Source organism: Lynx canadensis, chromosome B1 (assembly GCF_007474595.2).
Source record: "Lynx canadensis isolate LIC74 chromosome B1, mLynCan4.pri.v2, whole genome shotgun sequence".
In the NCBI taxonomy this organism is placed as follows: domain Eukaryota; kingdom Metazoa; phylum Chordata; class Mammalia; order Carnivora; family Felidae; genus Lynx; species Lynx canadensis.
The window spans coordinates 144,967,843-145,039,931 of NC_044306.2; the positions used below are offsets into that span (position 1 = coordinate 144,967,843).

The 72,089-nt window shown below is 37.3% G+C and overlaps 2 protein-coding genes across 8 annotated transcripts; one reads left to right on the forward strand and one right to left on the reverse strand.

Annotated features, from left to right (window-relative positions):
- Positions 1 to 640: 640 nt before the first annotated feature.
- Positions 641 to 17,927, reverse strand: THAP6 (THAP domain containing 6). 4 transcript variants are annotated; one of them, XM_030313672.2, is made up of 5 exons: positions 17,840 to 17,927; positions 16,864 to 16,966; positions 15,282 to 15,489; positions 9,856 to 9,981; positions 641 to 3,380 (listed from the first exon to the last, which is right to left on the reverse strand). In XM_030313672.2, exons 2-5 carry the CDS (start codon positions 16,941 to 16,943, stop codon positions 3,126 to 3,128), a joined length of 669 nt encoding a protein of 222 aa, XP_030169532.1. In that variant the 5' UTR covers positions 16,944 to 16,966; positions 17,840 to 17,927; the 3' UTR covers positions 641 to 3,125. The 4 variants fall into 4 exon arrangements, with proteins under 4 accessions (XP_030169532.1, XP_030169536.1, XP_030169534.1 ...); XM_030313676.1 differs by having other exon boundaries at positions 641 to 1,172; positions 17,840 to 17,923; XM_030313674.1 differs by lacking the exon at positions 17,840 to 17,927 and adding an exon at positions 17,484 to 17,587 and having other exon boundaries at positions 1,210 to 3,380.
- A 27-nt stretch (positions 17,928 to 17,954) lies between these two features.
- RCHY1 (ring finger and CHY zinc finger domain containing 1) lies at positions 17,955 to 40,416 on the forward strand. Of its 4 annotated transcripts, XR_003968419.1 has the most exons (10): positions 17,955 to 18,162; positions 23,630 to 23,749; positions 23,974 to 24,089; positions 34,609 to 34,687; positions 36,267 to 36,311; positions 36,418 to 36,476; positions 36,566 to 36,592; positions 37,454 to 37,574; positions 37,926 to 38,020; positions 39,742 to 39,829. XR_003968419.1 is itself a non-coding variant. In XM_030313669.1 (9 exons), exons 1-9 carry the CDS (start codon positions 18,064 to 18,066, stop codon positions 39,868 to 39,870), a joined length of 795 nt encoding a protein of 264 aa, XP_030169529.1. In that variant the 5' UTR covers positions 17,960 to 18,063; the 3' UTR covers positions 39,871 to 40,416. The 4 variants fall into 4 exon arrangements, 3 of the variants coding, with proteins under 3 accessions (XP_030169529.1, XP_030169530.1, XP_030169531.1); XM_030313669.1 differs by lacking the exon at positions 37,926 to 38,020 and having other exon boundaries at positions 17,960 to 18,162; positions 39,742 to 40,416; XM_030313670.1 differs by lacking the exons at positions 23,630 to 23,749; positions 37,926 to 38,020 and having other exon boundaries at positions 17,960 to 18,162; positions 39,742 to 40,416.
- Positions 40,417 to 72,089: the final 31,673 nt, after the last annotated feature.

A 72,089-nucleotide genomic window follows, 5' to 3' on the forward strand; every position in this document is an offset into this window, starting at 1 on the left:
GATGCACAGCAGGGAGGACGGTAAGAGATGGGACAATTGTTAGAAGCACGGAGGAGTGAAGTATGAGGAAGCGATATGAAAGGAAGACCATGTGGCCCACGGAGAAGGCAGTCACTGGTGCAGACAGCTCACGCCCCATCCGGCTTGCCTCCAGCAGACCCACTGACTATCATGGCCTTCCCATTGATCCAATGGAGGAGCCAATTATACCTTTGAGCTTCCCTCTAGAAGCACTGAATTTGACAATGTGTATGACAGATCAGTAAAATTTCGGAGGAGGAGTATCCAGCGAGCACGGGCATGCTAGGACATCCCCTCTGAAGTAGAAGACAAATTATTACGGCTTGCATCTCCCACTGTGAGGAAGGAAGCACAATGCCTAACAGGCCGTTTTGGATTTCAAAGGGAGCACATTTCACACCTAAAAATACTGCTCTCAGCTGTTATACTTGGGTGACATGAAAAGCTGCCAGTTTTGAGTGAGGCACAAGCAGGAAAGGGCTCTATGGCACATCCACATTGTGCTAAAAGCAGGTCTGTCATTTGGATCACTTAACCTAGCAGACTCTATGATTTTGGAGTTATTGTGGAGGGAAAACAATGCAGGAGAGATTAAAGCAAAACCACAGTATATACACTCTTCATTTTTCTCTGCTCATTTAATTGGATAACTGTATAAAAACCACATACAGCACATTACTGGAGAAAATATTTTATTTTCCAAATGTATAATGTATTCTACACTCAATTATTTCTGTAATATTTTACCTTTTTATTAAAACTACATATTTTAATACATTTCATCTTTTCTCAAAGGCTGTGGTATAATTGTGATTATCTTTAGCAACCAAAGTCTATTTCCAGAGATTTAAACTTGATATGGAGAAAAATGCCACGTTAAGTCCTTTTGAACTGGTGTATTGGTTTGTTCCAGGATCCAGAGGCTACTCCAAGCTTTAAAGCAAAGCGAAACCCTCAGGCTGGTCTCAGCTGCTTGAGAAACCTCTGGATGGGGTCACTGGCTTGCTGTGCACAGGACAGTTTCTCACTGAGCTAGGCTGGAATATCTGGAAGAGGGGACTGAGGTATTTGCTGCATCCAGGCATTTGTTCTGGGTGGCAGGTGGGGAGAACCCTGTTTCTTATGTCAGATTTCTGTTGGTAATCATTTCTCTGTAAGAATAAAGAGCAAATGGGTAGCTCCGGGTGCTTGATGATACCAAGATTTTGCTCTCAGTTACTTATCTCTCAGTGATACTAAGACCAATGACAAAGACGACAAGGGCTGAGTTCACGGTGAGCAAAGGTGACCGTGACAACTGTGATTGTGGCACAGATTGGGATTGGACTCTTGGAAAGGTCTCCCAGGCTTGAATTATTCCAAGCAGCCAGTAGAGAGCTTGAATGTAGACATGCTGTGTTTGGATCTATCCTACTTTTCTCTATTGTCCACTGACTTTAATTTTTATACTCAGAAATAGTTTCCATCTCTATCATAGTACCTCCATAAAATCTAAGATCGTACCCAAACTTTCCATTAGAAGGTCCATTATTCAAAATTAAATAACTAAAATAAATAACGGGTAGCTAATGAGATTTTTTTTTAGGAAGTAAAAAGATATGACCTCAGTGTTTCTTCTTAGCATAATGCTGACCTCTCAAATGTGGGAAGATTCCAATTCAGAGGAAGGTTTGGAAACCTACATAAAAATATAACACACATCAACACATAGAATATTCTTGAATACAAAGGAAATTCAAGTGACCATATCCTTGCTGACAATATACAAATAAAATTTCCATGAAAATTTTAGCACAAACTGCGATTCATTTCTAGTTAACACATGGAAACAACTGATACTCAAATTCTAACTACTAGAGCATACACATCTGAATGTGGTTTGAATATGTACATGTGCTTCAAAGTAGAGTCTGGTTTTGAGCTAGTAATTTTTATTCTAATTCACAATTTATGACTCTAAATTTCAGTTGTTTTTAATAAGAAATTAGGAGAAAAGCTAAATTTCTGACACCTGGATCAGAAAATAGCTAAGAGTCATTCTTGTGTATATTCAGTAAGAAGCTATTCTAAAGCTGCTGCTTTACTTAGCTATTTCTTTAAATAAAAGCCTTTGGGCAGTAATCTACTCTCCTAATTACAGTAAAATATTCTAACCCTTTCCCCAATTCCTATTACAACTGGAAGAGTCACAATTTTTTAATGATTTCACCAACATTTTGTATTTTAGAAATGCCGGCAACATTACTTTCTGTAAAATACAAAGCAACTTTAAAAATATTCAGCTAGTACTAGCATTTAGGTTTTGAAAGGATTCCTTCATAATGAAACAAAATGTTCAGAACAACTGTCAGCAACCAACCATTTAAAAATCAGATTTATGACCCCCCCCTTTTTTTTTTGTTTGCTTTTTAAACCTCTGCTGGTTTATATGAAAGTGCTCCTAGCCAAGAAGACGGAGGAGGAATGATGTACCGTACTGAAAACTGTGACCTCATCAGAGGTCTTCTCAACTTGGCTCTGAACAACTTTAAAAGCCAACAGATCTGTACCATATGCTATTCTCAGGGTCAGTACTATGGGATGCCATGTAATCTTTTGTTATTATTAACAAAAGCACCCTGGATTGGATCCAAGGTGGACATGTGTTATAAATGAATTCTGCTTTATAGTAAAGTACATTTAAAGTATAATTCATTGTAATTACCATAAAGTACATACAAGTAAAGGTACTCCTTTGAGCCAAAAATCTGATGCTGTCGAAGCAGTGTCCAATTCCTACTACCATTGTTGAATGAGACTAATTTGACCTCATTTCCTAAGTCCTGTGGAATCTTTTTAAGCTTTTAACATCTTACAATAGTGAACTGGCACTAGTTTAGGTCTATAAAAACGTAATTGTCACATATCACACAAAAACATGATAACTAGCACAAATTTCTGCAAATCTTTAAAACAAAGTCTTTGAATAACAACTATATGTATAATGCTACAGAAGACCCAAAGAAGCACTCTAAATGATGGCTATTTAATGATGGTAAACAAGAATTATTTTCTAAAAACCTGTACCAATGTTAACTTTAGGTAGAATATAACATGGAATTATTTCATGAAATATAGTCTCTTTCTATTCTCTCCTGACAACACTCCCAACAGAAAGCTTCCAGTCTATTTGCTGTTTCTTGGCTGATGAGACATTCATCTTTTAATTCCCTGATTGTCTTCCTCAATGATTTTTGGAAACGTTTTTCTCGGTCTAAAACATTCCGCAGACTTTTCTTGGTATCCTCTAGCTCGCTGATCACATGATCTAATTTATGCTTAAGTTTCTTTGGACTGTCCATTACACTGTAGCTATGTTCCTAAAAACATAAACACCAAGTTATTAAACTGGAGAGACAAGTAGTTAGATAAACGTTTTTAGCTAGGCCTCAGCTGTTTCTTACGATGCTTAGGTATCTTTAAGTTGGTGATACTTAGAGGTTTAAAGAACACAGGAAGAGGATGGGGGTGGAAGCAGTATTTTGGGTGCCCAGAGACTTCCCCCTTTATCTAAGGCTAGGAATAACATGAGGGGTACAATATCTATTGATGGGAAGCACTGCTTATTGGGGTAAGTATTTGCTATGAACATGACACTTGTAATGACTATCCAGCTTTTGTTCCCTAGGCGTGGCGCTGCTAAGTTTAAGTTTTACCTACCCAAAAATCTTATGTTGTTAAACTTTTAATGATTTTATTTTATTTTGATAAATATCTCATTTTAAAGGTGATGACAAAAAAGGAGCACTGGAGCAGGTCCTCAGGTTGAGTGTTTTTATTTAGCGAGGACCTTGGTTTTGGGTTTTTAGAGACAGAATTTAAGCTCTTTCAATATTTATTATGGTTATGCTTAAGTTTGCTGGGTATACTTTTTTTCAATTGAAAATAGGGAAAGTAACACTAACAGAGCTTAAAAAGGCACTATAAAATAATTGTGAAAAGCTGTTACTCACTATTAAAATTACTAAAGAGAACTTTTGCTTCTAGCCAGTATGACAGAGACTGAATTGATTCCTATCTAAAAAAACCGATATAGGGCCAAAAGACATAAAAAATGTTATGAAGATAACAGAGATTAGGCAGGGAAGGCAGCAATCCTGGAGACATGCAAACTAAGAGGTGAACCCTATGACTGACTGCCCCAGCTTACTGTCTTGGGAGAGTGTGTATGCCTCAGTGCATGGAGGGGAAACCCAGGCAGAGCTTAGCAGATTGAGAAGATTGTATGAAGCATCCAGGAAGACCAAGAGAGAACTCTGAAGATCCTTAGAGGCTCCCCTTCTAGTATTCAGTGCACACAGGCAGGAAACTGCTCAAGGCTGAAGAAAGAATGACCAGAGAAGACCAGGAGTGCCCTGTGCTCAGATGGCATGGCCACTTTTCCCACCCCTTCCAGCTCAGAAAATTTCAAGATTCATGGGGCATTGAGGAGAGCATACAAAAGGGTCTTGCTCCAGCAGTGGAGAACAAATAGCCCTAAACTGAATATTCTCCTAGTCCTGCCTAACAAAACCTGAAAGGATCAAACTGTTTCCAAATAATTTTGTGGTATCCCAGAATAAAGCTCAAAAATACAAGACACAAAAATATCTAGCATCCAGCAAAGTAAAATTCACAATGTGTGGCACACAACATCTACCAAGTATGCAAAGAAGTAGGACAACATGAACCATAAACCAGTCAATGGAAAATAATCAAGAATTTATACAAAAGACGGAATTACCAGATAAAAGAATTAAGGTTATTAAAATAATATTCTATATGTTCAAAAAGTTAGGGAAAGAACGAAAGATATAAAAAAGAATCAAACAGAACACCTAGAGGTAAAATTTACAACGTGTTGAGGTGAAAACTACATTGGGGGGAATAGCATATTAGTGAAAGTGAAGATACAGCAATATGAACCATCCAGAACAGACTACAGAGAGAAAAGGGAGTATTGAAAAACAAACCCAGAAAAAAAAAATTAGCAGAGCATCAGTGAGTGGTAGCATGACTCAGATAGCCTAATATACATGTAATCAGAATCCCTGAAGCAATGGAAAGAAAAGTTGAGGTAGAATGAAATATCTGAAGACTCCATGAGTCTTCAAAATTTTTCCAAATTTGATTAAAACTATAAACCCACCGATAAAGAAGCTCAAAAATCCCAAGCATGAGAAATATGAAAACTGAACTATATATATCATAATCGAGTTATTCAAACCACTGAGAAAGAAAAATTCTTAAAAGCCAAAAAAAAAAAAAAAAAAAAAGAGACATGTTAGAGGATACAGAATGTATAGAGGATATAGACGACAGATTTTTCATTAGAAACGAAGCCTATGAGAATACAGTGGAACAACATCTCTGAAGAACTAAAAACAAATAAAAAAATCTCCAAAACTATCAATCTAGGATTTGATACCCAATGAAAAAAATCTTTCAAACACGAAGACTAAATAATGACTTCTTTCAGAAATATAAAAGCTGAAAGAATTCATCCCCAGCAAAGCTGCTTTATAAGAAATGTTAAAATGCTTCAGACAGAATGATGCCAGATGGAAATATGGACTTATGCAAAGGAATGAAAAGCCCTGGCAATGGCCACTACACAGGTAATGTATACAGATTTTTTATTATTTATATCTCTTTAAAAGATAATTGTTAAAAAATAGATAATTTATTGTTAAAAAACAAAGAACAAATGGAACATGTAGGAAACCAAACAGGATCAACACACTAAGTGTAAATGGTCTAAATAACCCAATTAAAAGGCTGAAATGACCAGATAAGATTAAAAAATCAAGACCCAACAGTATAAGCTCCCTAAAAAAAACATGTACTTCAAAAAGTCCCAAATAGGTTTAAAGTAAAAGAGTAGAAAAAGATACAGATCTTCCTCCAGTTATGATGGGTCTCACAAGACCTATTTTATAATAAAATATTGAATATCTCATGTTATTTATTGAATACTGTATTGGAAGTGAAAAATACAATGGTTGTATGGGCACAGAATGGTTGCAAGTGTGTTGGTTGTTCACCCTTGTGACTGCATGGCTGACTGGGAGCTGTGGCTTGCTGCTACTGTCCAGCATCACAAAAGAGTATAGTACTCCATATCGCTGGCCCAGGAAAAGACGAAAATCAGAAACTTAAAATACGGCTTCTACTGAATGCCTTATTCATTTTGCACTATTGTAAAGCTGAAAAATCATGAGTTGAATCATCATAAGTTGGGGACCATCTGTACACCCATATAACACTAAAGAAAAAGGAAACTAGAGTAGGTATACTGCTATCAGAAAAATAGATTTCAGACTAAAGAACATTACCAGGGAAGGTCATTTCCTAATAATAAAGGGGTTAAATTAACAAGACAAAACAATCATAGATATTAGCACTCAATCACAGTGCTGTAAGATGTAATGAATAAAAACTGAAAACTTCAAGGAGAATTAGACAAATACATAGTTACACCAGAAAATTAAACTCCTCTCTCAATAACAGACAGAACAAGTAGACAGAAATTTAGTAAGGATACAATCTTGAACAACAGTCTTGATATTTCTAAAACATTCTAGGTAACATCAGCAGAATGCACATTCTTTGCAAATGCACACAGAACATTTGCCAAGACAGGCTGTATTAGAGACTATAAATCTCAATAAATTTAAAAACATCTCAAGCAATTTCAAGCCATACAATGTATATTCTCTGACTACCACAGAATTAGACACATTAATAGAAAGACATCTGGAAAATTCCCCAGTATTTGGAAACTACATGGCACATACACACTTCTAAATAACTCATGGGTCAAAGAACAAATAAAAATGGAATTTGAAAGTTTTCTGAACTAAATGAAAATGAAAACATTTATGGAGTGTTGCTAAAGCAATACCTAGGGAGAAATTAATACCACTAAATGCCTACATTATAAAGGAATGTCTCAAGTCAATGACCTTAGCTTTCATTTTAAGAAACTAGAAAAAGATGAGCACATTTTACTGGAATAAATAGAAAAAGCAAATAGTAAAGATGAATGGAAATCACTGAAGTAGAAAACAAAAACAAAAAAGTGAGAAAATCAATGGAAGCTAGTTCTTTAACAAGATCAATAAAATTGACAAATCTCTAGGTAGACTGATCAGCAATAAAAAAGAACAGAAACAAATTGCCAATATCAGAAATGGGAGAGATGATATCACTACAAATTCTACATATATTAAAAAGGACAGTAAGCCAATATTATGAACAATTTTAAGCTGTTCAACTTGACAACTGAGATAAAATGGGACAAATCCCTTGGAAGATACAAGCTACCAAAAAAAACCTTACCTACAAAATCACACACCCTGATAGTTTAACTGGAGTATTCTACCAAATACTTATGGAAGAAATAACATCAAATCTATACAAACTCTTTCAGAAAATCAAAAAAGGAGGCAATATTTTCCAACTTTTTCATTAAGGTCAGCATTATTCTGATTCTAAACCAGACAAAAATATTACAAGGAAAGAGAACTACAGGTCAATATCCCTACTGAACATACAAGAAAAGATTCTAAACAAAATTTTAATAAATCCAATTCAACAATATATAAGAGGATACACACCATGAAGAAGTTGAGTTTATTCTGAGGTTGGTTTAATATTCAAACATCAATTGATATAACTAATCATTTTTCCCAAACTAAAAAAGAAAAACCATAGAAAACCTCAATAGACACAGAAAAAGTGTTTGACAAAACTAACATTCATTTCTGATAAAAACTTTCAGCAAACTAGGAACAGAAAGGCACTTCCTCAACCTGATAAAAGCATTTATGAAAAACCTACAGTTAATATCATATTCAGTGGTGAAAGACTGAATGTCTTCTTCCTAAAATCAGGAGCAAAGCATGGAGATCAGCTCTCAGTGTTCTCTATTCAGCAAAGCCCTGGAGGTTCAAAGAAGTCCAATAAATATTGCAGGAAAGAAATGAGGCATCCATATTAGAAAGGAAAAATTAAAACTATCTTTATTTTTTTTTTTTTAATTTTTTTTTCAACGTTTATTTATTTTTGGGACAGAGAGAGACAGAGCATGAACAGGGGAGGGGCAGAGAGAGAGGGAGACACAGAATCGGAAACAGGCTCCAGGCTCTGAGCCATCAGCCCAGAGCCCGACGCGGGGCTCGAACTCACGGACCGCGAGATCGTGACCTGGCTGAGGTCGGACGCTTAACCGACTGCGCCACCCAGGCGCTCCTAAAACTATCTTTAATGACAGACAACATGATTATGTAGAAAATATAACAGCGCTTACAAAAAAGCATAATTAATATATGAGTTTACAAGTTTGCCAAGTACAAAATCAGCATACAAAAATCAACTTCCGTATACTATCAGTAAACCAAACAAAACAACACCATTTGTATAGCATCCAAACACATATAATACTTAGTGATAAATCTGACAAAATGAAAGACCTATACGCTGAAAACTACAAAACATTGTTGAGAGAAGTTAAAGACCTGAATAAATGCAGAGATATAATGAGTTCACAGGTTCAAAGACTTAAAACAGTTTCATTAAGATGTCAATTCTTCTCAAATGAATCTGTACATACAACACAACCCAGCTAAAATTCCAGTAGGCATTTTTGTAGAAATTGTTACAAAATGATTCTAGGGGCACCTGGGTGGCTCAGTCAGTTAAGCGGCTGACTGATCTTGATCATGACTGGTCATGATCTTGCAGTTCATGAGTTCAAGCCCTGTGTCGGGCTCTGTGCTGAAAGCTCAGAGCCTGGAGCCTGCTTCAGATTCTGTGTCTGCCTCTCTCTCTCTGCCCCTCCCCTGCTTGCACTCTGTCTTTCTCAAAAATAAATAAACATTAAAAAAAAGAAAAGATTCTAAAAATTCATATGAAAATGCAAAAGATCTAGAATATTCAAAACAACTTTGAAAATTAACAAAGTTGGAAGACAAACACTGCCCTATTTCAAGTATTAGTATGAAGCGATGGTAATCAAGAAAGTAAAACAGACCTGGATTCTAGGTGTGGCTCTAATATGAGTATGCAATGAGATGAATAAATAATGCAAGCTTGAAAACTCTGTATGTATGACTGTTCTTTAAGAAAACCTAAAGATGTGACTATATTTTTTATTAGATGTTTCCATGTAGAAAATATAGTACTCAAAGGGATTATTGCATTTTCTTGGTAAAAAATAGCTCTATGAAAGCACTCTTTGAACTAAATATGCAACCAAAGGATTAACTACCTGTATATTATTATCCCATATATAAGAATTATAATGGCCCTGGAAAACACTATTTTTGGGCATTTTATATATTTCTATAACATATATATACACAAATACATATACACATGTATACATGTACGTATATATAATTATGTATATGTAATATAATATATAACATAATATATATAATATATATAATTATGTATACATAATATATAACATAATACATATATAATATACATATAACATATATATATTAATGTCAGGGCACCTGGGTGGCATAGTTGGTTAAGCTTAGGTCATGATCTCATGGTTTGTGGGGCTGAGCCCCACCTCTAGCTCCACACTGACAGCATGGCATCTGCTTGGGATTCTCTTCCTCCCTCTCTCTGCCCCTCCCCCATTCATTCATGCACGTGTACGTGCACACTTGGGTAGGCTCTCTCTCAAAATAAGTAAACTTAAAAAAACCCTCAAACGCCTAAACCTCTAGTTTAATCCTAATGGAGAAGACATAATACCTTAAAAATATCAACATTAGTTCAGTAAGTAATTTTACTTACAAAAGTGAACTGAGATTGGAATTCTTCAGTACATGAGGAAGCACCAACAAGCTGGTGATTGTGGTTTGTGACTGGAAGGGTTTTGAGGGTGAAGTTTTTTCTAGAATGAAGTTTTTCTTTTTTCCCCTGTTAAGAAGAGTTAATAAAAATCATTGTAGATACTTCTGTCCTTTCTTACATTTTTATTCCTTCTCTACTTTGTGTAGTGGAATTAATATTTCTTTTCATGAAATTGCTTTAAAAACTCAGTAAATTTTAAATTTCTCTGAGATTAAAGGAACTTCCTGAAAATAACTCTAAAGCTCATCTAGAAACACAAATTTTCCTAAAAAAAAAAAAGAGAGTGGTATTGAGAAAGAATACGTTTTACCACTTATTAAAGATATATTACCCAATAACAACAGTTAAAATAGTGTGCTACTCTCCTAAGATGAGACAGAAAAATCTGTAAAATGATCAAGTGTATAAAAGGTGTTAGGATAAAAAATGGCATTCTAAATAAGTGGAAAAAGGCTGTAAATCATGTAAAAATGAATTAAGAAGAATAGTTACATCCTTTATATATAATAAATCATGATGAAATTTTAGTACTGAAAATTTATGTACAAATGAAAACGCTTAGGAACTAGAAAAAATCAGGGAATATTTATATAATCTTAAGGTGGGGAAGGCTAAAGTCAGACAATTCAATAAAAAATATAGAACATACTATTTAAAAAAGAAGTCTGAACTTCAAACAAAACAAAAAATACCAAACCAATGTGATAATTAATACTAAAGACAAATGACAAAAAGTAACTATAACACATGGGGCACCTGGGTGGCTCAGTCGGTTAAGTGTCTGACCAGCTCAGGTCATGATCTTGTGGTTCGTGAGTTCAAGCCCCACATCAGGCTCTGTGCTAATGGTTCAGAGCCCGGAACCTGCTTTGGATTCATGTCTCCCTCTCTCTGCCCCTCCCCTGCTCACACACACTTTCTCTCTCAAAAACAAATAAACATTAAAAAATAAATAAAATTATAAAAAAAAGTAACTGCAACACAGATGGCAGTTAAATGATTCGTATCTTCAATGTACAGTGTTTTTACATGTAGTTTAAAAAAGATGAAAATAGCAGAGGACCCAAATAACTCACAAAAAACACAAACGTCTAACAAACATATGAAAAAATGTGGAGACTCACCAATATTCAAAAATAAAACAATAAAATGCCACTTTTGCCTGTCAATTTTAACAAAGGTTTAAAAATACAACTTGGGGCGCCTGGGTGGCGCAGTCGGTTAAGCGTCCGACTTCAGCCAGGTCACGATCTCGCGGTCCGTGAGTTCGAGCCCTGCGTCGGGCTCTGGGCTGATGGCTCAGAGCCTGGAGCCTGTTTCCGATTCTGTGTCTCCCTCTCTCTCTGCCCCTCCCCCGTTCATGCTCTGTCTCTCTCTGTCCCAAAAATAAATAAACGTTGAAAAAAAAAAAATTAAAAATACAACTTAACTGAGGATTAGGGTGGATGGACACTTTCATGCATAGCTACTGGGAAGAAGATTGGTACAAGCTTTCCGGTAGGCCTCTGGGGATCTGATTCAAAAGCAAAGGCTTTAAAAATGTGTATAATCTTTGATCTAACAATTTTATTTCCAGGAATTTGGTTTGAGGAAATAAGGATAAGTACAAAGATTTGGCTAGAATTATGTTTATCACAGTGTTAATTTAAAATAGTAAAAGATGATAACCTATATACAATAGTGATTGGGTTACATAAACCACTGTTCATACATAAGATCAATTGCTACATGGTCACTAAAATGTTCCATAAAACCAATACCACCAGGTATTGACAAGGATATAGAACCAGAGGAACACTTATATGCAGATGGTGAGACTACTAATTGGCAAAACCACTTTGGAAAAACTACAGCAGTATCAGCTCAAGCTGAACACACACATCCCTAGGACCCAGTAGTTCCACTTCTAAGAGAATTGTACATATACTCTGCAGAAATGTGAACCTAAGTGCACCAAAAGACATGGACAAAAACATTCATAGTTGCACCATTCATAATAGCTCCAAAGTGAAAACAACCTAAATGTTTGTCAATAGTAGAATGGTGAAAGTTTATTTAAACAATAGAATACTATATTGCAGAGAAAATGAATGGACTATTATCACATACTACAACATGGATGAATCACACAAACAAAATGCTGAGCTAAGCAAGTCAGAGTACATACTGTCTGAGTTCATTTATATAACTGATGGTGACAGAAGTCAGGATAGTAGTTACCTTTGGGGATGTAGTGACTGCCAAAGAGTATGAAGAGGTTTCTGGGTGCTACTATTTTATATCTTGGTATGAAGAGAGTTACATGAGTATATTCACTTTATGACAACTTATTGCTCAGTACACTTACGATGTGTGCGCTTTTCCATATAGATACTATATTTCAGTAAATTTAGTTTAAAAAATTGATGTTCTACACAGGTTTCTCTTAAAAATATGATCCATAGATCTGCAAGACAATTGTGTGGGGTGCCTGTTAAAAAAATGCAGCCTTCTTAGGGGCTCCTGGATGGCTCAGTTGTTTAAGCGTCCAACTCTTGATTTTGGCTCAGCGTATGATCATGTGGTTAGTGAGTTCGAGCCCCGCATTGGGTACCACACTGACAATGTGGAACCTGCTTGGGATTCTCTTGTCTCTCTCTCTCCCTCTCTGCCCTTTCCCTGCTTGTGCTTTCTCTGTGTCTCAAAATAAATAAACTTAAAAAAAAAGTGCAGGTTTCTGGACTCCAGCACAAACTCAGTGAGTCAAATTCTCTGGGCCACATGATTCTCCATTTTAAACAAGCTCCCTGGATAATTCTTACGTAGGCTAAAGTTTGAGAGCCATTGTTGTGGAAAAATATTTAGCATCATGGAAAGCAGTAGTTAACAGTGGACTCTAGGGGCACCTGGGTGGCTTCAGTCAGTTAAGAGTCTGACTCTTGATTTTGGTTCAGGTCGTGATCTTCTCCTAGTCGTGGGATTGAGCCCTACATCGGGCTCTGTGCTGGGCATGGCACCTACTTAAGATTCTCTCTCTCTCCCTCTGTCCCTCCCCCTGCTCATGCACTCTCTCTCTAAAAAACAAAACAAAAACAAAAACAAGAAACAGTGGACTCTGAAGCCAAAATGCCTGGGCTCAAATCCAGCCTCTGCCATTGAACAGCTGTGTGACAACGAGGAAGATATTCCAGCTCTCTGGACCTAGGTTTCCTCAAGTAGTAAAATGAGAATAACAATAGTATTTTTTTCACATGGGTGTTATGAGGATTAAATGAGTTTATATGCAAAGTGCCCCGAATAGTGCCTGGCACATAGTAAACACTATATAAATGTTGAGATGAAATGAATGGGGAGGGTGGAAGGGAATGAGATGGAAGCAAATTAAGAAAAGGATATACAGGTGATCCGTGAACAATGCAGGGTTAGGGACACCAACCTCCCTGCACAGTTGAAAATCTGTGTATAACTTTTGACTCTCCTAAAACTTAACTGCCAATAGCCTAATGCTTGTTGGTTGGAAGCCTTACCGTTAACACAGTTGATTAACACATATTTTGTACATGTATTATATACCATATTCTTACAATAAACTAGAGAAAATATTATTAAAATCCTAAGGAAGAGAAAATACATTTAAAGTACTGCGCTGTATATTTATTAAAAATATCTGTATATAAGTAGACCCATGCATTCAAATTCTGTTTTCAAGGATCAAATGTACAGTGTAATTATAATTTTGTAAGAATATATAAATATAGGTGAATATATATACAAACATACACATACAAATGACTGGAAAGATACACGTTGAAGTGTTAATAGTATTATCTCTGGATTATGTGATTATTGATAATTTTTATTTTCTTTTTGCTTGTGTCATCTAATTTTCTATAATGAAAAATTTCTTTTGTTATAGGATAGAGTTTTTGAAAGTTAGTAACTTATGGTTTGATTTTATTATGCCCACATTTCTTAAGGTTCTCAACATTAATGCTGGATGAGACCTTGCTATAAGGAAAGAAATCCTTCATAGCAAATTGCACAAGATATTATAAATTTATTAACATGGGAGAGAGTGAGGCAGTCTCTACTTGCTCACTCAGGCACTGGAAAATGACCAAGACCATCTCGAAGCAGGTACACTTCCAGATTACATTATCTTCCTTGATTTATGATACGGTTATATAAATTGAGAATACTGTAAGTTGAAAACGCATTTGATACACCCAACCTACTGAACATAATGGTTTAGACTACCCTACCTTAAACATACTCAGAACACTTACATTAGCCGATAGTTAGGCAAAGTCATTTAACGCAAAGCCTATTTTATAACGGAGTGTTGATATCTCATGTAATTTATTAAATACTGTTCTGAAACCGAAAAACAGACTGGTTGTGTGGGTACAGAATGATTGTCAGTGTATCAGTTGTTCACCCTCGTGACCATTGTGGCTGCAGCTTACTCCCACTGCCCAGCATCACGGGAATATGGTATTGCATACTCCCATGCGCGCTGTATTACGTATCGCTAGCCTAGGAAAAGATGAAACTTAAAAATTCAAAGTATGGTTTCTATTGAATGTGTATTGCTTTCGCACTGTTGTAAAGCTGAAAAATCAGAAGTCAAAGGCCATCTGTATTTCCCTTGTTTCCAACTGTCAGGAAGGAGATATCTTTCAATGGAGGTTCATTACTATTGTTCTGGGAACTGATAGGCTCTCCCTGAATTTTCTACACTGGAATCACTTACTCTATGGTGTCTAGAAACACTTTGCCATATTTTAACTCAAGAGAGATACTGAGGGTGAGGCAGTCAACCCGTGGCACTAATATCACTGAGAAAAAACACAAAATTCAACTAGACTTTACTTACACAATCTTTTTATTTTCTTTTTCTTACCTCTTCTCTCCTTTCATTCTCCAGTTCTCCTCTCTTTTGCTTTTCTTCCTTTTAGTTTTACCTAGGCTTTAAGCTTGAATGTATGTGGCTCTAAAAGTATACTTTGGTCCTATTACCTTGGCTCTATACTTTGGCTCTGCTCTTGACTTTTGCTCTAGTGTGAAGAGGACTGGCAACTTGGAACTTCAATTCAACCCTCTTATTTTCCTCCTTTTTTAGATATAAATCCTGAGTTATGTCAACTCCTAAAATCAGTCCCCTTCACCAAATATTTGTAACATGTCAATATTTCTGAGTGGCTACTGGTAAAATACTCCTACTACATATTATAAAACCTGAAGCAGTCACTTCCAAATTTAGAAACTCAAAAAATGGACTTCAAACGAATAAGCAAACAATCAAAATGTTAGCCTGAATGGTGACGGTTCTTCAGCAGTACCATAAAAAATGAGTAACGATGCTAAGCAGTGTCTCATAAACAAACCTGTAAGTGAGATGAGGGATCAAAGATAGAAGGTATGACTCCAGGTTTCAGTTTAATATTTGGAGCAGTTCTGTCAAAATCTGTCTTCTTAAAGTGCCTTGAACACAACACGTCTCCTTTTTTAGGCTCCCAGATGCCTGCAGCATTCACATCAAGTCTTTTCATGGCTAATACCCATTTTCTTTTGACGTTTTCATCTGTGGGGAATCTAGAGAAAAACATATAAACAGTATCCTAATATTAAGCACTGTCAATATATACTTGAACTAAGGTTGTGACTAAATTGGTTCACTGAGGAGTTTGTTACTACTCTTGGGAAATGGACTATTCAGGAAGCCATCATGAATCAAGCTTTCAGAACTTTCAGTTTTAATAGATTTTTCCACCGATCATGCTGCAAACATATGGCCCTCATTTCAATTTTTCTCATATCATAAAGAAGAAAAGTTTCAAGGGATACTTCAACCTTACATTAAGATTCACAACTGGGGGATTTTCCTTCATCTATTTATGATAATACCATTTGGGACTTTTCCTATGTGAAGCCATACCCAGAACTGATCCCAGATGAACAGAGTACCTCATACTTTCATTCTTCTGTCAGCATCAGAAAGTTGCTTTGTACAGCATTTAACACACAACAGGTCTATAAATGCTTAGTGAATGAAGGCAGACAACAGCTGCAGAGTTTGGGGTTCTAGAGAAAAGAACTATTTTGAGAGATCTGGAAACCAATAACCATATCTTCTGTAATTTTCCAAGCTGATTCAAATCTTTTTTTTTTGGACTAAGGTGGGGTATACATACTCATTTTTTATTTCCTCATACCTAGCAAAGTACTTATCAGATCTTTCTCTAGCACATAGCACAGTGCCTGGCACAAAAGCAGCAAAATAAACTTCTAGCAAATGAATAATTATTAAAATTAGATCATCTTGACTTACCTGTAATACTGTTAAAGAACCCTTGGTCTGAACTTGTAATTTACATTTTTTCTCTACAACGTAAGTTTGATCTATTTCTAAATAGAAAGGTCAATATATTTGGGCAAAGATCCTTCCTTCAGATTGTAAACTCCATATAAACAAAACAATTTCTTTGAAGGTATGTTAAAACACAAAGTAACAATATTAACAAAAATGAGCTTGATATTTTTGTTTACTAGCCTTTGATACCTTGACAGGAATCTTCAACTTTTAAACTAAGTTATAAAAACGTAAATGTATCACTTCAAATTCACTTAAAAAGCTATTTATTTAAAAAAGCTTTGGGGGGGCGCCTGGGTGGCGCAGTCGGTTAAGCGTCCGACTTCAGCCAGGTCACGATCTCGCGGTCCGTGAGTTCGAGCCCCGCGTCAGGCTCTGGGCTGATGGCTCAGAGCCTGGAGCCTGTTTCCGATTCTGTGTCTCCCTCTCTCTCTGCCCCTCCCCCGTTCATGCTCTGTCTCTCTCTGTCCCAAAAATAAATAAACGTTGAAAAAAAAAAAAGCTTTGGGAACTAAAGGTCAAAACTGAAAAATTAAGTATAACTGTCTTTGGCTTTTTTAACAGAAGTACTTGGCTTAACTATGGCAAAATCTTACACGTGAAACGTCAGTCCTTTTAACTTGGAATTTGGCAAACAGCGGGAAGCACATCCAATGGCCGAGCAACATTTCACCATGATTTTAGCAACTCATAACAGAACTGAAAGAAAATTAAAACGGTAAGAGTTAGCAATTTCAAAGCTAAGGGGAACATGTTTACTTTTCCCAGCGTGTTTTGGGTGATGTGAAATCATGCTAGAAAGCCAAAGGCAAATATTTTCTTCCAACACTAACAGCTCTAAAAATTTTCCAGGGGCTTGCCTCTTCAGAAGGCCAATCATTTTTTCACTGCGCACCCCGAAGCGTCTGACTCAGTCTTGCAGGCTTGTACATTTCCCTTCCGCCTTTTTACAGGCACCATGCCACAAGGCCTTTGCACACGAACTCCTACTCATCTTTTTAGCTCACGTGTTGCTTCCCCAGGGAAACCTTCCTTGGCACCCAGATTAATCCGATCCCCTCCAGCATTAACTCTCATAGAACACACACTTCTTCCTAGCACTTCTCAAAGCTGTAATCTTCATTTATGTCAGTGATTCATTCTGTGATCAATGTCTTTCTCCTTTACCAGTCTGTGAGATCCAAGAGGGCATGGTGGGGCGTGTACTTTTTCTCACTTTTTGTCCCCATGCTTAGCTGGTGACTGGCATACAGGAAACGTCAATGCATATTTTGAAGGAATGACGAGCGACTAAAAGCAGCAGCTGCAAAAGCAGAGCGCGCCCGTACCCGCTCTGAGCTCGGAGGCCTGGCGGAGCTCCGCCCCTTTCTCGAGGCACCAGGCCGCCGCAAGGGGAGAGGGAGGGGCCGCCCTGTCACAGGTGCGGATGCGGCCGAAGAGCGTCCCTTTCTCAGGGGCCTCCCGGCGTCTCCGCGCCGCTGCGGTCCACCTCGCCCCGTACCACGCCCAGGGCTTGGGCGAGTAGCGATGGGGACTGGCGGGGTGGAAAGAAGAGGCAACCTAAGTTATTACCGTTAGCAGCGAAGTCAGCAACTGACGTCGACAGCAGAGATTGCGTTTCCCTTCACTTCCGCCCCGTCGCCCCGGGAACCGGAAATCCGGCTGCCCCGGGTCACGTGCTGAGCCGCCATATCAGCTCGGCTGGCTGCTGTGACCAAGAGGGGGTGCGCTAGTGACGCTACTTCTCTGGGCGTGGTTTTCATCCTGGGGGTAGGGTCCGTGGAGTTTGAGGGGAGATGGAGGAGATGGCGGCCTCGGCGCGGGAAGATGGCGCCCGCGGCCAAAAGCAAGGGCGGCGGGGCTGCAAGCACTATGACAGAGGATGTCTCCTGAAGGTGATGACTTCAATGGGCTCTTCCCATACAGGCTGCCGCCGGGTCGGGCTGGGGCGGAGTGGGCCAGGCGATTAGGCTTGGGCTGAAGTTAGAGGCTAAGCTGTTTGTCAGGATCCCTCCTCCACCTCGAACTGGGTTCCCGCTGTAGAGAACGTTTTGGCAGGGCGACCACAGGCCGCACCCGTACTCTTGTCTTACTTTGTAAGCAAAGTCCTTTTTGCTTGGGAAGAGCCGAGGCTTGCACATCAGTCGCTGTATCAACGGGTTTAGTCTTTTGCTACTGGAAGTAGACTGAGGCAGCGTCGGGCCTGGGCTGGCTTTTCCCCAGGATGACTTTCAGGTGTGTGATGAAGTAATGAAAGAGGAGTAAGCGAGTGGAGAATCGGAATACGATTTCAGCTACTGTAGTAACAGTTTTACCGCTCGCCAGCTTCATTTTAGAGTCGGTGAGTGAACCTCAGGCTGCCGAGGAGAAAATGCTTTTGTGACATGGAAAGCCAGCCGTGTGATTGCCACTAAATAGGAGATTATGTGTAGGAAAGTGCCTACTGTACATATATTCTTGTTTTTGCCGTTTACTTTGAGGAAAATTGCTGGTCACTCTAGAACTTTTTAAATGGGCACTCGCTCAGAGTTTCCTGATTTTGTTGTTGTTGCAAGAAGCAGTTTGAAGATTTTAAGAAAGCGTGAGCTTTGGAGTCCCACAGCCCTACCCACAAGTCATAGCGCTGCCCCTTGATAGCTCAGTGCTTTTGAGCAGGTGCTCCATTTGTACAGTAGGACTGATAGAGTTACTGTTTCATAAAAAAGTATGAGGCCTGTAAAGACCACTTAAAGCCTTCTTTTAGGCCAGGCTTGGTGAAGTTCCTCCACAGCACTGGATGAAGCTTTTTCAAAGTCATTCACCAAGTGTTGTGTAAGCAAATTGAAGGCTGTCCTTCTGATTCCATTTCCACTGACTGATATGTTGTTACTGTTTGAAACTTGATGATTAGAACTGAATTCAACATTTTGGCCCTTTCCCCCAAGAAACTACATAAATATGTCTGAGTTTCATAGAGTTTAGATACTTGACCCTGAGTATCAAATACTTTTTGCCCGCTCTTGCTCCTTCCTTAAATACTAGAAGCCAAGTGAAGAGTTTTAAGGAGGAAGTAATCAACTAAATCAAATGCTGTTGTTTGAGTAAGATAAGAACTGAAAATTGAACTTTAAATTGGATGAGGAGGTCCCTGGTGATCTTGACAAGAGAAGTTTCAGTGGAGAGATTGGGACAGAGCCTGATTGGAGTGGGTGAGAGAGAGAGAGAGAGTAGTTAAACTGGAAATCTTAAATTTTTTTTTAATGTTTATTTATTTCTGAGACAGAGACAGAGCATGAGTGGGGGAGGAGCAGAGAGAGAGGGAGACAGAATCAGAAGCAGGCTCCAGGCTCCGAGCTGTCAGCACACAGCCCAATGCCGGGCTCAAACCCACAAACCGTGAGATCATGACCTGAGCCACCCAGGTGCCCCTGGAAATAGTCTTTATAGACAATTCTTGGAGTTTTGTTGCGAAAGAGCGCAAAAAAACAAACCACCAAAAAAAAAAAAAAAAAAAACCAAACCCCAAAACAACAACTCTGGTTGCTGTGAGATTTAGAATCATGAGATTTTTTTTTTTTTTAATCTTTAAAATGGGAGGTATTGCAGCATGTTTTTGTACTCTTGGAAATGACTCAGTAAAGTGAGAACATTTTTAATGCAGGAGGGAAAGAGAAAACTGTAGGAGCACTTACTGCCCTTGAGTAATCAAAGGAAAGATGGGATCCAGTGCACAAGTGGAGGAGTTGGCCTTATGTAAAAACATGGAACAGAGGACAGAGTATTAGGTACATTTGCAAGTAGGTTGGTTGATAGAGTTTGTGGTAGGATGTTTTCTTTTGATTATTTCTATTTTCGTAGTGAAGTAAGCAAGGTATCAGCAGAGTGTAAGGGTGGAGGAAAAGCTGTAAAGAAAGAGATGTGAAATAATCACCCAGATTTTAGGTCCTAGATTGTAGAAGAATGAGGGAGTCAACTAGGGAAGTATAGTAAAAACTCATATTTTATTAGTGATTTTGACTTAGAAGTGAGACCAGTGGTCCCTTTTCTTCAGCTATATTAGCTGTTCCTATACAGGAGAGAATTGGATTTAACCAGACTTGGGGTTTTGGTTAGGTATGTAGAGGAAGAGAGAAGGAAGGAACTAGAGTATGTGCAAGGGAAGAATTGAAGTGAGTTGGGAAGAGAGGAAGTAGTGATTAGAGAATTGCATGCTTGAAATTAAGATAGAAACAAGATTCAGTTGCTTAGAGCAGTGGTTCTCAAAGTGTGGTGAATGGACCCCCCACCCTGTGATTCCTGAGGCCCTTTTAGGTCAAAACTACTTTCTAATACTAAGATGTATTCTTTCTCAGTGTATGCAAAAGTGGTGATTAAAATTGCTGGCACCCTAGCAAAATGAAGACAGTGGCACTGACCTGTGCTACACCTATAATTAAAAAAAAAAAAAAAAAAGCCAGTTTCACTTAAGAATGTCATTGATAAAATTGTATAAAATCTCAGCTCTTGAATACATGTCTTTTTACATGTTTTTTACATGTTTGATGAAATGGGATGTTTTCATCAAGAACTTCTGCAAACTAAAATTAGATGGTCATTGTGAGGAAAGTTCTTATGCAATTGGATTGTGCACTGAACTAGTAGCTTTCTTGTGGAACATTTCTTACTTGAAATCTAGCTTTTCAAATTTGAGTATTTGGTGGACATTTTTTTGAAAAGGAGAGAAGTGAAACTCATTGCAAGGAAGATCATTGACAGTAATAAAATTCAAGCTGTCATGTGAAAATTAGAATTAAAATTAAAAAAAATTTTTTTTTAATGTTTATTTATTTTTGAAGGAGAGAGAGACAGAGTGTGAGTGGGGGAGGGGCAGAGAGAGAGAGACACACACACACAGAATCTGAAGCAGGCTCCAGGCTCTGAGCTGTCAGCACAGAGCCTTACACGGGGCTTGAACTCACAAACCACAAGATCATGACCTGAGCTGAAGTTGGACTCTCAACCGACTGAGCCACCCAGGTGCCCCTAAAACTTTTTTAAATGTTTGTTTTTGAGAGAGAGAGACACAGAGTGTGAGTGGGGGAGGGACAGAGAGAGAGAGAGGGAGACACAGAATCCAAAGCAGGCTCCCGGATCTGAGCTGTCAGCACATAGACCGACGCGGGGCTCAAACTAATGGACCGCAAGATCGTGACCTGAGCCTAAGTTGGATACTTAACGGACCGAGCCACCCAGGTGCCCCAAAATTAGAATTTTGGAAAACTTGGATTATTCTCTGTAAGCTTGAAAGTGTCCCGGTACCTAAAGACTTTTCTGATGAGATCGGTAGTGATATTAACAAGCACGATTTTTTTTTTTTTATCTTGCATGGAAAATTTGTGAACATTTGAAAGAGCTATAGAACTCAGTGAACTGATATTTTCCAAATGACCAATGCGTGGGTAAAAGATCCATTCAGAGTGCAAGATAGATCAATGGATTTTGACGTAGCGGAGAAAAGTTCACATACAATTTCAGAGTCCGTGTTACAACTAATGATTTATGAATTGTTGAGTTTTGTTGTAGTATCAGAGATGAGTATTCTTGCAAAGGCTGTTAAAATACTCCTTTTTCCAACTACATATCTGTGGAAGGCCAAAGTTTCTTCATATACTTAAACCGAATACAGAAGCAGAAATGAGAATTCATTTATTTTGGGAGAAAGTAGTTATTTCATTAAAATAATGTTATTTATGTTAACATGTAATGGGTTCATTACTATTATTTTTAAAATAAGTAATAAATATTTAAAAAACCTTTCAATTTTATAATATGGTGTCAGATATAATTCACATAATCAAAAGCTCTTTGAGATTATCAGTAATTTTTTTAAAGTTTATTTCGAGAGACTGAGACAGCACGAGTGGGGGAGTGGCAGAGAGGGAGGGAGACAGAAAATCCCAAGCAGGCTCCACACTATCAGCGACCCAAAGTAGGGGTGGTAGGGTGCTCGAACTCACAAAACAGTGAGATTGTGACCTGAGCTGAAACCAAGAGTCAGATAGATGCTTAGCAGACAGAGCCACCCAGACACCCAGATCCTCAATAATTTTTAAGAGTGTAAAGAGGTCCTGAGACCAAAACATTTGAGAACCACTGTTCTTTGGTATGACCTTGAGAATATGTGGCTGAGGAGGGTTGGAGGACAAGGTCATTGGAAGTAAGAAAGTCAAGGAATTGAGAGTTCATGGTATTGGAAGGGTTATAGTGGTGGATGTGCAGATCACTAAGATGTAGGACAAGAGTAGTGTTGGGAGAGAAAGGGTACCAGTTAAGTGTTAAAATCTTTAAGGAATGAACTGTATTGTGGTAAATTATGGTGTAAGATCTTCAGAAATGAGTGGATCTGGAAGGTCACAGTATACTGGAAACTATGGGGTGAGCTTACTGGCTTGGAAACTTTTTTTGGTGTACTATACTATTTAGGATAAAGCTAAGTTACTAATGGTAACAAAAAGGCCCAACAGTAATGTAGGTTAAAGAATAGAATTTATTTCTTCCCACCTAACAATTTCAAGGTTAATTATCCAGTTTGGTAATAAGACTGTTCCACATGATCACTTCAGGACAAGTTTTCCCCGCTGTATTTTGCCCTGCTTTAGGGCAGTCAGCAGGTGGATTGCTGCTATGTCCAGGTTTCATCTGATGGAAAGGAGAAAGGGAGCGTGGAGGAGGAGGCATGCCCAGTTTCATAATACTCAGGCCCAAGAGTGGCACTGATTTCTGCTTGTATTCTTTTGGTAAGAACTTAGTCATTTGGCCACAGCTGAAATCAAAGAAAGCTGGGAACTGTAATAAAGCTGGGCAATTGTGTCTGGGAAGGAGAGAATAGATTTTGCTAGTCTGCCACTCTTGAAAACAACGACTATCTCTTACATTTATTGCATCCTCTAAAATATCAAGCATATAGTTGATGATTAATAAACACAAGCAAATTAAAATATATATAATCTTTATGATATTTAATGTTTAAGGGGTTAAGTAGGTAAGTGAATTTATCTGGAAATGTCTAAGAAGAAATTGCCTGCCTGCTTTTAAGGCTGAGAATGAGTTTAGGGTATTGTGAGATTAGTTCTTCAGTCTAGGGATTTCCATTCTTCATGATTCCTTTATCTTTAAGGACCAGATTATGTTCAACTTAATACAGACATAGATGTTGAAGGGAATAATTAAAATATGCTAAGAAACAGTGAAAAGTTATGTTTAAAATTAGTTTACAAACGAATCCATTGGTTGTATTCTTTGACCTTGTTCCAGGAGGAGGAGGAAGAAAATTTTTTTTTTTTTTTTTTGTATTGCAAACTTGTTTTTCTCTTTTTATAACTTTTTTTCCCCCTTGGGCATTAGGCACCTTGTTGTGACAAACTTTATACTTGTCGGTTGTGTCATGATAACAATGAAGATCATCAGCTAGATCGCTTTAAAGTAAAGGAAGTGCAGTGCATAAACTGTGAAAAAATCCAACACGTAAGATTTTACCACATTTCTATTTTCTTTTTAAATAATGTTAAGGTGGCTTAAAAAAAATTGGTATTGCAAGTGACTTCTTTAATTCTAAGCAATATCTTTGATTTAAATGTTTAAAACCTTGTAAAAATCTGCATATACTGTAACAAACTGGATATTTAAATGATAATACAAAATGTTTTGATAAATTTAGTCCAATTTTTAATTACATGTATCTGTTTTAGGCCCAACAGACTTGTGAAGAATGTAGCACATTGTTTGGAGAATATTATTGCAGTATATGCCATCTTTTTGACAAAGACAAGAAGCAGTATCATTGTGAAAACTGTGGAATTTGTAGGTACTGTATGTAAAATGTTCTTTTCCTATTCTAATGTACCTGGGCAATAATAGTTTTTAAAATCTTTATTGGGATATAACTTGCATCTAATAAAATGCCTTTGATTTAAATGTCTAGTAAGTTTGACAAATATATATAGCTGTGTTACTAATACAGTCAGGATAAAAAACATTTCCGTTATTCTGAAAAATATCTTCATGCCTCTTTTGTAGTAATCATTTAATTAGCCCATCAACTATTGTGTGGCTATTTAAATTGTAACTTTTGGATGTAAAATATGCTTTTATATACTGTGTTTTGTGGGCAGCTGAAATAGAAAATTAGGGTAGAGTTTTCTTTTTTTTTTACAATTAGTTTTTAAAAACATTATCAGAAAGTATAGGATGATTTTATAAAAATTGGAAAATATGAGAAAGTAGAAAGAATAAAAATAAGCTACAGTCCAGTCTCCCACTGACAAGCTACTACAGACATGTTGTCATATAGGAATTTTTTTCTTTCCAAAAATTTTTGAGCATTACATACAAAAACATATATGTAACGTTGTGTACATTTTAAACTATACTTTCTAAAAAAACGTTTATTTTGAGAGACAGCGTGCATATGCAGTCCCAAGCAAGCTCAGCACTGTCAGTGCAGGGCCCAATGTGGGGCTTGATCCCACAAACCATAAGACCTTGACCTGTGCTGAACTCAAGAGTCAGATCCTTAACCGTCTGAGCCTCCCAGGCACCCCTGTTGTAAACTATACTAATACAATAACTCAGCCACTCAATTTAAGAAATAGAATGTTTCCAGGGCACCTGGGTGGCTCAGTTGGTTAAGCGTCTTGACTCTTTATCTCAGCTCAGGTCTTGATCTCCTGGGTGGCTCAGTTGGTTAAGCATCTTGACTCTTTATCTCAGCTCAGGTCTTGATCTCGTGGTGAGTTCAAGCCCTGCGTTGGGGTTCTGTGCTGGGCAAGAAGCCTACTTAACAAAAGAAAACTGTTACCAATACTGTAGAAGTTCCAGGTGTTCCATATCAGTCTTCTTCCATAACCACTGTCTAGAATATTTTAAATCACTTGCTTTTATGTAGTTTGTTTTTAAGGAAGGATAACAAACATACCAAAAGATGTAGAAGTCATAAACAATCTTATGAATTTACTTATGAAAACATTTTTTTAATCACTACCCAGATCAAAAAATGGAATGTTCATAGCACTGTAGTAGCCTCTCTCATGCCCCCTACAAGTCAATAAATACACTCCTCTGAGGGTAACTACTCTCTTGAGCTTTGGGGATCCTATAGTAAATGCTCTTTTGTGTTTTGTTTTATATATATATATATTTTTTAACGTTTATTTATTTTTGAGATAGAGAGAGACAGAGCATGAACGGGGGAGGAGCAGAGAGAGAGGGAGACACAGAATCGGAACCAGGATCCAGGCTCTGGGCCATCAGCCCAGAGCCCGACGCGGGGCTTGAACTCACGGACCGTGAGATCGTGACCTGAGCTGAAGTCGGACGCTTAACCGACTGAGCCACCCAGGCGCCCCTGTTTTATATATTTTAAGGTGTTAATGTATTTTATGTATTTACATAGAATTGTTCTGTTTTCCTTTGTGATTGATTTATCATTGTCTCTTTTTATCTTTAGTTATATTTTCTGCCTTAAGAGCTACTGTATCTGTATCAGCTTTCTTTTGATTAGTTTTTGCATGTATGTCTCTTTTCATTCATTCATTCATTCTTGAGAGACCAAGGGAGAGTGAGGGAGGGGCAGAAAGAGGGAGACAGGATCCAAAGTGGGCTCTTGCAGACAACAGAGAGCCCGATGCGGGGATCAGAGTCACAAACCAGGAGATCATGACTCGAGCTGAAGCTGGACACTTCACCGACTGAGCCACTCAGGTGCCCCCCTTTTTATTTTTTTATCCCAAACATTTTGTATGCTTACATTTAAGGCATGTAGCTTGTATGCAGAATGTAGTTGAATTTTTTATTCAGTTTAATGAAAGCTGTCTTTTAGTTAGCATATTTAGTCTTATTAATATAATTGTATATATAAATTTTAAATGTACAATTTTACAGTTTAGTCGACAAGTTTAGTATTTTCTATCCCCTTAGTATTTATCTGTCTTTTTTTCCGTCTCCTCGCTTGCCTTCTTATGGATTAATCGGCAATTTTTCTATTTTTTAAATATTTTTTAAAGTTTATTGTTTTATTTTGAGGGAGAATGTGAGCAGGGGTGGAGCAGGGAGGGAGGGAGGAATTAGAGAGAGAGAGAGAGAGAGAGAGAGAGAGAATGAATCCCAAGCAGGCTCTGCACTGTCAGTGCAGAGCATGATGTGGGCTTGAACCCTCAAACCATGAGATCATGTCCTGAGCTGAAATCAAGAGTTGGCCACTTAACCGACTGAGCCACCCAGATGCCCCGTGTTTTAAGTTTCATTTTTATTCTCTATAAACTTATTAGAGATATATTCTTCCATTATTCTCTTGGTAGTTATCTTAGAAATTATACGTCCTTGGCTTACTAGAGTAATGCATTTATCATTTCTGGACAGTGTAAGAACCTTAACTAAGAGGCTTTACGTGTACTTGTCATGTCTTTTAATCTACGATATTTTAAACTCTGTAAGACATTGTTTCAAACAGTATTCTCTTACATTTACCTACATATTTACCATTTCTGTTGCCTTCTTGCCTGTCTGCATTTCTTTCATCTTCAGGATTATTTTCCTTTGGCTTCAGGAATTCTTTTTATTAATACTTCCAGTGAGGCTCTGCTGGTGACAGATTCCGTCAGTTTTTCGTCTCTCTGAAAATGTCTTTATTTTCATTTTAAAATTTTGTCTTTGCTGAGTATAGAATTACTTTCTTTTTGCACTTTAAAAATATTCTGGTGCCATGGTTTCTGTTTCAGAAATAGCCTGTCAGGATTATTAGTGCCTCTTTGAGGGCAATCTTTTATCCCCCTCTTAATGTTTTCAGGTTTTTTTTTTTTAACGTTTATTTATTTTTGAGAGAGAGAGAGAGAGCCTGCGCGAACGAGCAGGGGAGGGACAGAGAAAGAGGTATACAGAATCGTAAGCAGGCTTCAGGCTCTGAGCTGTCACCACAGAGCCTGATGCGGGGCTCAAACCCACGAACCATGACATCGTGACCTGAGCCGAAGTTGGACGCTCAACCGACTGAGCCACCCAGGTGCCCCCCTCAGGTTGTTGGTTTTTAGTTTTTCCATGATGTGTCCAGGTGTGTGAGATACTTATCTGGCTGGCAGTTTGTAGAATTTCTTAAATCTATGGCTTGATGTCTTCTGTTAGTTTTGAAATATTCTTGGCCAGTGTTTCTTCAGATAATGTTTCTGCCTCTTGCTCTTGGCCCCTTCTGGGACTTTAGGTGTAGACCTTTTCACTGTCCCATATGTCTCTTACATTTTTCTTTTTTTCTGTATTTATCTCTTGTCCCTTCATGCTTAAATTGGCTAGTTCCTACTGATGTGTCTGTCATACTGTGTTGAATCTGCTATTTAACCTGTTGAGTTTTTAATTTTAGGGTTTTTTTTCTTAAAATTATAGAATTTACATTGAATTTCCCACCCCACCCCCACCCCTGTCCTTTGTAGTTTTAATTTTTTCAGGTGAAAAAAATTTTTTTTTCTTCTTTCAACATATTAATCACTGGTCATTTAAAGGCAGGGTCTGGGGGCGCCTGGGTGGCGCAGTCGGTTAAGCGTCCGACTTCAGCCAGGTCACGATCTCGCGGTCCGTGAGTTCGAGCCCCGCGTCGGGCTCTGGGCTGATGGCTCAGAGCCTGGAGCCTGTTTCCGATGCTGTGTCTCCCTCTCTCTCTGCCCCTCCCCCGTTCATGCTCTGTCTCTCTCTGTCCCAAAAATAAATAAACGTTGGAAAAAAAAAAAAAAATAAAGGCAGGGTCTGATAACTCCAATATGTTGATTATTTGTGGATCAGTTCTGTTTTCTGTTTTTCCTCCTTTGGTGTTTGGTTCTTTAGTTCTGCCTTTTGGCATGCTTGATATTGTTTTTAGTTGGTTGTTGGACAAAATTGAATGCTATTTATTATTCTCCAAAGAGAATTTTCTTTTGGCAAGCAGTTCATGTAGAGCCAGATCCTTCTAATCCAGTTAAAGATTGAGATGATTATGGGATGCCTGGGTGGCTCAGTTGGTTAAGTGTCCCGACTTGCTCAGGTCATGATCTCATGGTTTGTGAATTCGAGCCCCACATTGGGCCCTGTGCTGACAGCTCAGAGCCTGGAACCTGCTTTGGATTCTGTGTCTTCCTCTCTCTCTGCCCCTCCCCTGCTTGTACTCTATCTCTCTCAAAAATAAACATTAAAAAATAAATAAGTAAAGATTGAGATGATTAGAGGCCAAGTTTTATTTAATTTCCTGTTCTTTTTTGTTTTCCCTAACACAGGCTCCTAGCACATGTTTCCTCAGGGGTCTTGATTTAAAGTTTATCAGGGCAACTCTTGTAATGGGATCTGGGCTCCCAGTTTTTTGCCTCCCTAGCCGAGAAATTGCCAGAGGGTTTGCGTGGTTTCATATCCTCTTACCTGCTGCTTGCTGCTTAGCTTGTTTGCTTCTGACAGTATAGTTTAGGATCTGCAAGTCCCCCAAGGAGGATGAAGCAGGGACTGTTGGATTTTTCTCAGTGTATTTCCCTTCTGTCTGGAATATTGACCCTTTAAGCCCTTTGTTGTTTTTTTTTTTTTTTTTTTTTTTTTTTTTTACTGCTTTTAAATTGCTTGTTTTCTTTGAATCCAGACTTTGTAGTTCTCAGTGGGAGCTTTGGTCCTGTACAAGCTATTGTATCCATTGTGGAGTGGAAGTTTACAATATATGTTTAGTTTTGCTTATTTTTTTTAACTCATGCTATGTTTATTTTTCTGTGGCTTTTTTTTTTTTTTTTTTTGAAACAGAGCCTTGTTTCTAGGGTTTCTCCTATTTGATTCATGAGCTCCAGTTGATTTTCACTGCTGTACAGAATTATTTTGTATGCCAGATCTGCACACAGCTTTTAATTACCACTATTACAATAAAGGAATCAATAAATTTTATAGTTAATTTGTTGACTCAAGTTGTTGAGACTGCAGGATACATATCTCATACTACCCTGTATACATTAAGCTTTGTGAAGTTAAGATATTTTCAAATTTTAAATTCTTATACCTGGTAATATTAAGCTTCATGAGATCAAGGTATTTTCAAAAGTTTAAATTTTTATACCTGAGAGTACCACGTACACAGTGTGTGCCCGTAATGTGTAGGCTGTGCATCTTAAGCAGAATGTTTTTGGTGTTATGATTCCTTTCTGTATGTGAGGAAAATTTGTCATCAACATTTACCGTCTAAGTATGTTTTTAAAACCTTTTAAAATAACAGAATAAATATTTTGTTATATATATTATTATGAATGATAGAAGTAAGAATAAAGGCGGTAAAAAACAACTTCATTGGAAATTTTAATAAGAATTTAAACATTGTAAATCCAAATTTTGATTCCATATTTTTCTAGTTTTGAAAAGATATGTACTAAATTTGACAATATCCCTTGACTGTAACTATTCACTGGTCACTTGTCATGAATCTGGCACATGCCTATCTTGTTAATAACTGATTCTAGGTTTTAGATATAGTTCTAATAGGTTCTAGCTTGTAATTACTTTTGGTTCTTCTTACACTTGTACCATCAGAATGTAATATTGATTCCAGATCTCAGATACATCACTAGTAAGATTCTGGCTTATCCTTACTTGTGTCTATGCATTGCCAAATTCAGTGTTTTTGAAACCTTGTATTTAAAGGTGGCCATCATTTTAGTTCCAATATAACAAAATATTTTTTATTTTTAGATTTATAAATCCCTACTAGAATGTCAGTCCTGTGAATTTTTTCAATTTTTACATCATCTATTCTCTTCCAAATACTTTAGGCACATACTTCAACATTTGTCCATTTTACTCAGCCATACTGAGTAAATTTTGGTGTACGAACATAATAAAAGATGGAAGAACACTGTCACACATCTTTTTAGCAAAATGGGATGGTTTAGGTTCATGTAACAAAATACTGTGAATTGAAGTCCTTATTGAATGACTAGATGAAGAATCCATGTTTGTTTGTTTTTTTCATTTGAAATACATTGTTCATTTTTTTTTGAGTGAGGCCATTCATCTATGGTATGTGTTTTAAAGGATTGTTATCACTTCAAGTAGGTATTTTAGGTGGCATTATGTCTGTTGTCATTGCTCAAAAATATTTGAAACATCTTTTTTTAAAAAAATATTTATTTTTGAGAGAAACAGAGTGTGTGAGTTGGGGAGGGGCAGAGAGAGGGAGACACAGAGTCTGAAGCAGGCTCCAGTCTCTGAGCTGTCAGCACAGAGTCCGACATAGGGCTTGAACTTTATAAACTGCAATGTCATGACCTGAGCTGAAGTCTGAGGCTTAACTGAATGAGCCACTCAGGCGCCCACCCGTCTTTGAAACATCTTTGTACAGTTCTTTCAGAGTGCCAGTGGCACACTGAAAATTCAACCCCCCCTCCGGGGATTTTCAGAGCTGTTCATCTTCATTTTTTTTTTCAGATTGTTAAAAGATATTGGGAGCAAACTCTATTAAATAAGATTGGCATATACTGTGTTTAGTCAGAAATGACATATGACCATCAGATAATGACTATTTTTTTAAACAACAAAAATATCAAAAGACAGGTTAAAAAATGTTTTTGCAGTCAAATGCTCTACCACTGAGCTATAGCCCCTAAAAAATGTTTTTGCAATAACAGTGTTTTTGGAAACTCTACCCTCTCATGGTAACATTAAAAAAAATCATGTCATTTGAATGTATGAGTTCTTATATATTTGCATAAATAACAATCTTTTCACTTTGTAGCTAACCTTCTTTGATAATCTTTTACAGTGAGTCCTCTTTTGGATATTAAAGACAAGTATTTTTTGTCTTCAGTATATTATGAAATTCAGTTATTGCTTTTAGTTTATTAAACAAAGCTGCAAGGCAAGGGTGATCTGATTTCTCGTGCTTGGCGCTTAAGGCACCTCTAGGCTTGGCTCTGGTCTGGAGGTATGAGCTTGACGATTATTGTCTTTAGGCAGTAATCACTGTAAGGAAATCAGTACTGCTTAGAGTTAGTGATATGTTATTCCTGATTTTATATTTTAAAATAGCATCATGATAGTTAGGTAATCTTTTGAGTGTGGCGGTAATTCTCTTAAAGAGTGATGTGCCCTAAAAGATAGGATTTCAGTTTTTCTTTAATTAGGGGCAGACATCCAATACTGAATTTTTTGGCAGAAGGTACATATATCCTTACTGAAATGTACTAGAATGAGCTTTTTTTTTTTTTTTAATAAATGGGGCAATAAAATTTCTTAGTGTTATTAGATAAGCACCATGATACTTACCATGAGAGTATGATATAACAGATGTGGTTTTGGTGTTCTGATTTCTGATCTAAAAAAATGTTTCATCCCTTTGACTATATAATTCCATTTTTAGGAGATTATCCCAAGGAAATAGAGATATGTACCAAGATTTCTGTGTAGTATAAGTCTTGTACCAATAAGTATAATAGTGAAAAATGAAAAACAACCTGTATGTTTGGGAGATTGTTAATTTGCAAGCCCATATCAAAAGTAATGCTCTTAAATGATATTTAGGGATTGGGAAATGATTCATAAAAATTATCTGTCAGCATATTATACATACCAAAATATTAGCAATAGTTATCCATGAGTGCTGTGATCATGAGTGATTTAAGGTATTTGTTGGTATATTTGTTGGTTCATGTTCTTCTGGGTTTTATATGTTTTAAATAATGAGGATTACTTTTAAAGTTTAAGAAGATATAAGTTTGTAACTACATTTGGGGAAATATAACATCTAATAAGATGATGCTGTAAGAGAAGGATGTGCATTTTCACATTTCTGCAAATTATTAAATAAGCATCAGACCAATCTTTGTCATGTGTAGAGCACTAGAGTATAGAAGGCATGATTCTTGTTCTTAAATTTCTATTCTGTTTGTGGAAGAATGGGCTTAATAAGCAATCACTGCTAGAGAGTTTGTCCGATTAGAGGGATTGGAGTGGTCTTAATTTTAGGAATGTTTCAGTAAAGTTTTAACAGAGATAGGCCGAGGCTGAATAGATCAGAATGGTCTGGGTAGAAATAAATAAATAGCCAAGCCTAAGAAATATACACAATGGAATACTACGTGGCAATGAGAAAAAATGAAATATGGCCTTTTGTAGCAACGTGGATGGAACTGGAGAGTGTAATGCTAAGTGAAATAAGCCATACAGAGAAAGACAGATACCATATGGTTTCACTCTTATGTGGATCCTGAGAAACTTAACAGGAACCCATGGGGGAGGGGAAGGAAAAAAAAAAAAAAGACGTTAGAGTGGGAGAGAGCCAAAGCATAAGAGACTGTTAAAAACTGAGAACAAACTGAGGGTTGATGGGGGGTGGGAGGGAGGGGAGGGTGGGTGATGGGTATTGAGGAGGGCACCTTTTGGGATGAGCACTGGGTGTTGTATGGAAACCAATTTGTCAATAAATTTCATATATATAAAAAAATAAATAAATAAAATAAAACAAAAAAAAATAAAAATAAAAAAAAGTAAATAAATAATCAAATAAATTGATTTTACCAAAAAAAAAAGAAAAGGCAGTGAAAGGATGGAGTGAGGGGGTGGGACAGATAGAGACTGGAGTTGAGGATGGAAGTGAAAAGGTTATATTATTTAGAGTAGTTATTTTAAACGGAAGCAAATCTAGTTAGTCCCCGCCACCGTTTTAAAGAAAAGAATAAAAAAGAGATAAATACATGGTAAGGATAAGTACTGTTATGTGGAACTCTCATTAGCATTTTGAGTGTGTGTGTATATGTGTAAATGAAGGGAGAACTGGGTCAAGATGTAAAAATATTTACTGTGTGTTGAGGTGAAGTTTGAGAGACACTGCTGCAGAGTCTGCCAGGTCACCTCTAACTGTGACTATGTACTGACGCCAAGTTGACTGTTTTTGTTTAAACGGAGTCTCCTGGTTTTTGTATGTTTGAAACCTCTTCATTTTACTTTCATTTTTGAAAGATATTTTTGTCGGATATAGAATTCTAGGCTGACCGAATGTTGCTCTGCCGTATTTTGTGGGTATACATTCTGCATTGTTCCCAGTGAGAGATCTGGTGTCATCCTCTTTTTGTTCCACTATAAAGTCTTCCCCCCCCCCCCCCCCCCCCCCCGGCTGCTTTTAAGATTTTATCTTTGGTTTTGAGCAGTTTGATTATGATGATCCATGATAGAGTTTTTTTTCATGTTGCTTGTGTTTAGGGTTTGTTGAGCTTTCCTTTTAAGGATGTAACACAGAATTTTCGTTTATCTCTTCTGTTCACAACCTCCAGAGAAGTTGCAAGTAGTCTTTATTCAGGACAGCCCTGTGCCTGAGTGTTCTGTTGTTGTGTAAGAAGGGGAAAATAAAAATTTGGGGACAACTAGCAATTTCTCTTTATCATATCTCTTTACATTTCAAATGGATAAAAGAAAAATATAAAAATTAAAAGCCATAAGTATTAGAGGTATATATATATTTATGACCTAGAGGTTTCAAAAGTCTTTCCTAAATAAGAGATAGAAGCATAAGCCATAAAAGAAAATATCAATGGCTTTTTAATACATAGAATTAAAATGGCTGTATGACAAAATATGTAAATCAAGATAATCTTGGTCACACACCAGAAAATTGTAAGTATACAAATGAAAAAGGTTAATATTCAGGATATATAAACAGCTGCTTTAAAATGGTAAAAGACAAATACCCTAGCAGAAGAATGAAAAGAGCACATGGACAGGCAATCTACAGTAGAAATCCACATGGTTCATAAACATTAAAATATATTTCCTGTCTCATAATCTGAGAAACGCAAATTAAAATGACGTCTTGTATTTGTCTATCATATAGGTAACCAGTGTTCAGTAGGGTGCAGGGAATGCAGTCATACATGGTTAGTGCGGGTATAATTTAGTATTGTCTTTTTGGAGGTCGTTTTGTCAGTATCAAAACCAGTGGTGCAGTACCCTCAGTACCCATAGTTTAACTTTTAGAAATCTTATAAAAGATTATCAACAGATAGACTAAGTGATGTTTGTATAAAGATAGGTATTTTATATCATCGTATTAACTAAAGATAGTAAATTATATAAGGGAATACTTTAAAAAATATGGTCTATCCATACTATGTAATACTATGTAATTATGAAGAGGAATGAAGTGGTTCTATATAGACAGACATAGAATAATCTTCAGGATATGTTGTTAAGTGAAGAAAAAGTCAGAGAACAGGATATAGAGAAAGAATCCATTTATGTAAAAAATAAAGCCCAAAGGGTGTGTGTGTGTGTAGATTTTTGTAGGAAAAAAGACTTGGATAGATACCATTCTGTAAAAATGAATCTAATCTTTTGACTTTCACATGTATTTTTAGGATTGGTCCAAAGGAAGATTTTTTCCATTGTTTGAAATGTAACTTATGTCTAGCTATGAATCTCCAAGGAAAGCACAAGGTATATAACTAAGTTTGTGTAATTTAAAAAATATTGTATTGTGTTTGAAAACTAGCTTAAATCCTAATATGTTTGGAAGCATGCTAATTTCAGATATTACCAAGTACAACTCTGTTGCTTTTTATTCTTAAGCAGTATTAAGTAGGTGTCCTCAGATCTATGCCTCAGAATATCTGATCTACAGTTCTTTTTCTTCTTCATAGTGTGTAAGAATACTTATATCAGTTATTAGCATACTGTTGACAATTTCTAAGTAAGTTAGTAATGGATTCTTCTCATTGATACTGGTTTTAAGAATAAGTGAAAATGCACAGTACAGAAGAAATAGCAATGTAACAGCATTCCAAGAAAATTCAGAAAATATTTTTGGGTTTTCTTTCATAGTTAGAAATATTTTTAATTTGGATATAGTAATTATATCATGATACCAGTTCCTTTAAAATTATTTTTCATTATTTAGAAAAAAATCTAATAAACATCACAGAACAGAGAGACTAATGATTTTTAAAATTTAAAAAATTTTAATTCCAGTATAGTTAACATTAATGAGGGTTTTTTAAAAATAGGTACTAGATAATAACTAGCCTAAAATAGTCAAGTATTAAGATAAATTGAGATGAATAATGAACATTTGGGATATGGTGACAATGAATAAGGGAAAAAGAATGGGGCTGAGTAAAGACTCCCAAGGTTTTTAGCCCTTGCTTTTAAGGTACTGGATAAATAGATTGTAAATTTGCTGGAGATAAAAGATTGAGTTTGGTTTTACAGATTTGAGTTGGGGTGATAGCCGTGTTATCTTTCAAAAGCTATATACACATTTTCTCTTGTGGTATCTTTGTCTTGTTTCTCAGTTATTTCTTATTGTCTGTATTTTAGTAAATGGTCCTATCATGTACTCAGGTGCTTACTTAAAAAACCTGGGCATCATCCATGGCGTGGCGCTTCCCCTTACCTTCCCCCATTTAATCATACACTGTCTTGTCAAGTTAGGAACTCTGACACTGGAGGCTGCCTGTTGGAGTTCAAAAACCGTTCCACTTCTTATTGGCAAATGACTTTGGAAGTTATTTAGCTTCTCTAGGCCTCAAATACCTCATCTGTAAAATGGGGTAATGTACCTGTTTCATTTAGAGTTGTGGGACTTAACTGAGCTAATGCAGGTAATGTACTTAGTATATGACATGTAGTAAATTTCAAGAATATGAACTCTTACCATTATCGATATTATTAAGTAGTTTACTTTGGAGCAAAACACATATAAAATAGATTCCAAAAGTTATTGTCTCTGCATCTTTGGTAAATCTTGATTCACTGATTTTCCTTATGTGTAAAATGAAGATAATTTGAACAATTAAGATATACTGAGCAATTTCATTGTTTCAGGTAATGTGCAAAGCCTGAAATAGTTATGTGAGTTAGCTGTTCAGTTCTTATCTGACATATAAGAAACATGTATTGTTAATTATTATCTTTAGTAAGTTAGTAGTGTTGTTTCCTTTATTGTTTTTATTAGTAAATCTGTTTGTCATTTCCATTTAGTTAAGTTTTTAGTAATTTGAGTTTTTCTTTTAAACAGTGTATTGAAAATGTTTCCCGGCAGAATTGTCCAATATGTTTGGAGGTAAGCTTAAAATATCATTTGCTTTGGAAATATTCCCTGTTGAATTTAAGATATGTGGATGTTTATATTGTCTTCATGCAGGCACTAACATTTATTTCCTTTACAGGACATTCACACATCCCGTGTTGTTGCTCATGTCTTGCCGTGTGGACATCTTTTACATAGGTAAAGGAATTTTGTGTTTTTTCTCTCAAAATTGAAAATAGTGGAGATAGTTTTTGTTTTACTGAAACAATGTTATATATTTTTTTCAGAACGTGTTATGAAGAAATGTTGAAAGAGTGAGTGTTTGATGGGATTTTTAAAAATTAATTATTGTAAGATGCTGATTTATTATTTTTTCGGGGATGTGGAAGTGGGCCAGCTCTGTTCCTCACACTGTGTTGGGTGTGACATATTTATGTTGAGATGGGCAGGGTAAATGCATAGTGGTAAACTGGGCAAAGCGTCTTGTGTATGTAGGACTGCACCTTTTCCCCCATGTCTGCAGTATGCCTTATCTCATCCCTCATTTCAAGAGACTCTTATTTTCTGGCCTTGCTTAACAGGAGGCATGGGCTCTACCAGAGGCAATCGATAGCATTGTAAGATTGCTGAGGTATTGTCACTCAGAATCCTGTTAGGTCAGTATATTGGCCCAGAATAATCATCTGCAAAGAAAGCTGGTAACAAGATTATCTAAAGCAGAAACTTTATTATGGGGAAAGGATGTTACAATGAGATGAGAGTAGTTAGGATAGAAGAGACTGTGTAAATGTATTTTCATAAGCAGAAATTTTAATTTAATATAAGAGCCAGATAGAAGGGAACTTTTTCAGAATGTTTAGAGAGAAAATAATATGATCTAAGTTGCCTGAATATATTAAGGAATTGAGGTCATTTAGTTAGAAAGTAGCTTAATTGGCTTTTAAAATATATTGAATATATTCTACAAAGAATACGGGCTGATTCCTTCTAATTTTAGAAAGCTGAGGAAAAAGAGTAGGTTTAAAAAATACCATGGATCTACTGATCATCTTAAAATTCAGAATAATGCTCTGTTTTGGATGGTTTATGTACCAATTAGCATGCATCCTCTTGTATACCTGAGTTGATATACTCCTTGTTAAATGTTTGGAAAATAACCTCTCTGTTTCTTCTAGAGGCTACAGATGTCCATTATGTATGCACTCTGCTTTAGATATGACTAGGTACTGGAGACAGCTGGATGATGAGGTAGCACAGACTCCTATGCCATCAGAATATCAGAACATGACTGTGGATGTGAGTACCATCAATGCTTAGAACTTTTCAGGTTCCTAGTTGATGTTCTTGTTTATTTTTGCCTTTTTGCTCAAATCTGTCTAAAAAATACTGCTTTGGCAGAAACACCAATGTGATGATTAATGGGAAGGACAAAATATAAATTTTAAATTCAAAGGACCAGACCAAAAAAATTCTAAGAATACCTTTATGCAATTCTTCCCAACACTAGATGGCAGGCAGAAACTTTATTCTGAATTATTTACGTATTACTTGTCAGAGCCAGTCAGTCATGTAATGGTGTGGAGGTGAATTACTGGTCTGATGTTTTTAATGATGCTTTATTTCTAATTATTTTAAATTTTATTTCAGGCATACGTATTTATTGATTTCTGAAGAAGATTACTTTTTGTTTTTTAATGTTCGTTACCCTTTTTATTCATGTGGATAATTGAATTGTTAGTAAGGTAAATGAAGGATTGCTTTTGGAATACTAATTGGTAATTATGTGATGTTTTACTAGAGGCTTCAGTGTGCTTTGTTCCATGTAGGTCATTTTTTCAAATAACAGCTTTATTGAGATATAATTTATATGCCGTGTAACTCATCCATTTAAAGTGTGCAATTCAGTGCTTTTTAGTATATTCTTGGAGTTATACAAACATCAGCCACCATCAATTTTAGGATATTGCCCCCCAAAGAAATCCCATACCCTTTAGCAGTCATTCCCCAATCCCCTAGCTCTAGGCAACCACTAATCCTTCTACATTCAGATTGTATTCCAAATTAGAATTTTGAACAAACTTGGAAGTGTTCTATTTACTATGGTATGACTATTCTATTTTTTTAATCTTATTTATTTTTAAATTTTAGTAAACATATCACACAATGGTTTCAAGAGTAGAATTCAGTGATTTATCACTTAAATACAACACCCAATGCTCTCCACAAGTGCCCTTTTTAGTACCTATCACCCATCCAGTCCACCCCCCACCCATGTCCCTCCATCAACGCTCGGTTTGTTCTCTGTTGTTAAGGGTCTCTTGTGCTTTGTTTCCCTTTCTTCCCCATCCCCCCCACCCCTTCCTATATGTTCATCTGTTCTGTTTCTTAAATTCCACATATATTAGTCATCAAAAAGAATGAAATCTTGCCATTTGCAAAGATGTGGGTGGAGCTAGAATGTATTATGCTAAGTGAAATAGGTCAGTCAGAGAAAGACAAATACTGTTATGATTTCACTCATGTGGAATTTAAGAAAACAGGTATGAGTATTCTAAAGCTAATGCTTTTCTTACATACTAATGCGTTGATCTGTTTTCAGGTTAACACCTTTTTTATTTTTTGGGATCGTTGTGTTAGAAGAGATTAATTCTCAAGTGATATCTTACTGTCATTTTATTTATTTATTTATTTATTTATTTATTTATTGTTTATTTTGTTTACTTATTTTGAGAGAGAGACAGAGCATGAGCAGGGGAGGGCAGAGTGAGAGGGAGACACAGAATCTGAAGCAGGCTCCAAGCGCTGAGCTGTCAGCACAGAGCCTGATGTGGGGCTTGAACTCACAAGCCTTCGAGCTGTGAGATCTTGACCTGAGCCAAAGTCGGCCGCTCAACCTACTGAGCCACCCCAGGTGCCCCTCTTACTGTCATTTTAGGGATGAGCCGAAACCTTTTATTTTTTAATTAAATTTTAAGAACTGCTTCTTTGGACTTTATTTTTGAGGCATAGAAGATTGACAGCTTAGTGTATTAAACCTAAAGAATAAGCAAAAAAATATTATAAGCGTAAAGATTTTATTAACTAAGATAATTTTGCAAGTGTCAAGGAAGAATAATGAAATCATGTATGTTGTTTTGAACTGTAAATATAGTTGTCAATCTGATAATGCCTATGTTAAATTTTATGCTCAGTACTATTTATATACTATTTGGGAACAGTTTTAAAATAAGACTTCTTGACTCAAATTTACACTTTCATTTTCTAAATTCAAAGCTACCTTAGTAGCCCTCTTAGAATTTTCAGAAAATAAATAAAAGACATTTCTATTTGGGGAAATGTTTAGACTTACCTATATGTGTTTCAGTTCTTCAGTATGATTTTTGAGGAATTGTTATGGGCAGACAATGCCACTTTGTATCTATAAGGTTTAATATACTTAATTTGAATTCTCTTCACTTTTCAGATTCTCTGCAATGATTGCAATGGGAGATCTACTGTCCAGTTCCATATATTAGGCATGAAATGTAATATTTGTGAATCTTACAATACTGCTCAAGCTGGAGGATGTAGAATTTCACTAGATCAGCAATGACCAGCATTTATTACACTGGAAAACTCAGCATTTTCTGATCTAGGAAAAGGCTATCTTTAGTATTCTGTTGTCATAATGTGTCAGAATCTATGCATTAGAGTTGATGTGTTTTGTACTAGTGTCACAGCAAAAAATCATACTACAAGTACTTAAGGATTCAGGGTCTCTTTGTAGAATTGTCATAGCTCTATATTGGATGAAAGCCACTGTGCTTGTATTTTGATTGGAAATTCCTTTAGTGTCAGTTTGGAAGCCAATGATGTTTGCCACTGAAATTCACATCCATAGAAGTATGTTATACTTTCATGGAACTTCGCTTTAAGTGACACTCTGCACGCAGAATTCATTTCTAGTTCTTGATAGAACTGCACTTACTTCTCAGTATTATTCTTGACTTTTTAAGGGCTGTGCTATAATGAGAATATGTTGTATCTTACTGTTGAAATCTTATTACATATACTTTAGAATTTTCTAAGACAGTCCTTTGGATCCTGTAAATGTGAATTTTGATGTAATAACTGCTAATAAAATTATATTGAAACAGTGTTTTATAGAAAGTTTTTTCCAAGTTTATCTATTTTTGGCTTAGTTTGGGCAATATAGTCTTATATATAATTCTGTCTATAAATACAAATATGCATACACATATATGTATTATATATTTCTGTAGAAAACCTCTTTTCTTTCTTTTGAAGTACTCTTCCATTAGAGTAGTTGGAAAAAATATAAAACAGTAGAACTCTTCCAAGCCTTAAGAAAAACCATTAACATTGAAAATAATTTTGTTTTGGTTTCCCGGAATTATTTCTTCGAAGAGTGATTAATCCAGTCAGCAAGTAGTTAGTGTCCAACTACTATGCGCTGGGTAAGGTTCTAGATGGTTGTGAAGACAACAGTGAGCAAGACAAAAGTCCCTGCCCTCGTGGTGGTGCCTCATGACTAGCTTTTCCCTTTTTTTTTTTTTTGTTTTTTTGTTTTTAATGCATGAGGTGGTTGTCTTTGTTGTAAATGGATTGTTTCTTTCTTCTCTAAGTGCTTGAAAGTAGATATGAATGAATAGAAGGGGCATGGAATATTCCTGGCAAGATCTGATTTTATAGTACCTTTTTGGCTTATGTAATGGAATTAAACACACCTCTTAATTCAGGAACAAAATATACAAAAGATTACTTGATGATCCTACAACTTATACAGTAGTATTCCAGTTTCTAACATAGCCTATTTATAAAAACCTTTCGGTTAGGAAATAAAATGTGTACATATTAGTTCATGGGTATTTATTGAATACCATTTTTCTAATTTTGAGCTAGTTGAATCTCCTGCAAATAAACAAGGTTGGCTTACAACTAGAAATCCTAACATTTCTGGTACATTTATTTATTCTGTAGAAATCTCATTACCTGGATAAAGGCAATAGTATTGATTTCTAGTTTTGAGCCCAGATCTTTATTCTCTCCCACCTTCCTGTCTTCTGTGTTCCACTCTTTTCCCCTTCCTGTGTTAGTTTCCTTGGCTTAGGCAGAGCAGTAGTGCTGATCTTGATTTGGGGAAGGAATGAGATATCTTCCCAGGTGTTGCCAATCAATATACAGATTAAGGAAAGACTAATTTTCTAGTTGTAATACTTCTGTTTTTAATTAAAAAATTTTTTTTTATTTTTTAAAGTTTATTTTTTATATAATCAGAGAGCAGGTAGGGGAGGGGCAGAGAGAGAGGGAGACAGAATCCCAAGCTGACAGTGCAGAGCTGGACCTAGGGCTCAAACTCAAGAACTGTGATACCATGATCTGAGCTGAAATCAAGAGTTGGACACTTAATCAACTGCATCACCCAGACACCCCTCAGATTTGTTTCAGAGAGCTTGAGTGGAGGAGAGGGACGGGGGGAGAGAGAATCTTAAGCAGGCTCCATGCTCAGCGTGGAACCTGATGCGGGGCCCCATCCCATGACCCTGGGATCACAACCTGAGCTGAAATCAAGAGTCGGATGCCTCTCTGTTAGTAATACTTTTTGGTTCTGTTATGTCACCCTAAGCTAATTAAAAGCATACTGCTTTTAATCACAGGATCATTGGATCTTGAGTAGGAGTGAGTATAGAAAAGTAACAAAACTTTGTGTTTCGAGCATCTACTGCATGCCAGGCTTATGCATTAGCATTGATTGGCATGATAATTCTGTAGGGTAGGTGTTGTCTTCATTTTATAGATGAGAAAGCTGAGGTTCAGAGGTTAAATGATATGCTTGAGTAAATGATAGCTATTAAATGTTGGGAGCTGGGAATTCAATTAGGTCTATGACCCCAAACACACCACACCACACTGCCTTTGACTCAAACTTCTATTTTGCTAAACTACCTACATAATAGATAAGTCCTCTATCATGGAGGAGCTCATGATTTGATAGACTGTCCATTTTTAGATGTTTTTTTTTTTTTTTTTTTTAAATTTTTTTTTTTCAACGTTTATTTATTTTTGGGACAGAGAGAGACAGAGCATGAACGGGGGAGGGGCAGAGAGAGAGGGAGACACAGAATCGGAAACAGGCTCCAGGCTCCGAGCCATCAGCCCAGAGCCCGACGCGGGGCTCGAACTCACGGACCGCGAGATCGTGACCTGGCTGAAGTCGGACACTTAACCGACTGCGCCACCCAGGCGCCCCCATTTTTAGATGTTTTAATTCAAAACCTGATTACTTAGATCTTTGAGGATCCAAATTTGTCCAAAATAATGCAGAATGAATGTATTACCACGTGTTGACATGCAGTCATGTGCTAGAAGCATTTTTCTCACGCTCTTGAAGTCTAGGCTGTAGCACCCAGGGTTTCTTCAAAGATATGTCCATGACATGTGAATTCAATGTTCAAAAATATCTATTGTAGGAAATATGTAAGAAAAGGTGAAAAACTCACAATCTCATCTTCCAGAGGTAAATAGTTTACATTTTGACATTTTTTTTTCTTTTTCTGCTCAGAGACTTTAAGAAAGCTTAGAGAAATGTTAAATGCTTAGTCTGATTTTAAGTATGGTAGAATTGTCCATGAAAGAATTGTCCCTAAAATAAGGTTGCCTTGCCACAGAATTCATATCTATTATGTTCTCATTTCAAAAGCCAGTAATTCAGTATGTTTATGAATATCAGGGTGTACAGAAACTCATTGTTTTATCATCAAAGAGTGTGCATGAAGTTTTTTTTTTTTTTTAATGTAGCTTTCAGAGCCTTCTTAACTAGTAAATGGAGCTCTGTAGGATAACTAGCTTGTGTTCGAAGTAGTAGTATGTTTGTGGCATCGTAGATTTTAAAACCAAGATTTTTTTCCCCCACTAAACATTTTTATAATGTGTACATGTTTAATTTTCTTTTAATTTTTTGAAGTTTTGGTCATGAATCAAAGTGAATGTGAGTACTATGGAGCCAAGATCCTATTTTATAAGTGCTTGTCACTTAATAGGTGATCAGTAGTGCATAATTTGAAGTGGGGGATGTCATTCTTTATGCCATTTCTTTCATCGTCTCTGCTGAAATTCTCTTCAAGGTTTTGCTGTTTGCCTTATATTCACTGAATTTTAAGTGGAGTTGTTTCTTACTGTCATCTTCATGTGGACTTTTCCTTGTGCTTGTCCAGTTAATCCTTTGGATTAAATGCCACCTTTGGGCAGGTCTGCTTTTTTTGTTTGTTTGTTTTTACATATCCCTTTTCATTCTCATAATAATCTTACACCTAGCTGATGGTCTTACATCCGATTTCAGTTTGTCTCCCCTTATATCCATCCCACCAGGTTACTTTTCCTAAGCTTAGACTCATTGCAGTCTTGGTCAAAATAATGTACAGGTATACTAATGTTTATTTGATTAAGCCCAGATTCCTTACTTTGAAATCTTTACAATATTGTTCCCATTGTATCTTTTCAGTTTTATTTTACGTTCTTCTTTCACATATATTTTTATAACACACTACCTATGAATTTTTGCTCCTTTGTGCACATGGTTCCTTCATGGAACAATCATTTTTAGAAAATGCCGCTTCCTCATAGTCCAGCATAAAGTTTACCTTTTCCATGAATGCTAATTAATATCCAAAATTATTCTGTAATTTCTCTCTCTCTCTCTCTCCCTCTCTCTCCCTCTCCCTCTCCCTCTCCCTCTCCCTCTCCCTTTTTTGTGAAAGAGAGAGCAAGTGGAGGAGGAGCAGAGAGTGACATAGACAGAAACCCAATCAGGCTCCATGCTGTCAGTGCAGAGCCCGATGCAGGGCTTGAATTCAGAAACCGCGAGATCATGACATCAAGACTCAGATGCTTAACTGACTGAGCCACCACGCGCCCCTCTCCCTCTTCTAAACTATAAACACTTTGTACCAGTTTTAAAAGATTTAGCACTTCATTTATTATAGTTCAATTTTTGCTTTTCCCCTCATTTCAACATTGCACATCAAACAGTATATAAAGCTTCTTGTAGACAAAGCTGTGTCTGAGTTGGGGGTACGACTAAAACTACTGAAAGCTTTCTAGGAGTTGACTCATGAAAGACAAAACACAGGAGGTAACTAACTGATCAGGATCAGGGTGAGAGAAAGCCTAAGACATTTTGAGGACAGTGATGGAGCTTTTCATCTATCTTACTCATAAGAATTTGTTGAATTCAGAGGCTCCTGGGTGACTCTTGATTTTGGCTCAGATCATGATTTCATGGTTGGTGAGTTCAAGCCCTGCGTCATTGCGAAGCCTGCTTGGGATTCTCTCTCTGCCCATCCCCTGCTCTCTCTCCATCTCTCAAAATAAATGAAAAAGAAAAAAGAATTTGTTGAATTTCTATCATATGTAAGAATCTGATAGAAGCGTGTGCACACATAACTATACAAAAATTGGTTGAAGACGCCCCCCCAAGTGTTTAACACTAGAACATATTGATTGAAATATGATGGAATCATACCTTTCTCAAACTAGAAGACAAGTCATGCTGGAATCTGGTCGTTTGGTTTATCCATTCATTTATCGCATTTAACAAATACTTACTTTGCACTGGTTTTGTGCCAGACACAATATGTAGAGCTGGGTTATAAAAAAGTGAGTATGACAGTAAGTGACCTCAAATCGTTCCTGGCTGGGAGAGGTGGATGTGTGGCCAACAGAAAGTGCTGAAGGAATTTGGCTGAATTTGGCTGAGTTTGGCTGAATTCTAACCTTAGTGTTAAGTGGCTCAATATGGAAGATGTCCTTAGAAACAGCCTCTTCAGGACAACTTTTTGGCTTAGTTCTGTCACACAGGGACCACAAAAATATGGTCTTTGGGGGATATGTAAGCCTGTGACTTGTATGCTCTCTCTTTTAGAATAAGAATTTAAGCTTAGATTCCTATGGATGTCAATTAACAGAGGCCCAGTCTGTGATATGTGATACACTGGGTCCCTGGTGGAGCACCTGCCATTTCTCAGTTCATTAAGGATTGCTTTTGCCCAGATAATGTTGCCTAGGAATGCCAAGCATCTACTCTTGTAAACCTCTGATCAAGATCAAAGCTTCAGACTGATTGCACTTCCCCCTGCCCGTAGACACAAACAACATATATTCAAATTAGAGTCAAAACTTTTTTTTTTTTTTGATCGAGAGCAAGTGCCTGTGTGTGGGGGTGGGTGGGAGGGGGAGGCAGGTGGGAGGGGTAGAGAGAGAGGGAGAGAGAGAATCTTAAGCAGGCTCCATGCCCTGGAGCACAGGAGCCTGGAGTCCGGGGCCCAAAATGGGGCTCCATCTCATGACCATGAGATCATGGCCTGAGCTGAAAATCAAGAGTCAGATGCCTCACGGACAGTCACCCAGGTGCCCTGGAGTCAAAACTTTTCTTAATCACCAACTTGCTTCCAACGAACTGTTCTGTCCCATTTTCACTCTTTGTTCTTTTCCTTGTCTTACATATTCTGTTTTTCTGGAGTCCAAATTCAGAATGAGCTAAGTGTGGTAAAGAGACTTCTTAGCCTGTCTAGAAGCGCCTGTAAATCCAGCCATTGCCAGTAGAGTGGATTTAGGTGGGGCTTGGCATTGGCTCCTCATCCTCATGTGTTTGGGGACCCTGAGGTACTAAGCCTGCCTGATGGAGCTTGGAGAACCCTGAAAGGAAAGGACGGTTCTGGGTCTTCTTTCAGGGCCTGGTCACAGCACCAAAAGATTTTCTGAAACACAGTCCTGAATGCCCTGGACTGTTGTCACCACCCCCTTCTCCCCACCTCCCACTTGGCATCATGACAGCATTTGCCTGAAATCTCTACTTGGCATTTGTTCCAGTCTGCCTTGCTTAGATTATGCATATGTTAATATCCCGTGTTGAATTCTAATTTCCTTTAGAGCAACTACTACCGCGTGTGACTTTGAACTTAATATGATATGTGCTTTCTTAAAGTTTTAAAGGGTTATATTTCTCCAGAGTTCTGAATCAAGTTTTAAATTAATTGGGAAGTAAATATGGGAGTCAAATGTTGCTGCTAAAGCTGGAAAGGGGATTGTGGCTTGGACCTAAGGCCAGATTGAGTTTGTTCTTCCTTGCTCTCAGTTGAGTTTACCCATAAGGTCACAGGCTACAGGCCTCCCTTTTACAGGGGAGGCTCTGTTCTCGGCAGAGGAGCAGTGAATTATAAATACCGCAGCTGCCTGGGGCGAGGCTAGAGCCCTAGAAAGGGCTTAGACCACACCTGTGCAGTGGCTTTTTCTCAAATCTCACCACCATCCTGTAACTCTCCTCTGGTGGCATGGGTTGAATGGAGAACCCATGGAAGGAGGGATGGAAGTTTTTCTTCCCAGTACTTCTAAAGGGGGCAGGATTGATGAGCTGAGGCAAGAATATAGAGAAATCCTCCTTCAAAGACCCTGAGGCAGCCCTATTTCCTGGTATTTGGATGGGAGGTAATCTGAATCAGGTGAGCCCCTGTGGGCTGAATGTAATTTGCAGAGGATGAGGTAAATAATCTCTGGTACAGACTCTAAAATTGGCCTGACCTTCAGGGATGGTGAACCGTGGCACCAGGCAAGACCCACCTTCCACTCCGTCATTTTGCGAGGGAAGCAGCACTAGCTGGTGTAAGTCTGTGCACTTTCTTTTGTTTTTGTTTTTGTTTTTGTTTTTGTTTTTAAATCAAATCATGTTGTCCGGGCAAAGCACAGAATTTGTTAGAATGAATCTATCCCTTTCTTTTGACCTTTCTCTTTGTAAGTTGATGTATTTTGTCGGGGCCATTTCATTTGTGAAGAATAACAAATTTGTTTAAAGTAACAGAATTATAGACTTTAGAGCTAGAAGACTGTATAGTCCAACACACTCTGGTTTTGCTTGTACAAACTGAAGCCCAGCGAACTTAAATTTCCTTGCCCAGGCTTTCTACAGAGGCCTGCAAAGGAAGACTTTCTCTTGATTTTCTGCACCATTATCTCCTCTGTGACTCACTAAATATGTATTGGGCTAAATATATGCTAGAATAAATAGGATTGTCCCTTTTGACAAATACCCATCCAAGACATAAAGATCAAGAGAGAGGACCTGGGTTGGGGGAAGGGAGACATGAGGACTAGGGGAGAAGAAGGTAAAACATGGAGGAGTAGGGGCGCCTGGGTGGCGCAGTCGGTTAAACGTCCGACTTCAGCCAGGTCACGATCTCGCAGTCCGGGAGTTCGAGCCCCGCGTCGGGCTCTGGGCTGATGGCTCAGAGGCTGGAGCCTGTTTCCGATTCTGTGTCTCCCTCTCTCTCTGCCCCTCCCCCGTTCATGCTCTGTCTCTCTCTGTCCCAAAAATAAATAAACGTTGAAAGAAAAAAAAATTAAAAAAAAAAAAAAACATGGAGGAGTAAATAGAAGAGGTGTCTCCTCCAAGATGTACTGCTCAGTGTCATAGCTGGGTATCACAATCTAGGTGTATTTGTAGATCCCGACATCTGGGCTTCTGGTCTAGTCTAAAATTTCAAGGGAGGGCCGTAAACAATCCTCAGAGTTACTCAATGTCATGAATTGTTTGTTGCATGGTCTGCTTGATATAATAGAAATAGCATGGGCTTTGGAAGCGGAGAGACAGAAGTTCAAATTCTTTCAATCTAACACATATTGGCGTGCGACCTTGGGTCAGCTCTTAACCACCTTTTATTTTGTAAAATAAGGATAGCAGTAGCAGTTTCATAAGGTTTGTGTTGTGAGGTTTGCATAAGATAAAGCACTAAGGATAGTGCCCGGTGCACACTGAGCCCTCAGTAGGCATTAGGCACATAATCTTCCGTTGGCAGCATTTAGGTGATCTACAGCATGTGCTCCCAGTGAATTGTACCAGTGTCCCCAAGTCTCCAACACTGGAATGGGGTCTAGGCTCTACCATTACCATCTGGGGGCTGACTGAACTATGAGGTTCTTCTAACACCATACCAGGAATGCAGTCCTGTTTTATTCAGCCTGCAGCCCAGAGCTCTCCAACCCCTTGGACATACTTTTCATCCTGACCCAGATCTGCTTGACTTATTTTTTCATGATGGAGGATAGGAATTGATTGTTCTGTCCTTTATGGGGAAAGGCCTTTTCTCTCCTGCCTCCACAAAGGTTTCACCTGGCAAGTGAACCAGTCTTTGTATCTGCGTGACGATCTGCTCAGCTGCCTGGTTGGTTGGTGGATGAATCAGTCCAGATGTATAAGCCTTGAGCTTGTAGGAGGACCTCATTTTCCTAAAACCAGCTGACAGATTTCGTGAGATTGTGATGAGGGACATTAGCTTGGGGGTCATTGTAATACATTTTGCTTTCTCAAAAGAACAAATTTGTTCCTAAATTTAGAAGGGAAAAGAATCTTCCAAACTTTAGAATGGCTTTAATTGTGAATGGGAGACTTGGATTACTTCCTAATTTCTCTTATTAAGGGGCAAGTAATTTTCCTCGCAATCAGTTTTCTTTTAGGTAAGAGCAATAACGATAATGATAATTCTTGATACATTTAAAGAAAGTCCCTCCCCATTAATAGCCATACTTGTTTATTAAGCAGTAGAAAAGAGTGATCAAGGTCACAGGCTCTGGAGACAGATTGCTGGAGTTTGTATCTTAGCTCTACCATTCACTCGCTGTGTGACCTTGGGCAACTTATTTCACCTTTCTGTGTTTCATGGGTAATTTGCCGAGATAAAGTTATGTAAAATCAGACAAAGATAGCTATCCTGTGGTGTCTCTGATATCTGCTACCTCTTGAGATTCTCTTCCAAGCTCCATTTTTCCTTTCCTACTTATTACCATTCAGTTTTGCACACTGATTAGATTTTCACTCTTTACTGTCTTGCCTGAATTAAGTCCCCTAACTTTCTCCCAGTCTCTGATTTAAGCTTTTACATCTGGATAAGATGGTTGACAGCCTATGGTATAAGGATGCTGGAGAATCCTTCAAGGAAAATGAACCTAGGGTAATTTTAAACTCTGTTTCCTGACAGCAGAGGGTGCCACAATGTTTCTGGTGATAGGAATCTTCTGTGCAGGATGCTTTTTTTTTTTTTTTTTTTTTTCCCTACCTGGTACTTAGAAGTAAGAGCTTTTTTAGGATTACTGACATTGAGGACTTTTATTGTCCATTATATAATAATGACATAAACATGTCATTGAATAGTTTTTAAATTTAATTAAGCATGTCTATTACCACCATATTTCATATCTGCCTGTTTGCATTTCTTGGATGGGGTTTGTAAAGGTGGAGTATTTTCTAGAGTATGTGAGCAGTGTTATATGCAGTTTTGTCTTTATACATTTTGAAATGGGCTTGAGTGGAGGGAGGAATGGTGAGGGCTCAGGGGTAGAGGCAGAAGTCTGGGAGCAGGCAGCACCCATACTGGAATGATGCTGGTTTTGGTGGCGCCATGGGGAATTTGCAAACCGAGTGGGACTAGGTGAGTGATAGTCCTAAGCAGAAAAATGCCGTTTGGCTTGCTGGTAATTGGAAGCTGGTCAGCACCAGAGGAACAAAATGTACATAGGGGGATCTAAAGTAGGGCTGACTGAGTTTTCCAAGACGGCTGTGACAAGATCTCCATCTCACATGCTTATCTTCTAATGTGACATTGATGCTGCTTCCAGCAAGAGGTGGGACCTACTTTTCTCCCCTTCAATGTGGGTGGCTGGTGACTATAGCTGAAGTAGTTTCCTACACTCGGTCATAAAGTTTATAGACTTGCTGCCTGGGATACTATTGGGATGCCGGCTCTCGGAACCTTGCCACCATGCTATGAGGAAACCCAGATGACTTGGAGAGCCCACGTGTAGGTGTTCTGGCTGACAGCCTCAGCTGACATCCCAACCAGCAGTCAACCTTGATTGCCAGACCTAAGAGTGAGGAAATCTTCAAATGGCTGTAGCTTCAATCATCTTCTAAGTAGACGGATAGACTGAGAACTTCCCAGCTCAACTTCGTTGATCCCTGAGAGATAATAAGAAAGTGATTGTTGTTGTTTCAACCCACCAAGTTTTGGGGTGATTTGTACCCAGCAATGGCAACTGGGATACAAAATTAAGGTCCACCAAGAAAAGGATCTGTGGTAAGAGAGTTAAGTCAAGGATATATTTCCAGAGTAAAAGCTAAATAGCAGAAAGGAGTCGGGGCACTGAAGAAGGATTCAAGATCAAGGATGGGTTAGCCACTAAGGGAGTCTCTAAGGAAGCATGACTAGCTGGGGTTCTGTGACATGGCATCCTACTCACTATCTTGCTCTTCTTAAAAGTAAGCCCACAGTTGTAGCCTCACCCCGAGCTTACCCCCTTCTTTTTGTATCATGGAAAATGTCAAACATATGCAGAAGTGGAGACACTAAGGCACTGAACCCCATATTCATTGCCCAGCTTCAACATGACCAATTCATGGCCAACCTTATGTATCTATACCCTTATTCGTTTTCCCCCTTCACATTACTTTGAGGCAATTTCTAGTCATAATGTCATATTGTCCCTACATACTTCAGATATAGTTCTAACAAATAAGGACCATTAAAAAAAAAAACCAGAGCCACAATTGCATCTAAAGCAATGAGCAATGAACAATTATATATTTATATAATAACTTTTGTGCTTAAATCAGGGTCTGAATAATATCAATAATGCCAGACTATCATAGAAATATAATGCAACCTATGTATGAATTTTTAATGCTAATTTAAAAAGTAAAAGTAAAAGTAGATTTAATGTTTTATTTAATATATCAAAAATATTACCATTATCATTTCAACATTTATCAGGATAAAATATTTAAATATTTGCATTCTTTTCCTATTAACTATGTGAAATCTGGTATATATTTTACACACCTCAATTTTTGTTTTATTGATGTATAATTGACTTACAACATCTTATTCCTTTCAGGTGTACATGATAGCAATTTGACATTTTTATATATTATGATATATGCTGATCCCCATGATAAATCTAGTTACCATGTGCCACTGTGCACATTGTAATAACTTACAATATTATTGACTATATTCCATATGCTATAAATTATATCCCCATGGCTTACTTATTTTATAACTGGAAGTTTGTACTTCATAATCCCTTTCACCTATTTCGCCCCTTCCCTCAACCCCTCCCTTCTCTGGTAACCAACATTTTGTTCCCTGTATCTGAGTCTGTTTCTGTTTTGTTTTGTTTTGTTTGTTTGTTTTGCTTTTTAGATTCCACATATAAATGAAATCATACAGTATTTGTCTTTCTCTTTCTGACTTATTTCACTTAGCGTTAATACTCCCTAGGTCCATCCATGTTGTCCCAAACGACAAGGTTTCATTCTTTTTTTTTTTTTTTTTGTGGCTGAGTCATGTTTCATATATATATACATTTTCTTTATCCATTCATCTACTGATGGACACTTAGTTTCTTCCATATCTTGGCTATTGTGAATAACGCTGCAACAAATATAGGAGTGCAAATTGGTGCTTTTGTTTTCTTTGGATAAACACCCAGAAGTGGAATTGCTGGATTGTAGGGTAGTTCTAGTTTTAATTTTTTGAGAAACCTCCGGACTGTTTTCCACAGTGGCCACACCAATTTACAGTCTCATTAGCAGGGCACAAGGGTTCCTTTTCCTCCACATTCTCACCAACACTTGTTATGTTTTTGTATTTTTTGATAACAGCCAATCTGACCAGTGTGAGGTGATATCACATTGTGGTTTTGATTTGCACTTCCTGACGATGAGTGATGTTGAGCATCTTTTCAAGTGTCTATTGCCAATCTGTATGTCTTCCTTAGAAAAATGTCTACTCAAGTGCTCTGCCCATTTTAAAATTGGGTTTCTTAATATTACGTAAGTTAATATTTTGGATGTTAATCTCTTATTGGTTATATGGCATTCAAATATCTCCTTTTGTTTTGTTGATGGCTTTCTGGGCTGTGAAAGGCCTTTTAAGTTTGATGTAAAGGAGGAGACTTGTGCAAAAAAATATTGCTGACTGATGTCAAAGAGCTTACTGCCTCTAGACATTTTATAGTTTCAGGGCTTGCATTCAAGCCTTTAATCCATTTTGAGTTTATTTTTGTATATGATGTAAAATAGTGGTCCAGTTTCATTCTTTTGCATGTAGCTTTCTAGTATTCCCAACATCACTTATTGAAGAGACTATCTTTTCCCTGATGCATATACTTGTCTCCTTTGTCATAGATTATAACTAACCGTATATGTGTGGGTTTATTCCCGGGCTTTCTATTCCATTGATTTATGTGTCTGTTTTTGTGCCAGTACCATACTGCTCTGATTGCTATAGCTTTCTAATATAGTTTGAAATCAGGGAGTTACACACCTCAGTTCGAGCCACAAATGACTAGTGACTATCAAACTGGACAGTGCAGATCTATTTATTGCAACTGGTTGATATGTCTCTTATGTTACTTTTAGTCTATAGGATCTTTCCTCCTACCCCCCTATTCATTTTATTCCTCTGTAATTTAGTTGTTAAAGAGAAATGTGTTATCTGTCATATAGAGTTTTGCACATTCTGGATTTTGCTTCTTGCACCCCTGTAGCATCATTTGTTATGTATTTCCTGTAAGCAGATAATTTATAAGATTAATCCATTTTAAGGAGAATTCTTGTCAAGACTACTCGTAGCTTACATTGTGCTCTTCCATCAGGGGATACATAATGACTGGTAGTCACTGATGATCGTTGTCTTAGCTCCATTATTTTATTCATTCATCTTTTGTTTAGGGAGGAACATTACTATAAAGAGAAAACTACCCTAATCAACTTGGTAATGTAAATAATAATTGTGGTGTGATGTTTTGTAAAGTATTGCTTTAGAATTGTATAAAATTCAGTAAAAATGCCTAGTCTATGTTATGGTGAGAGCATAACAGAGATTGCTAATTATGGTTAGATTTTCTTAATAGAGTTAGTTTTGTTTCTTATCATTAAAGTGACATATGTTCATGATAGAAAATTAGAAAATGTGGAAAAGTAGAAAGAAGGAGAGAGAAAAAACAGTGGCCCTTAATAGTACCACCAAAACACAACCCTGTAAACATTTTAATTTATTTCCTCCCATCTCTTCTTTAAGCATTAAAAAGAAAAAAAACCCATTTGTTGACATATCAGATAAAGGATTAGTATCCAAAATCTGTAAAGAATTTACCAAACTCAACACCTGAAAAACAAATAATCCAGTGAAGAAATGGGAAGAAGACATGAATAGACGGTTTTCCAAAGAAGACATCCAGATGGCCAACAGACACATGAAAAGAGGCTCAACATTGCTCATCATCAAGGAAATACAAATCAAAACCACAATGAGATAACATCTCACACAAGTCAGATTTGTTAAAATTAACAACTCAGGAAACAACAGATGTTGGTGAAGATGTGGAGAAAGGGGAATCCTCTTACACTTTTGGTGGGAATGCAAACTGGTGCAGCCACTCTGGAAGACAGTGTGAAGATTCCTCAAAAAATTAAAAAATAGATCTACCCTATGACCTGGCAATTGCACTACTAGGAATTTATCCAAAGGATACAGAAGGGCTGATTCATAGGGACACATGTACCCCAATGTTTATAGCAGTGCTTTCAACAATAGCCAAATTATGGAAAGAGCCTAAGTGTCCATCAACTGATGAATGGATAAAGAAGATGTGGTTTATATACATAATGAGATACTACTTGACAATGAGAAAGAATGAAATCTTGCCATTTGCAACAATGTGGATGGAACTGGAGGGTATTATGCTACGTGAAATAAGTCAGTCAGAGACAGACAGATATCATAGGTTTTCACTCATATGTGGAACTTGAGAAACTTAACAGAAGACCATGGGGGAAGGAGAGGGGAAAAAATAGTTTCAAACAGAGAGGGAGGGAGGCAAGCCATAAGAGACTCTTAAATATGGAGAACAAACTAAGAGTTGATGGGGGGGGGGGGCAGGGGAGAGGTGAATTGGGTGATGGGCATCGAGGAGGACACTTGTTAGGATGAGCACTGGGTGTTGTATGTAAGTGATGAGTCATGGGAATCTACTCCCAAAGCCAAGAGCACACTTGCTGTATGTTAGCTAACTTGACAATAAATTATATTAAAAAAATAAAAACCCATTTGTGACCACGATGTGTCACACACACAATTGTGTCTTGCTCTTTTTCATATAATAGAGCAAGCACATCCCTGTAAAAATATGGTCTGTATGTAAACACCATTTACCTGTCTTGCATAACATTTCAATCATAGATGTCAAGGGTTTAGTGTTACTGATACCTTTTCATTTATAAATGCACTATGATGAAGAGTGATGTATTTGGCTCTTCTGTATTTCAGAAGGAAATGCACCTTATTTTATTCTATTTAATTTTTAATTTAATTTTTTATTATTTATTTATTTTTAAAATTTATATCCAAGTTAGCTAGCATCTAGTGCAATAATGATTTCAGGAGTAGAGTCCAGTGCTTAATCCATTACATATAACACCCAGTGCTCATCCTAACAAACGCGTGTCCTCCTTAATGCCCCTTGCCCATTTAGCCCATCTCCCCACCCACAACCCCTTCAGCAACCCTCAGTTTGTCCTCTACATTTAAGAGTCTCTTGTGTTTTTCCTCCCGCCCTGTTTTTATATTATTTTTGCTTCCCTCCCCATATGTTCATCTGTTTTGTATCTTAAATTCCACACATGAGTGACGTCACATGATATTTGTTTTTCTCTGACTGACTAATTTCACTTAGCATAATACACTCTAGGTCCATCCACATAGCTGCAAATGGCAAGGTTTCATTCTTTTTGATTGCTGAGTAATACTGCATTGTATGTATATATACCACACCTTCTTTATCCTTCATCCGTCGATGGACATTTGGGCTCTTTCCAGACTTTGGCTATTGTTGATAGTGCTGCTATAAACATGGGGGTGCATGTGCCCCTTCAAAACAGAACAAATGTATCCTTTGGATAAAGGATACATTATCCTTTATCCTGCAGTTGCTGGGTCGTAGGGTAGTTCTGTTTTTAATTTTTTGAGGAACCTCCATACTGTTTTCCACCGTGGCTGCACCAGTTTGCATTCCCACCAGCAGTGCAAAAGGGTTCCTCTTTCTCCTCATCTTCACCAACACCTGTCATTGCCTGAGTTGCTAATGTTATCCATTCTGACTGGCGTGAAGTGATGTCTCATTGCGGTTTTGATTTGTAAGGAAATGCACTTTGTTTTAAAGAGCTGTGAAATGTTAGTGTGCAATGCATACATAACGTAGCATAACGAAATTAAGAACTCTACAATCTAGGAACTATTCACTCAGTCACCAAATATTTATTGAATTTCTTCTATGATTCTTTTCTAGGCACTGGGGATATGGTGGTAAACAAATAGATAGGGTCTCTATCCCCATGGGGCTTATATTTTAGTGTGTGTATGGGAAGACAGGCAATAAAGAGGTAAGCAAGATTATTAGAGATGGTGAGAAGTACTACAAAGACTATAAAACGTGGAGCAGCTACGTAGAAAAAGTAGTTCTTTGTGGGGGGTCTCTGGCTAGACACTAAGTTTGGAATTTGGAATTATGGGGAACAGGGGTGAAAGAGAAAATAAGGCACCAAAGTGGATGAACGTTTCATTGGTAAAAGGAAAGAGAACAAACATTTTAGAATTAAAAGAGGTGTTCCAGAGAGAATCCCCAAGTGACAGAGCCTGCAGGTTTATATCTGCTAGCCACATAAAAAAGACTGTCAGCCTCATTAGCTACCAGGGAAATGAGAATCAAAAGCACAATGTGGTACCACTTTGCACTCACTAGCATGGCTACCGTCCAAAGACAGATAATAGCAAGTGTTGGTGAGCATGTGAAGATATTAGAACACTCATATACATCGATGGTGGGAATATGTATGGTGTCACTTTGGAAAACAGTGTGGCAATTCCTGAAAAGACTAAGCATAGAGTTACTATGCTATCCAGAAATCTGACTCTTGGGTAAATACCCAAGAGAAATGGAAACAGATCCATATAAAAACTTGAACACGAATGTTCACAGCATCATTATTAGATTAGCCACAAAGTGAAAACATCTTAAATGTCTATCAACTGGTGAAGGGATGAACATAATGGAATATTAGGCAGCCATGAAAGGTCTGGAGTACTAATATCTGCTACAACACGAATGGACCTTAAAACCATTATGCTGGTGAAAGAAGCCAGTCACAGAGGACCACATATCATGTGATTCCACTTATATGAAATATCCAGAGCAGGCAAATCCATAGAGATTGATGGCTGGGGGAGGCAAGGGGAGGGAGGATGGGCAATGATTGTTAATGGTGATGAGGCTTCTTTCGGAGTGATAAAAATGCTCTAGAATTGATTGTGGTAATAACTGTGCAATGGTGTGATTATTCTAAAAACCATTGAATTGTATACTTATTTTTTTTTAATGTTTATTTATTTTTGAGACAGAGAGAGATACAGCATGAACGGGGGAGGGGCAGAGAGAGAGGGAGACTCAGAATCCGAAGCAGGTTCCAGGCTCTGAGCTGTCAGCACAGAGCCCGACGCGGTGCTTGAACTCACGGACCGTGAGATCGTGACCTGAGCCAAAGTCGGACGCTTGACTGACTGAGCCACCCAGGCGCCCCATGAATTGTATACTTAAAGTGAGTAAACTTTATGATATGTGAGTTATATCTCAATAAAGCTGTTATTAAAAAAAGATCTGTTAGCACTGCACTCAAGAAATTATTCCACTCAGATGGAATGATGTGATGCCTGGAATTTGCTTCAGAATAATCCATTATTGGGCTAAGGTTCCAGATGAAACAAGATTAGAAATGATTTGATAATTGTTGAAGCTGAGATATGGGTACAAGGGGGTTCATTACACTACTTATTTTTTATATGTCTGATATTTTCCATAATAAACATTAACAATGCATTTTTTGTTAGTTTGTTTGAAGAACTTTGGTTCTGGCAGTTATTAGTAAGTCATAACCATGAGAGTCAGAATGGCCTGGTGAATAGCCTGGCTTCTGGAAGCAGTCTACGTATTTTGAATCCTGGCTTTGCTGGGTGACCCTGGGCAAGTCATGTAACTTCTTCATACCTCAGCTTTCTCATCTATAAAGTGGAGGCATAAAGCACCTATTTCATAGGCATGTTGCAAGGATTAAATGAGTTAATATTCATAAAGTGGTGAGAACACTGTCTGATACTTGGTAAGCATTATGTATGTTCACCTTTTCATTTAAAAAGAAGGCAGGGGGAAGAGAAAGAGCGAGAGACCCTTTATTTGCCCTCACAGATGAGAAGGCTGTCTTTTTTCAGCAGTGAACCTCTTGCTGCATTAGTGAGCAGAGAGAGAAATCTTCAGCTATAAATGCAGATATTTTTGCACTTGATGTTTTTAATCCATGGTCTTTATTACCTTGGCATTACTGCCAGGGCAAAGCAGCACACTTTCTAGACCCTGATGCTGTTTATGCAGTTTCTCACACTTCCTCAAGTTCTGTTTTCTGTGCAAATGCTTATTAATGCTTATAAATGCTGTGGATAGCCTACACATCCAACAGCCAGCCCAAAAAGGGTATTCTGGGAGGTGTGGACATGCTTTGATTTCCCCCAGGGATAGAACGGGAGACTTTAAAACGTGTATTTTAAAATGCTTTGTAAATGGGGCGCCTGGGTGGCTCAGTTGGCTAAGTGTCTGACTTTGGCTCGGGTCATGATCTCATGGTTCATGAGTTCAAGCCCCACGTCGGGCTCTGTGCAGACAGCTCAGAGCCTGGAGCCTGCTTCAGATTCTGTGTCTCCCTCTCTCTGCCCCTTCCCCAGCTCACACTCTGTTTCTCTCTCTCTCAAAAATAAATAAACATTAACAAATTTTTAAAAATGCTTTGTAAAAGTGTTTTAAAAATGTTTTGGGCCTGAACAATTCACTATGGAAAGGACCCATAGTGAATGTTTATTTGCTGTGTAAAGAACAATTATGTTTGTAGAAAGGAAGTTTCTAAGCTTTCAGATGAAACCCCAGTGTTTTTTGGACCAGGAGTTAGCAGTCACTTTGGGGTGATTTAAGCACCTTTGTCCTTCTGACCATCCCATTTAAAGTTTTGTGACTTGCAACCACTCAGTGAGCAATGCAATTTACATTACAATCCAGTATGCATATAGGACTGAAAAAAATGTTTTCATGACACAAGACCCTTCATAGGCTAGCCTTACTCAGATGTCTTCTATTCTTTTCATTATCTCATTTCAAAACTGCTAGTTGCTACCCGTTGAGTTAATTATTTGACGAGGAATTCCATTTTGGTAACATCACTGCTGTCTTGGAGCTTGGATGATTCCATCTCATACCCAACTTCACTTCATATTTCTCATATCTTGTGCTGTAGGGATGGATTTAGCACCTGGAGTTGGCACCAGGGATGGAGGGTGGGTGACCTCCGTGAAGTGAAAGATGTTAGGAGCATGGGCACAGGACCATTTCACTCAAGCGAAACCCTTTTGGCTGAACGCACATAGTCGATCACAGAATGAGTTCCTCCCCATTTTTAAAGCAAGAATTTTTTCTTCCCTCTCCTCCCCTCACTTTTACATTGAGAATATGCTTTTGGCTTTCAAACAAAAAAACAAAAACAGAAAAAAGGGCTTTTGCTTTTGAAACACTTGCCTTTCATTTATGGAGACACAAGTGCCCTTGACAGGCCCGAAGGAAAGTGCTGCTCCTACGCTAAAGCAGACCAGGAACTGATGGGCGGGCTGTCCTCCTCGGCCTGCTGCTCCCAGACACTTAGCATCACCTGTCAGATGCTCGGGGAATGCATTCCCATAGAATATATTGAAATTGGCAGGTTCCCTCCGGCCACTGTTCAGTGCCACCTCACGCTTACCGCTGACCCTGGCAGCCATTTTCCTGCTTGCAGTGGAGTGCAAGGAGAGGGAGATAATTGTGAGTCTCAGCTCCTCATTATGTTTTCTGCTCTGGTGCTTGCAAATTATCTATCTGTGCTGAAAGCATGCAGTAGTTCCAGTTAGAAGGCCAGGTATTTTCTCTACATCGATGGGTACACTTGTGGAGTCACATTGCTCTTGTCAAGAAAGATTTTCTATGCCTCTTCCTCTATGGTCAAAGCGTAATTCTTGATTCTGACTCTGGCCTTGGATGGGTCCTTGGACTACCTCTATGGAGATATTTGGATTTTGCAGAAGGAGGCATCAACCTTTCCTTGCCATCCACCACCCACCTGTCACCCCCTTCAACCCCATGAACCCCAGACACTCATCTCTTCCTTTAACTGTTCAGTAAGCATTTATTGATTTTCCACTGCATGCAGAATGCTATACTCAAGGCTTTGGGGACTCCAGAAAAATGAAGGAAGGAGGGATGAAACAAAGGACTACAGGTGGTGCTTGTCTTTGGGGAAAACCAATGATCTAGTTGGAGAACTAAAATGTGTGTGTAAAATTTCCATAGCAAATTAGCAGTGTCTTAGGACAGTTAGAAGGCCAGGTATTTTCTCTACATCGATCGGTACACTTGTGGTGTCACATTGCTCTCGTCAAGAAAGATTTTCCTTGGTTGGCTTAAGTTTGAATTTTGCCTAGAAAGTGACAGGTAATCGGTCACACCTATTTATCAGGTATTTACTGTGGGCAGGCACCGTTCTAGGCACTAAGAACATAGTAGTCAGAGGTGGCCCCTACTTTTAAGAGGCTTATATTCTGTGGGGAAGATAAATAATAAACACAGAAGTATATAGTGATAAGTGTTATGAAGATAAAACAGAGTATGGTGAAGGACTGTTTCTTAGGCGGGGACATTTGTTTGAGGTGAGAACTGAAAAACGGGAAGGAGGAAATGCATGCCAACAGGAGGAATGGCAGACGCAAAGGGCCCAAGACAGAAGCAATCTGGCATCTTCAGAGAGAAAAAGGGCAGAGTGGTTGGAGCATGGGAGCTGGGCTATGGGTAGTGTGACACGTGTCTGTGGGTTTAAAGGGTGGCCACGTCATGTAGGGCTCTGAGTGCGGTGGTAAGAAGTGCAGATATTTCTGGGAAACTTTGGAACGTTTCAGGTAAGATACTTCCTCTAGTGTATAGTTTTAAAAGAATGTTCTCATTGTTGCATGAAGGATAAACTGTAATGGGGCAAGACACGGGGAGACCAGTTAAGAGGCTGTTGCAGGCCAGGGATGAGATTAGAGTGGCTTGAATTGGGGTGGTAGCAGAGGGTCACATGGCCAGGAAGTGGTAGGTGGAAACTCGCTTATGTCCCGACCTGTTTCCCCACCAGGTCAGGGCAGCAACCTGAGGGAACTCACACGGATGATGGAGAAGAACAGTGCTTACAATGGAAGGCGCTACTGGTTATCTGAGGCTGGCTCTCCTTTAGTTTCCCATTTCTTCTCATTTGTCTCTCATTTCTGAGGCTTACTCTCGCTTTAACTCATGATCATATGATCGCATGTGAAAAATTTTGAAAGGCTAGAGGGAATGTTTATTTCCCAGAAAAGTATAAATAATCACAATTGAACAGAGAACACATGGAAAATTATTGACAAGTATGGAAAGGTGATGCCAGATCTGTTAGAAACACCCAGGAACAGATGTGTTCAGAACGATCATCTAATCTTTAAAAAATGAATAATTCTAATGTTTTTCAAAGGATTCCAGGCCATGTAAAAACACAGCTATGTCTCCAAATGAGTTTATGAGATTATCATACTAATGATAATACTTTAATACTAAAGCCTGAGATAGGGAAAAAATAGAGACAAATCTCATTTATAAATATAGATGCAAAAAATTATAAAGTATCAGTAAAAATAATCTGGCAATGAATCAAAAGAATCATACATTTGATCAAGTATTTTTATTTTAGAAATTTAAGGATAATCAATAATAAAAAATCTAGTAACATACTTTATTATATAGCAAATCATGTGATCATTTCAATAGACGTGAAGGAATATTTGTAAAGGTTAACATCCATTCCCAATTAAATTCTAAATAAAATAGAAGCAGAAGGGAATTCTTTGGGGTGGTACATTTTATGTGACAACCGTTATTTGTCCCTTTATTTATTTTATTTTATTATTATTATTTTTTTTAATGTTTATTTTTGAGAGAAAGAGAGAGTGTGTGTAAGCAGGGGCAGGGGAGGGGCAGAGAGAGAGAAGGAGACACAGAATCCGAAGCAGGCTCCAGGCTCTGAACTGTCAACACAGAGCCCCACGCGGGGCTTGAACTCACGAACTTTGAGATCATGACCTGAGCCGAAATTGGATGCTCAACCGACTGAGCCACCCAGTCGCCCCTATTAGTTTTAAATGTTTTTTATTTATTTTGAGAGTGCATGAGTGAGCAGGGGAGGGGTGCAGAGAGAGAGGGAGAGAGAGAATCCCGAGCAGACTCTGCCCTGTCAGCACAGAGCCCGACATGGGGATCAATCTCATGGATTGTGAGATCATGACCCGAGCTGACATCGGGAGTCAGATGCTTAACTGACTGAGCCACCCAGGCACCCCTGTCCCATTATTTTAAAAAGTAAACTTTGTTACCTGTGTGACAAAATATAAATATTCTGAACTTTCTAACCAGCTCACTGCGAACAACTGTCCAGCTAACCTCGTACGTTTCCAGAGAACTAGCTAGCTAGACAGATTTTCCTTAAGTTAATCCCCAAATTCCTTTATGTTACAAAATGCTCATGACATTCTCCTAATTCCTGCGATAGATATGAGAAGTTATGAGACCACCGTTGTTTACTTGACAGTAGAAAACTGTGTAAAGGTCACAGGGATAAAGGCAGGCTAACCTGATGACTGACTCCCCCCCGTAGGCCTGTCTTTGTTTACACACTAATTCTCAGTATGGTTGGTGATTTCCAGTTCTACTACAAAATTAATTAAAATAAAGGCTATTTTATTTTATTTATGAAACCCTGACAGTAAATATTATCCTAAAATCCTAAAATTGGGGACTAATCGGGGATGTCCACTATCACCATTATTATTTAATACTGACTGGGAGGTATTAGTGATGTAGTAAACCAACAAAACACAGTAATTAATGTAAATATTGGAAAAGAATGAAAACTGTCACTTTTTGCTGATGATATGATTTTATATTTAGAAAAACCAAGATACCAATAAATTAAAATGGACAAAGATTAGTAAGAAAATTTGGGGGGGGGGGCACCTGGGTGGCTCAGTTGGTTAAGCATCTGACCTCAGTTCAGGTCACGATCTTGTGGTTTGTGAGTTCGAGCCCGGCATAGGGTTCTGTGCTGACAGCTTGGACCCTGGAGCCTGCTTCAGAGTCTGTGTCTCCCGATCTCTCTCTGCCCTTTCCCTGCTCACACACACTCTCTCTCTCTCTCAAAAGTAAATAAACATTAAAAACATTTTTTTTAAATTACAGTAAGAAAATTTGGTTAGGCGACTGCTTACAAGATTCTTGTACAAGAATGAGTCATTTCCTCTATTTTAATAATAAACATTGTGTAAAAGTAGCATTTACATAGGTGACAAACGCTATAAAGTATAGCACTTAGAAATAATTTTTAAAAGAAATTAAAGCACAGGGGCGCCTGGATGGCTCAGCTGGTTAAGCATTTGACTCTTTGTTTCGGCTCAGGTCATGATCTCGCAGTTTTGTGAGTTTGATCCCTGGCGCCTGGGATTCTCTCTCTCCCTCTCTGTCTGCCCCTCTTCCTCTCTCTGCCTCTCTCCCACTCGCACTATCCCTGTCTCTCTCAAAATAAATAAATAAGCTTAAAACAAAAACACAGAACTATATGAAGAAAACCACAAATCTTACTGTATGACATAAAACAAGATTTGATCAAATGGTAAGAAAATGTTTTCAAGCGAGAAGACAATATAATAAAAATGTCAATTTCCCCTGAATTCATATAAATTTGATGACATTTAGATTAGAACAATAGGAACTTTAAAAAAAAATCTCTTTGGGACTGAGTATAATTACTTAAGAGTAAGAATAGGTGACTAATAAATAGTCAAGAAAACTTTGAAGACGTAGACTAGCAAAGGAAGGACTTTCTTATCAGTTATTAGAATATACTACAAAGCCATTCAAGTCAAAAAAATATGGCAGTGGCATAGGAATAGAGAAATGGACAAATGGGTCAAAGGGGAGTACAGAAATAGATTTTGGCATCTAAAAGAATTTAAAATGCAAGAAACTGATATTTTTACTATGTTGGGAGAAGGTAGAAGTATTTAATAAATACAAAATCTATAAGAGATCTAGAATATTTGGCCCCCATATTATACCACATACAAATATAACCTTAAGAGCATTTAATAATGTAAATGAAGAAAAGAAACTGCAATGAAAATTCTGCAAGAGAATTGCAGGAAAATAATCTAGGGATGGAAAATATCTCCAGTAGGACTGGGAATCCAAAAGTTATATTGTATATGTGTATGTGTGTGTGTGTTTTTCTCAAATGGCCATGATCTTATGAAAGATGGTGGAACTCACAAGGAGTCAGCAGATGCAAATTAAAGTAACAGCGAGATATCACTTAATATCTATCATACTGCAAATATAAAAAGTGAAGTCAATAACACCTATTACTGACAGGGATGCAGGGAACTCAGCAGTTTTACATACTATTTATTTTCAAAGAACAAGGAAATTCTCCAAGGTGCCCACAACACAGCTATCCAATTCATGAAAATAACATTGCCATATGACTACCCGTCCATCCACAGACTCCATTCAAGTTTCACAAACTGTCCCAATAACGTGCTTTTATGATAAAAGGGTCCTGTGCTGCATTCAATGGTCTTGTCGCTTTATAGTTGACCCTTAAATAAAACAGGGGTTAGGCATGCTGACCCCTGTGCAGTGGAAAATCCATGTATAACTTTGGACTCCCCCCAAACTTAACTCCTAATGGCTTTACCGGTAACAAGAACAGTCAATCAACATGTATTTTCCATGTTATATGTATTATGTACTGTATTATTACAATGAGATCAGCTAGAAAAAAGAAATATTGTTGAGAAAATCATAAGGAAAACACATTTACAATACTATACTGTTTTTATTAAAAAATAAATCCACGTATGAATGGACCAGAACAGTTTAAATTTGCGTCATTCAAGGGTCAGCTATAGTCTTGAACAGTTCCTTAGTTTCTCCTTGACTTTCATATTCCCGGCACTTCTTGAGATTACAGGCCAGGTTTTTGTTGTTGTTTTTCGGTTATTTTTGTAGAACGTCCTTCGGTTTGGATTTACATGATGTTTCTTCATGATTACATTCAGGTTATGCACCTTTGGCAGGAACACCACTGCACTGGCGTTGTGTTCTCCTTTGGATCTTACCAGGTGGCACATGACTGATATTTGTCGCGATACTTATTTTGTGAATTTTGATTGCGAGATTAATCCGGTGTTTGCCGTACTTGTTCACTGTGAATTTATTCTTCCTCCCATTGTATTCGATAAATATTTGTTGGAGATACTGAAGCTACGCAAACATTCCATTTTTCATCAAACTTTCAGCTTATTTATGCTCTTAAATCTGTATGCAGTAATGTTGCCTAGTTGTTGAGATAGAATTTTCTCCGTCACTGTTTAGTTCAATGTTCCAAATGTGCCCAAGTGGCCCCGGAGGAGCCCTCTCAAGATAGCACATGTGTTCTTTCAACATATTCCCATCATTTTTTGAGGACTTACTTACTTTCTGGTACAACAATATGATCTGGGGTCAACTTTATATTTATCTTGTCCCAGCCTGAATTAGCCATTTCTCCAAAAAGACCCGGTTTCTTTTACTGGAGAATGGTGTCATCTGAGTACCAGGTGTGCCCATTGATTTTGGGGTACCACTGCTTCTAGCCTAGTTAATGGACACTGTTAGAGGGAATATTTGTATTTTTAAAAAAAAATTTTTTTAATGTTTATTTATTGTTGAGACAGAGAGAGACACAGCATGAGCAGGGAAGGGGCAGAAAGAGAGGGAGACATAGAATGTGAAGCAGGCTCCAGGCTCTGAGCTGTCAGCACAGAGCCCGATGCGGAGCTCGAACCTCAGGCGCCCCAGAATATTTGTATTTTTTGCTCTCTCTCTCTCTCTCTCTCTCTCTCATCTATTAATATCTGAACTTATAAGTTAAAAACCATGATTTTGCATCAATGTCTTCATTTCCAATCTCACCTCCCAGGTATAATCTAGTTTTCTCCCCCCTTTCCATCATCATTTGAGAGTTTAATTACTTAAATTCCTTTTACACTTGTTTATTTTTGTGAAGGGTGAATAATACGTTTTACATTTTATCCTGTTTCAGTCAACACTCGCCACCTTCAATCAGAGAGACTGAAACAAAATTTTATATTAAATATTTATCACTCACATCTAAATAAGTATAGAAGAAATTTAAGTATCTAGCATTCAAATTAATTTGTTATGTTTGGTGGTACCTGGGTGGCTCAGTCCATTAAGCACCCTCTTGGTTTTGGCTCAGGTCATGGTCTCACGGTTAGTGGGATTCAGCCCCATGACAGGCGTGGAGCCTGCTTGGGATTCTCTCTCTGCCGCTCCCCCACTCACACGCATGCTCTCTCTCCCTCTCTCTCTCTCTCAAAATAAATAAATAAGCTTAAAAAAATCTGCCATGTTTGTAGGATTTATGGTTCTGAAGTTATTAAAGCTTAAAATTGCAGGAAGACTTTTGGGACACCCTTTATTTACTTATTCGATTAGTCCCCTGTGTATAATCAGTTTCTCATCCCTGCCACCATACCCTTCCCTGTGTGGTACCCTCCTCACTGTGCCCATCCTTTCAAACTCCCATGCCAGCTCTCCCTCCCACAGGGATGATGTGCTCACCCTGTTCGGGCTCTGACTCCCTGTGTCATCTGGGTGGAGGTGACCTCTTACCTGGCTTGGCTATGTTGGTCCGCTCCCCTTTGTGGACATCTTTATTACCTTTCTCAGATGACAACTCTAAGCTCTTGGCTGCCATGGCTTACCATCTCCCCTTCCTATGGTGTAGATGCCTACATATCTTAGAAGTGGGCTCATCTAGGACTGAATTGTTCAGGAGAGGAAGGCAGGAAAAAGAATGGAAGGGAAAGGAAGAGGAAGAAGAGAAATAGTTAACTTGTTTTAATCTTCTTTCAATATATTCAAAGATATAAATTTCCCTCTAAGTATTATTTAGGTACATCTCACAGATTTTAATATATAGTACTTTCATTGTCATTCAGTTCTAAGTAGCTTATAATTTCCCTCATGATTTTCTGTTTAACCCAAGCGTTATTCATTTATTTCAATAAGATGAGACTTTCAATCAAACTCTAAAATGGAAATCTAAAAGCCATTTTACTTGTTTTCTCTAGGCATTTTAAGTGCCAATGATCTCTTTCTGGCTTAACAAAGAAAGTCAACAAGTATATCTTTAAGATGCCATTTTAAATATTATCACCAGGGCAACACATTGTAAAACAGCCAATCAGCATTATAAGCCTCTTAGAGATGAGGAATTCTTTCCCCAGGATATAACAACAGTTTCTGAAATCTGGATGTCTTACAAATCTTTGTTAGAATTAACGTTGTCAGGTCAGTTTTATGATGCAGAATATTTTGCACTTTTTGGCAGCTCCAGGAGGAAGTGGAAATATTTGCTTCTTATCTTGCAAAGACTTTTCACCAGAGTTAGAACAGTCTCTAGGTTTTCAAGGCCAAATGTTAAAATATATGAAACGAAGAAGAGGCAGCTCTGAAAAGCCCAGAGTTTTGCCTGGAATGGGTCACATACATTTTGCACGTATTTTTAGTAACATGCTTTTTAGTTTGAGTTTGGGAATGAAATGTGCGACACTTTTGCTCTTTCTTTTTCTACTTAGGTTATCAGTTTCTGAAAATGGTAACTTAAACATTTCCAAGTAGAAGATTAATTTATTTCATGGTCCTGTCAGTTATTCCATATATTTTAAAGCTTACATTATTAAATATATATGTTCATGATCATCAAATCTTCTTCATTTCCTCTTCCTAATGCCTGTATAAAATAGTCCTCTTTATCTCATATGATGTTTTTCATTTTAAATATCCTTTTTTTGTCTAGTCTTAAAATTGCTATACTGATTTCTTCTGGTTTATATCTAATTAGTTTTGTCTTTTTTCATCCCTTTAAAAAATAGATTAAAAAAAGTATTTTTTAACCCACAGCCTGACTCAAGAACTCAAACAGTAACAATGACATCAACCTATGTGCTTCTGTTTCTGCCACCCCTCCCCCACCATTTGCCTGTTTTTCTCAAAGGTAATAGCTATCCTAAATTTTGTATATTTCATTGCCCTGCTTTAAAAAATTGTTTTATTGTGTACCTATATTTATATCTATATCTATATCTATATCTGTATCTATACACACACACATATGTCTCAACTATATGTAAACAAAATATTGTTTTTCATTGGCTGCTTTTAAACTTTAAAAAGAGTGTACATGCTGTGCATAAGTGTTTTGGGACTTGCTTTTATTACTTAACCTTATGCTACTTGTATTCATCCATGTTCTGTGTTCTCACAGTTTGTTCATTTTTACCTCTGTAAAGTATTTCACCATTTGAATATATCATTCTGTCAAAGGATTTTAACTTTTTTGCTATTACAGACAGTGCTGCCATGAACATTCCTGTATGTTTCCTGGCACTCATGGGCAAGAGTTTCTTTGGGAATACACATAAGAGTGGAATTGCTAAAGCATAGACTATGCAAATGTTCAACTTGACGAGAGAATTTTATTTTGTTCTTATCTCTTTATATCTATCTATCTATCTATCATCTCTGCTGCATACATAATCACTTTATTTTCAATCATCCACATCATTTTAAGTTTGGCTTTTGTAAACAACAGTTGTTGGATATTTTTTTGTTTGTTTTCATCATCCAAATCAAGAGTTTGATTTACCTTTGTTATAATTAGTGTTATTTACAATTTATTGTTGCTATTTTGTGTCATGTTTTTGCTTTTTTTAATTTTACTCTTTTTGGTAAGTATGTAGCGATATCTAATTGCGCTTTTAGTTTATATTTTCTTTCTTTTTTTAATTTTAGGAAGAGAGAGATTGAGAGGGGTGGGAGAGAAAGGCAAAGGGAGAGAGGGAGAGAACCTCAAGCAGGCTCCACACTCAGTGCAAGCCCAACATGGGGCTCAATCCTATGACCCTGGGATCATGACCTGAGCCAAAACCAAAAGTCAGATGCTCAATTGACTGAGCCACCCAGGCACCCCTCAGTTTATATTTTCTTAATGGCTAATTATATTAAACATCTTTTCATTTGTTTATTTGCCATTTGTGTATCTTCTTTGGTAAAATATCTCTTCATGTCTTTTTTCCCATGTTCCAACTAGATAGTTTTTTTTTATTGTTGAGTTTTGTGTCTTCTTTGTATATCCTAGGTACTTGTCTTTTGTCAGATATGTGATTTTCAAATATTTTCTCCCAGTTTGTATATCTTCTTAGGTGGGCCTTTCATAGAGCAACAATTTTAGACTTTGATAAAGTATAGTTTATCAATTTTTTCTTTTATGGACTGTGCTTTTGGTGTCAAGTCTAAGAATTTGTTGCCTAGTCCTAGATTCCAAGGATTTCTCCTAATTTTTCCTGTAAGTATAACTTATAAGTTTCATGTCTCATCTATTTAGGTTAATTTTGTATAAGTTGCGAAAAGTAGGTCATGATTTATGTTTTGCCTATGAATGTCTAATTTCTCCAGTGACATTTGGTCAAAAGGCTATCTTACCATATTAAATTGGTTTTTTTGCCTTTATAAAAACTCAATGAGATGTATTTGTTTGAGTTTATTGCTGGATTCTGTATTCTGTTCCATCGATCGATGTGCCTATTCCTTTGCTAATACCATAGTCCTGATTAATGTAGCTATATAATAAATCTTGAAATTGGGTAGACTGATTTCTCCCACTTCCTTCTTCTTTTTCAAATTGCTTCAGCTATTCCACTTTCTCTACCTTTACATATAATTTTTTAATAATCTTGTGTATAGATCTTTCTGAGATTTTGATAAGAATAGTATTCAATTTGCCTATCTATTTGTGGAAAATTGACATCTTTACCATGTTGAGTCTTCCAATCCATGAACACAGTATGTCTCTACATTTCTTTGTGTCTACTCTGCTTTCTTTCATTAGTGTTGTATAGTTTTCAACATATAATTCCCAGACATGGTTTCCTATATTTATACCTAAATGTTTAATTGAGTGACTGTGAGTGATATTGTATGTTTAAATTTTGGTGTCTCCACGTGTGTTCATGTTAGAATATAGAAATAAAATTGATTTTTATATGTTTATTCTGTATTCTGTGACCTTGATGAAATAATTTATTAATTCTGAGAGATTTTTTCATTTTTCTTTCTTTCTTTCTTTTTCTTCCTTTCTTTCTTTCTTTCTTTCTAGATTCCTTGAGATTTTCTATATAGACAATTATGTCATGTTCAAATAGGGGACAGTTTTATTTCCTCTTTTTCAGTCTGTGTGCCTTTGATTTTCTTTTCTTACCTTATTGCAGTGGTTAGAACTTTCACAACTATGATGAATAAAAATGGTATACATAGACGTTCTTGCCTTGCTTCTAATCTTAGGTAAAAGCATTCAATCTGATACTATTGAATATAAGGTTAGTGTGGGTTTTGTTAGGTGTTTTTTGTTTTGTTATTATTATTTTTTTATCAAGTTAAGGAAGTTTCCCTCTATTTCTGTTTTTCTGAGAGTTTTTTTAATCATGAATGAGTATTGAATTTTGTCAAGTACCTTTATGCATGGATCAATATGATTAATCATATGATTTTCCTTCCTTAGCTTGTTAGTCTGCTGGTCTACATTAATTGATTTTTGAATGTTGAACAAATGTTGCATTATCTGGAATAAAATCCACTTAACCATGGTATATAATTCTTTTTACATATTTCTTAATTCTAAATGCTAATATTTTATTAAGAGTTTTATCTCTATATTCATGAGAAAAATTAGTGTCTGGTGTTCTTTTTTTGTTCTGTCTTTGTCTGGTGTTGGTATTAACATAATACCAAAATGAATTGGGAAGTATTGCCCTTTCTTCTATATTCCAGAAGAAATTGTATGGAGTTGGTGTTACTTTTTCTTTAAAATTTGGTAGAATTCTCTAGTGAACCCATCTGTTTTGTTTTTTTAAAAATAAACTTCATTAATTTAAAATTAGGCTTTATTTTTAAGAGCAGTTTTAAGTTCATAGAAATATTGTACATAAGGTACAGAGATTTCTCATATACCCCCTGCCTCACATATGCATAGCCTCCCCCATTATTGACATCTCCCACCAGAGGCTTTTTACAATTGATAAAGCTTCACTGACACATCATCATCATTTAGAGCCCATAGTTTACACTAGGGTTCATTCATGTGCTGTAGATTCTATGAGTTTAGACAAATTTATAATGACATGTATCTCCAATTGTAGTATCATACAGAATAGTTTCATTGCCCTAAATTCCACACCCTCCCCACTCCGGGAGGCAGTCACATCTCTTCCCAGCATTTGTGCAGCACATAATGTCACAGAACTAACTCTGGTGGCGCTTTCTTTTCTTTCTTTCTTTTTTTAAATCTACAAACTCATTTCATTTATTTATTTATAATTAATTTTTGGTTAAGTTAAAAAAAATTCCAATATAGTTAACATACAGCATTATATTGGTTTCAGGTGTATAAATTAATTCAACAATTGTATACATTACTCAGTGCTCATCATAAGTGTACTCCTTAATCCCCATCACCCATTTCACCTATCCCTCCAACCTCCTCCCCTCTGGTAACCCTCTGTTTGTTCTCTATAGTTAAGAGTCTCTTTCTTGATTTCTCTCTCTTTTTTATTCCCTTGCTCCTTTGTTCTGTTTCTTAAATTCCACATATGAGTGAAATTATATGATATTGTCTTTCTCTGACTAACTTATTTCACTTAGCATTATATTCTCTAGCTCTAATCATGTTGTTGCAAATGGCAAGATTTCATTCCTTTTTAAGGCTGAGTAATATTTCATTATATATATATATATATATCACATCTTCTTTATCAATTCATGCATTAATGGACACTTGGGCTGCTTCTGTAATTTGGCTACTGTAAACAACGCTGCCATAATCATAGGATTATCCCTTTGAATTAGTGTTCCTGAATATTTTTGGTACTTGAATATTTTGGATAAATAGCCAGTAGTCATTGCCCTTCCATGATTCCATGGGGTCCCTCCCGTGATTAGACTACAGAAGGGTATATTATGTGCTCCACCTATTCATCCTTCTTCCCCACTTAACTCGAGACAACCATTGATCTCTTTACTGTTACCATAGTTTTGCTTTTTCCAGAATGTCCTATAGTTGGACTCACATAATATATAGAGTTTTCAGATTGGCTTATTTCACTTTATAATAAACATTTAAATTTCTTCCGTGTCTTTTCATGGCTTGATAACTCATTTCTGTTTTAGCACTAAATAATATTCCACTGTCTGGATGTACCATAGTTTATCCATTCACCTATGGAAGGATATCTTGGTTGCTTTCAGATACTGGCAATAGTGAATAATGCTGCCATAAATTGTGTGCAGCTTGTTCTGTGGTCATGTTTTCAATTCCTTTGGATAAATACCAAGGAATGTGATTGCTGGATCACATGGTAAGAGTATGTTTAGTTTTGTAAGAAACCACCAAACTGTTTTCCAAAA

Coding starts and splice junctions, on each gene's coding strand:
- RCHY1 (XM_030313669.1), top strand. CDS start 18,064: ATGGAGGAGATGGCGGCCTCGGCGCGGGAAGATGGCGCCCGCGGCCAA. Junction 36,312..36,417: donor ATTGTCCAATATGTTTGGAG/GTAAGCTTAAAA, acceptor TTTCCTTTACAG/GACATTCACACATCCCGTGT. Junction 36,593..37,453: donor TATGAAGAAATGTTGAAAGA/GTGAGTGTTTGA, acceptor TGTTTCTTCTAG/AGGCTACAGATGTCCATTAT.
- THAP6 (XM_030313672.2), bottom strand. CDS start 16,943: ATGGTGAAATGTTGCTCGGCCATTGGATGTGCTTCCCGCTGTTTGCCA. Junction 9,982..15,281: donor ATCCCTCATCTCACTTACAG/GTTTGTTTATGA, acceptor TCTTCTTAACAG/GGGAAAAAAGAAAAACTTCA. Junction 3,381..9,855: donor TCCAATCTCAGTTCACTTTT/GTAAGTAAAATT, acceptor TTATGTTTTTAG/GAACATAGCTACAGTGTAAT.